Source organism: Triticum urartu, chromosome 7 (assembly GCF_003073215.2).
Source record: "Triticum urartu cultivar G1812 chromosome 7, Tu2.1, whole genome shotgun sequence".
NCBI classification, from domain to species: domain Eukaryota; kingdom Viridiplantae; phylum Streptophyta; class Magnoliopsida; order Poales; family Poaceae; genus Triticum; species Triticum urartu.
Window position 1 is genome coordinate 553,001,817 of NC_053028.1, and position 72,089 is coordinate 553,073,905.

Consider the following 72,089-nt stretch of genomic DNA (forward strand, 5'->3'; position numbering starts at 1 on the left):
AGTTGGCTATTGACTACTTTAATGCAATCTTGGGCCAGCCTGCTTCTTCTATGAATACTGTTGATTTGAACTCAATATATACTCAGCTGGATCTATCAGAATTTGTGGAGGCGTTCTCCTGGGCAGAAATCGTGGAGGCCATTGACAGTTCACCAAACAATAGAAGTCCAGGCCCTGATGGTTTCACCAACAAGTTCTACAAAGCTTTTAAGCTTCTGTTAAAGGATGATCTCCTCTGGTTCTTTGGTGATCTTCACAGTAATGAAGTTGCTCTAGATGGCATCAACACTGCTTTCATTACACTGCTACCAAAGAAGGATACACCATTGGAGTTGAGAGATTACAAGCCTATCTCCCTGGTGCATAGTACACCCAAGCCGGCTTCTAAGGTTCTGGCAAATCTGTTGAAAAGGTGGATTCCTTCTTTGATCCACACTCTTCAGTCCGGGTTCTTGTGGGGACGGTCGATTGTTGAGAATTTTGCTCTTGCTGCTGAATGATCCGGTACGCTCATAAAAGAAAGATGCCAGTCATTGTTTTGAATCTAGATTTCCACAAAGCCTTTGACAGTGTTAGTTGGTGTTGCCTCAAGAAAATCTTTGAAGCCAGAGGATTCCCACGCTTGTGGATAAATTGGATTCATACACTCTTATCCACTGGCAGCTCCAGAGTGCTCATTAATGGTGAGCTGGGAAACCCCATTCTTGCAAAGAGAGGATTTCGACAGGGGGACTCTCTGTCCCCATACATTTTCATCCTTGTTGCTGATGTGCTCCAGAGGATGTGCTACAACCTCTTCCAGGAAGGCACGCTGCAGCACCCCCTTGGCTTTGACAGCTTCTTCCCGGTGTTGCAATACGCGGATGACACACTGATCCTCTTCCAAGGAAATGTTGGGGAACGTTGCAGAAAACAAAAAAATTCCTACGGCTTCACCAAGATCCATCTATGAGTTCATCTAGCAACGAGTAATCGGATGCATCTACATACCTTTGTAGATCGCGAGCGGAAGCGTTCAAAGAACGGGGATGATGTAGTCGAACACGACGTGATCCAAATCACCGGAGATCCTAGCGCCAAACGGACGGCACCTCCGCGTTCAACACACGTACGGTTAGCGTAACGTCTCCTTCTTCTTGATCCAGCAAGGGGGAAGGAGAAGTTGATGAAGATCTAGCAGCACGACGGCGTGGTGGTGGATGCAGGGCGTCACAGTAGCAGGGCTTCGCCTATACTACGAGAGAGAGATGTAACAGGGGAGAGAGAGGTGCCAAAGGCTGAGGTATGAAGTCCTCCCTCTCCCCCACTATATATAGGAGGGCCTAGGGGGGGCGCCGGCCCTAGGAGATCCAATCTCCTAGGGGGCGGCGGCCAAGGGAGTTTTTCCTCCCCCCCAAGGCACCTAGGAGGTGCCTTCCACTATTGGGACTCTTCCCTTTTGTGAAACCCTAGGCGCATGGGCCTCTTGGGGCTGGTGCCCTTGGCCCATGTAGGCCAAGGCGCACCCCTAAAGCCCATGTGGCCCCCCGGGGTAGGTGGCCCCACCCGGTGGGCCCCCGGGACCCTTCCGGTGGTCCCGGTACAATACCGATAACCCCGAAACTTGTCCCGATGGCCGAAACGGCACTTCCTATATATAATTCTTTACCTCCGGACCATTCCGGAACTCCTCGTGACGTCCGGGATCTCATCCGGGACTCCGAACAACATTCGGGTTACTGCATATACATATCTTCACAACCCTAGCGTCACCGAACCTTAAGTGTGTAGACCCTACGGGTTCGGGAGACAGGCAGACATGACTGAGACGACTCTCCGGTCAATAACCAACAGCGGGATCTGGATACCCATGTTAGCTCCCACATACTCCACGATGATCTCATCGGATGAACCACGATGTTGAGGATTCAATCAACCCCGTATGCAATTCCCTTTGTCAATTGATATGTTACTTGCCCGAGATTCGATCGTCGGTATCCCAATACCTCATTCAATCTCGTTATCGGCAAGTCACTTTACTCGTACCGTAATGCATGATCCCGTGACCAGACACTTGGTCACTTTGAGCTCATTATGATGATGCATTACCGAGTGGGCCCAGTGATACCTCTCCGTCATACGGAGTGACGAATCCCAGTCTTGATCCGTGTCAACCCAACAGACACTTTTGGAGATACCCGTAGTATACCTTTATAGTCACCCAGTTACGTTGCGACGTTTGGTACACCCAAAGCACTCCTACGGTATCCGGGAGTTACACGATCTCATGGTCTAAGGAAAGGATACTTGACATTGGAAAAACTCTAGCAAACGAACTACACGATCTTATGCTATGTCTAGGATTGGGTCTTGTCCATCACATCATTCTCCTAATGATGTGATCTCGTTATCAATGACATCCAATTTCCAGAGTCAGGAAACCATGACTATCTGTTGATCAACGAGCTAGTCAACTAGAGGCTTACTAGGGACATGTTGGTGTCTGTTATTCACACATGTATTATGATTTCCGGATAACACAATTATAGCATGAATAAAGACAATTATCATGAACAAGGAAATATAATAATAATGCTTTTATTATTGCCTCTAGGGCATATTTCCAACAGGAAATACACAGCAGGTGGCTGTGATCAAGTTTGTCCTCGCAGCGTTTTTGGAGTTCTCAGGGCTGACTATAAATTTTCACAAGAGCACCCCCGTACCGGTCTCTGTGGATGCAGGCATGGCCTCCATGATTGCTCAAATACTTGGATGCCCCGTCTCCTTCCCGTGTACATACCTTGGGCCGCCACTTCCATTGCACAAGATCACACATGGTATGCTCCTGACGGTTATACACAAGGTTGATCGCAGGCTCTCAGGTTGATTAGCCACCTTCCTATCCTTAGGAGGGAGGCTCACTCTTATCAATTCAGTGTTGGCTGGCATACCGAGTTACTTCATGTCATGTTTTTCCTGGCCCAAGGAATCACTTGGAAAGTTGGACAGTCTCTTGTGCGCTTTCTTCTGGTAGGGCAAGAATGTGGTTAAAGGTGGTCAATGCCTAGTGGCTTGGGACATGGTTACACTACCTCGTGCTAACGGGGGTTTGGGTGTTTGTCATCTAGAGGCCCATAACCAGGCTATTGTTGGGGAACGTAGTATTTCAAAAAAAAATCCTACGATCACGCAAGATCTATCTAGGAGAAGCATAGCAACGAGCGGGGAGAGTGTGTCCACGTACCCTCGTAGACCGAAAGCGGAAGCGTTAAGTAACGCGGTTGATGTAGTCGAACGTCTTCGCAATCCAACCGATCAAGTACCGAACGCACGGCACCTTCGTGATCTGCACACGTTCAGCTCCATGACGTCCCTCGAACTCTAGATCCATCTGAGGTCGAGGGAGAGTTTTGTCAGCACGACGGCGTGTTGACGGTGATGATGAAGTTACCGACGCAGGGCTTCGCCTAAGCACTACGACAATATGACCGAGGTGGAAATCTATGAAGGGGGGCACCGCACACGGCTAAGAAATCAACTTGTGTGTCTATGGGGTGCCCCCTCCCCCGTATATAAAGGAGGGAAGGGGGCGGCCGGCCTCATGGGGCGCACCCCAAGGGGGGGAATCCTACTCCTACTAGGAGTAGGTTCCCCCCTTTCCTTGTCCAACTAGGAGGAGAAGGAAAGGGGAAGAGGGAGACAAGGAAAGCCCCCCCCCCAAATTCGGATTGGGCTTGGGGGCGCGCGCCTCCCACTTGGCCGCCTCCTCCTCTCTTCCACTAAAGCCCATGACGGCTCATGAACCCCCCGGGGAGTTCCGGTAACCCCCCGGTACTCCGGTGCCCGAACCTATCTAAAACCTTTCTGGTGTCCAAACATAACCTTCCAATATATCAATCTTTATGTCTCAACCATTTCGAGACTCCTCGTCATGTCCGTAAACACATCCGGGACTTCGAACAACCTTCGGTACATCAAATCACATAACTCACAATACATATCGTCATCGAACGTTAAGCGTGCAGACCCTACAGGTTCGAGAACTATGTAGACATGACCGAGACACATCACGGGTCAATAACCAATAGTGGAACCTGGATGCTCATATTGGCTCCTACATATTCTACGAAGATATTTGTCGGTCAAATCGCACAACAACATACGTTGTTCTTTTTGTCATCGGTATGTTACTTGCCCGAGATTCGATCGTCGGTATCACCATACCTAGTTCAATCTCGTTACCGGCAAGTTTCTTTCCTCGTTCCTAATGCATCATCCCACAACTAACTCATTAGTCACATTGCTTGTAAGGCTTATAGTGATGTGCATTACCAAGAGGGCCTAGAGATACCTCTCCGACAATCGGAGTAACAAATCCTAATCTCGATCTATGCCAACTCAACAAACACCATCGGAGACACCTGTAGAGCATCTTTATAATCACCCAGTTACGTTGTGACATTTGATAGCACACTAAGTGTTCCTCCAGTATTCGGGAGTTGCATAATCTTATAGTCATAGGAACATGTATAAGTCATGAAGAAAGCAATAGCAATAAACTAACGATCATAGTGCTAAGCTAACGGATGGGTCTTGTCCATCACATCATTCTCTAATGATGTGATCCCGTTCATCAAATGACAACACATGTCTATGGTTAGGAAACTTAACCATCTTTGATTAACGAGCTAGTCTAGTAGAGGCATACTAGGGACACTCTGTTTGTCTATGTATTCACACATGTACTAAGTTTCTGGTTAATACAATTCTAGCATGAATAATAAACATTTATCATGATATAAGGAAATATAAATAACAACTATATTATTGCCTCTAGGGCATATTTCCTTCATCTATAATGTGCAAATTTGTTTCCAAAGTCCTGCAAGCTCCTGAGATACCATGCTATGACTGGTTTGCCTTACATTATTGTAGAAGTACTATACCTTAGGGTGCCAGCAGCAGAGACACGGCCATGTGGAAATGTTTCAAAGATCTCATTCCTATGGTTCTTAACTCTTATGTTGTGTGCTGGGGTTTGGAGCTTTGGTGTCCTTCTGGCACGATAAGTGGCTTGAGGAGGGCCGTTTATGGCTGTTGTTCCCCATGTTATACTCTTTTGCCACAAATCCAAACTGCTCGGTCCACTCACAGCATTTGAAAGGAACTTGAGAGGTGCAGCTTCACCCCAACCTTTCCCAAGCTGCTACGCATGAGCTTATGGCCCTGAACCAGATCCTATCAGGTGTGTCTCCAAGCAACTTGCAAAAGGACGAGCGCGCATCTTCATTGGGCTCTAGTCAGTTAAGCACCAATTACTTCTACCGACTACTTATCTTCCGTGGGGTAATGTCAAACCTTGACAGCTGGGATTTGGGATTCTTTGACCCCTCTCAGACCTCTTCCAATGCAAAGGTGTTTAGATGAGGTGCTAAGTGCATTAAATACCTTAGCAACTCAACTCCTCAATACATAGGTGCTTAACTTGTTGCTAAGCACACTTTATTTAATGAGTTAGCACCTAAAGTCTTTCATGCATTGGCCAAATTGTTTCATTTAAGTGGTTTGCCTAGGTTCTCGCGCTTGGCATTGGTTCTTCCTGGGATCACCAAAGTACTCTCTCCCCTTCTTAAATGTTGTGCCATGTTATTTTTTTGCTTATGTGGCATGCTTAGCACCCGTCTACGGTGGAGCACTGGGAAGGGCCTCAAACACAGGATCTTCCTCTGGCTCACTTTTCGAGGGCGTCTCAATACCAGGGATAACATGGTTAAAAAGTGCTGGTATGCGGTTGCTCCTTTTGCACATTGTGATGCTTGCCCTGCAGTCGAATCCATTGACCACCTGGTGTTACGCTGTACTGCGGCCTCTACTATATAGAGTAAGTTGATGCTGGACACTTTAGCATGCTCATCACCTGATATCTTGACCTTTGTGGAGCAAGCGGTTCATCAACTAAGCTACAAACGCAAACGGAATGTTGCGTTTGCTGCCTGTGCCATTACCCTCTGGTATGCAAGGAATGACAGGGTTTTCAATTCCAAAGTGTGGACAGAGACATACGTTTAATTTTATGCGGCAGACTTGCTTCGTCTTTGGAGTTACAGAGCTACTCCTTTCATTCCGAAATATAAGTCTTTTTATACATTTCAAATGAACTACGACATACGGATGTATGTAGACATATTTTAGAGTGTAGATTCACTCACTTTGCTCCGTATGTAGTTACCTATTGAAATTTCTACAAAGATTTATATTTAGGAACGGAGGGCGTAGAAGGCAGCAGGACAAGAATGATCTACAGGTCTGGAGCCAAAAAATAGGTGGCTAGTCCTTATTTGAACGCCGGATGTAACACCCCTCTTTCCTCCTAGCTCTCCTCTTTCCGTTCAAAGGGCCCTTGTTGTTTTGCACCTTGGTGCACTGGGCAAGCTTTGTAACTGACTTATATCATCAGGCCATGGCCTGTTTTGAGGCGTCGCCCTCCCTGGCGGCCACGGGGGAACCCAGATCCGGCGCCTTACACCCTTCCCACCTCCCTCCCCACCTCGCCACCACCGGAGGAACGGCCGGTGAAGCCGGCGCCGGCTCCCGGGATGGTGGCGGCGGGGCGAGACCGCTCCCTTTCGGTGGTGAGGGTCCGGATCTGAGGCGGCGGCCTCGTTGGTGCGGACGGCGCTCCTCCGGCGGCGGGGAGTGCTCGTCGGTGAGGTAGGCCGGATCCCCTCGGCTGCGCGGGCAGCGAGGTCCCGGTGGGCGCAGGTCATGGCGCGGGGAGGCCCCGGGCTCCCCTCGTCAGATCAGAGGCGATCCTGGTCCGCTCGTGATGCATGACCTCCGGCCGGCCTGGAGCTCCCGCGTACACGCGCCTGCTGATGTTGTGGCTGGTTCAGTGGTGGCGGCAGGGCGCTTGGCCGGGGGAAACCCTTGGCCGCCGGTGGCGGTCACGGCGTCGATGGCGTCCCGGACGCCATTCCCTCCTTGGTGGCGGCGTCGAAGCTAAACCTCCCCTGCCTCCCCCCTTCCCCTGCGCCCGGGTGAAAACCCTAGCCCCGGTGGCTAAGCGGCGGCGGCGGCACAGCGTCGTCACCTTCTTGAAGGCGCCGACTTGGGCATGGGGATGCTGGGTGTGCATGGCGAGCTTGTCTGGTTCCTGGTGGCGGCCCGCCTGACTACTGCGTCGCAGCACCAGGCAGTGTCTCGAGGCTGCGGTGCTTCTCTTCCGGCCGTGTCTCCGATGGGGACCTCTCCCTTCCTCACCCTGTACATGCCGTGGTGGAGCGGTACTTCATCTCACTCATTGATGGCGGCGAAAATCGGCGGCATGGCGCTGTGGAGGCTCGCCGCCCGATGCGCGGAGATGGACTCGCGCAGGAGGAGGTTGCTGTCTGGCGTCATGGTGACGTCGATGGCAGAGTGGCTAGTCAAGGTAGAAGCCTCAATATGATCTGAAGACGGACCTGTGGAAGATGGCGGCGACGACACACGAGTGCTCTGACTAGATTGTGCCCCAGACCCGGTATGTGGCTCGGCTGGGGCTTCCGAATATGTTTCGGTTTCCGGCTTTTGATGTTAGGCTTAGGTGAGTGGTTTAGGTAGTGGCCCAGCTAGCACCCCTTCATCATTTTGGATAGAAGTAGCGGCATGTGTTGCCAAGATGGTGGATTCAGACTCATTGTTGTAATACTTTGTAAGGTCCTAAGAATAATCAATAAAGTGGTCGTATGCATCTCCCAGATGCAGAGGCCGGGGGTCATCCTCCTTTTCTAAAAAAAATGGCCTGTTTTGAAATATAAGGTTGGCACTCAGCCACCTTTTTAGTTTCAAAAAAAAGAACGTTCCCCCGTCTCTCACATCCCAGTGCACGTCGTCCTTCTTTCTTTCTTTTTTGCGAGGAGTGCACGTCGTCCTTCAGCCAGGCTGAGTACCTCCTCATATAGTAGACATCTCAATCCACCATTTTTGGCTAGCTCGCTCGCTCACCGAGGTCGACTGAGCGGTGGCGACCGGCGAAGCGGCGATGGGGTCGACGAGGCTGGAGAAGGTGGTGTTCGCGCTCAACGGGCGGCGGGACGAGGTTACCGGCGCCGACGTGCACCCCGGGACCACGCTGTTCGAGTTCATCCGGACCAGGACGCCCTTCACCGGCACCAAGCTCGGCTGCGGCGAAGGTGTGTACAGTTTAACAGTTAGCATAGGCTTAGAGCACCCATGCTGCATGCACTGCATGCTCTTAACATATTTATCTAGATAAATTTAAAACGAGTAATATGAATCCTGCATGCTCTTAACATTTGTATTTAGATAAATTTAAAACGAGTAATATGAATTGAAGGGAGCAGCTCGCTCTTGATTCACCATTTTCTTGCTACCTCTAGGAGCGGACGAACGCTGCTGACCGCACCCGACGAAGCAGATCAACATCGCTCAAACGTAGTGGTGTGTATGCTTGAAGAACACACGCCTGAAGTATGTCTTGTGTGATTTTGCGTCGTGGTTCGAGCGTACATCATTGATTTTGATGATCCAAACACTTGCATGATCTGCTTTATTATGTTTATTAGTTACCAGCACGATCACTTTTCTCGTGAACTCCGAGTAGTACAAGGACATTGGTGGCTCAGTCTGTTGGAGACCGGCCGATAGCAGAGAGCATATCAGTGTATAGAGGCAACCTTGTCTTTAAGATAGGGCCCACATGGTTTGCCTTTTATTAAATAAAAAAACTACAATGTATAGAGACTCTAACCAACCTCTAAGATGGGCCCTAGCAGAAATTTAGTACTGATTAGCATCACATTTGTCCAATCAGTAATATTTCTTTTGTACTTTCTTATTCTTCCTAAGGCTAATTAGTGGGACCGGATAGATTGTTAAATTGTTAGAGGCAGCCTCTAAGGTTAGAGGCGATGCTAGCCAATTTTTTGTTAGAGGCAGTTCATGCAATGTATAGAGACCGCCTCCAAAAGGAGAGAGAGGGCTAAGAGGCAGCAAAAAGCATACATTATGGATGTGTCGGCGGCGATGTATAATGTTTTTTTTTTGTGAGAGGTGTCTATTTTGTCATGATCGTGCAACATAATTCAATTTTATACACTTAGAAGTTAGAAATATGTTGGGCTAAAGTGATCGTAACTTACTAGTTGGACGTATTAATGTACCATATCTCAAGATGGCAATGGGCTCTGAAACCCGTGTCCCATCAGATTTTTACCCTATCAGGGGACACGGATGGGCGTCTTTTTATTTCCACGGGGCTGCTGATGGATACATTATAAAACCTGGCATATTCTGCGGGTTTAAACTCGTTTCGGTAGTACCCAAACCCAAAACCTGACAATACCCATCAAAATATGTTTTTTTTTCATGCCACTGATCCATCTTGACTCGAGCGGCCCAAAGCCACAGCACCCGAGTGGCCAAGCCCCCCAGCTTGGAGGCCCTTGAGTACAAAATCCAACCCCACAGCTACTATTTATCCGATGTTACTGCTGTTGAAATGTTTTTCTTTAGCCCAACATATTTCTAACTTTTAAAATTGCTCATGTTTTTCTAACTTTTAAAATTGCTCACTTTAGCCCAACATATTTCTAACTTTTAAAATTGCTCATGTTTAATATGCTCATGCTGATTTTTACGACTGTAATATGCTCATGTTTTTCTTTCAAATATTGTTGTTTTCATTGTCTGCTCGTGGGAACGGGTTCCCAATGGGTTTAGAAAACCTGACGGGTTTAGTGGGCAGGCAAAAAACTAGGCCCGGACGGTGATGGGGACAGGAACGGGTTTGCCATTTTTTCATAGGGATGGGTTTGGGCAAGCAAAACCCGATGGGTTTCCTCCCCTTTGCCATCTTGATATCAGGTCACCATTCGAAGTACGCAAAATATGGTTGGTTAGAGCATTTACAGCCGTACTTGACAAATCCGACCCCCATATAGACCACGGGCGCGTCTGGGAGCGTCCACAGACAGCGTTCGTCAGCCCCTCATATATTGCGCCGCACATCCGCATACCTCAAATTCTAATACTCAAATACATACAATCCATGCACGTCGATCATACGATGCAAATTGTCCAAATTCAAATGTTCGAAACAAAGCAAAGCAAATCATAGTTCAACAAACCGGATATACCAAAATGAAATCAATGTCCGAGCGTGACGGATAACCTCGGACCACAGGTCGGGCGCTTGCTCCTAGAGGAATGCATCCTGGTCCGCCTGCATCCGGGCAGCCTCCTCCGCCTGGGGAATGTATTCGGTGCATCCGCACTTGTGGTGCGACCAGTGCACCGGATGCCATAGAATATTTATAAAAATCTGAAGAAATTCTAACATGTTAACACAACATCAATGTATGATGTCACAAAATTTCGGATAAAAATTTGAATTTTTTTTAGATACAAAAATGACAAATTTGACAACAGTGTGATAATGGGCCAAATCTAAAACCCAAGTTATGTTGTGTACTATTTAGTGTTGAATTTGTCATTTTTGTTTTTTGAGTTATGTTTAGAATTTTGAATTGAAATTTTATGACAACATATATTAATGTTGTATGAGTGTGCTATTTTTTCAGAATTTTTTGAACATTTTAAAAGCACAATATGAGTCTGGTGCACCGGTAGCACCACAAGCTCCGGTGCACCAGATATTTTCCCGCTGCGCCTGCATCTGTGCCGCAGCCGCCTTTGCCGCCTCGTACTGCCTATGGCCGTTGATCTTCTTCTTCTTCTTCGCAAACCACTTCTTCACATGCTCATCCAAGAGGGTTTCGTCCGCCAATATGATCCTCGCAACCTCCGCGTTCCGTGCGAGTTGCAACCTCTCCTTCTCAATCTCTATGTTGCCAAATGTCTTGGCCTTCTCGAGTTCTCACTTGATCGCCGCTTGTTGCTTCTTCAACTCGATCTTCTCTCTCTTAATTTCGAGCTTCTTCTCCGCTCTTTCGCTCCCACTCCATCCTTTCTTTTTACGCATCCAACATGAGCTTGTACCTCTCCTCCTTCTTGTTCTTCCTCGCCGAGAAAATGCCCGTCCATGTGGACGACATTTTTGTAGCCGCGGCATCACGGGAGGCAAGTGCCTTCTCCCACTTGTTTTCCATCACTATCTTTGGTGGATTTGCTCGGGTCTGTTTGTCGTTCGTCTACGTTCGTATGTCATTAGGTTGGATCATTCCGGTCTACGCTACTCTTCATCGGCGGCTGTTGATGTTCTGTTTGCGTTGGCCCTATGGGGCCTTAGCAAGACGACTTCCCGCACTGTCTACCACAACAAGTTTTGCCCGGCTTCGGTGAGGCAGGGGCGATGACGGCGGTGCACCTTCATCTCGCTTCAGTGCTTGTAGTCATCGCTAGGTGATCTATAGATCTGGATGTAATTTTTACTATTTCTGGTGTTCGTTGTACTTCCATGATTGAAGATGAATAGATCGGATGTTTTCTCACACACACAAAAAAAACTCGGTACATATGCCATAACAAACGCGCTGATAGACATGAGAGAAACAATGTGATGGTTTGTTTCATCTTGGTGACAAAAAACCCCATGTGTCGTTGCTAGAGGGAGAGACGGCGGGATAGCAGGTTGATCGGGACGGGAATTAGGATCATACCTCTTTCGCCTCAATTTATTAACGAACATGAAGGCAACAGAATATGTTGGGACTTTTTTGTGTCTAGTAGACAACATAGCTTCAGTAGTTACTCCCTTTGCTTCGAATTACTCGTCGTAGAAATGAATATATCTAGATGTATTTTAGTTCTAGATACATCTATTTCTACAACGAATAATTTGAAACAGAGGGAGTACTTCACATTGCACGTGCGTGCGCGTCGGCGGACCCACCAGATCGCCGTCCATACCCATATCGTGGCTGTCCCGGTCGGGTGACGGCTGGCCCGATCTCCTCCCCCGCGCGCCGAGTCGCCGGGGCAGTTAACCACTCGCCGTCACGCAAAGTAAAGAGGCAACAGATCGAGGCCGACCAGCGCATTCATCCAACTCCCTATAGCTGCTCGCGCGCCCACCACGTTAATTCCTCCATCACTCACATCCCAGTGCGCGTCGTCCTTCCAGCCAGGCTGAGTAGCTACTCATATAGGCATCAATCCACCATTTCTAGCTAGCTCACCCGCCGAGTTCGACTGGCGAAGCGGCGATGGTGTCGACGAGGCTGGAGAAGGTGGTGTTCGCGCTGAACGGGCGGCGGTACGAGGTGGCCGGCGGCGACGTCCACCCGGGGACCACGCTGCTCGAGTTCATCCGGACCCGGACGCCCTTCACCGGCACCAAGCTCGGCTGTGGCGAAGGTACGTACAGTTTAACAGTTAGTATAGGCTCAGAGGCTTAGAGCACCCATTCTGTATGCACTGCATGCTCTTAACAACAAATTTGGAACGAGTAACATGGATCGGAGGGAGCGACAAGCTCTTGGAGTCCTGGTCCACCATTTTTTTGCTACCTCTATGAGCGTAGCGTACGAACAATGCCAGTCGCACCACGCGAATCAGATCAACATCGCTCAAGCGTAGGAAGTACTGTCGGCCGTGTGTATGCTGGAAGAGCACACGCCTGAAATATGTCTCTGTGATTTTGTGTCGACATGACATGCATGCGTTGTGGTCCGAGGCTCCGAGCGTACATCATTGATTTTGATGATCCAAAGACGTACGTGATCTGCTTTCTGTTTAATTACGAGCACGAGCACGAGCAGTGTCCTCCCAGTGGTACAAGGAAATTGGTGGTTCAGTCGTTGGAGACCGGCCGATAGCTAGTCCGACACCGAGATCATTATGTCGGCGACGATATTTCATGCCTTTGTGTGTGTGTCTGTGTGTGAGAGAGAGATGTCTATTTCGTCATGATTGTGCAACACAATTCAATTTTGTACACTTACAAGTTAGAAATATGTTGGCCTAAAGTGATTGTAACTTAGTTGGTCGTATTTGCTCCACGTCGATGAGGAATCTCCTTTCTCAAATGGAGAGAGGACCAGAGGAAGAGACGGCGGTGGAATATCAGATAACGATTTTTTTTTCTGAAGGAAAGCAGATAACGTTTTCTAGTGGGAGTCAAGAAGATCGTATCTCTTGCCGCTTCCACTTTGACAACCGAGGAAGGATTCTCCACCGATTTTCATCTGTTTGCTGCTGCCCACACAACTCGAGCAAGGAAGGATCGTTATCCACGCAGCAGAAAAAATGTGTCCGAACAGCACTGCTTCGGCACCGCTCGCACTGCACGTGCACCTACCGGCCGGATCACCGCCATGCATGCCGCGCTGTCCGTCCCCGTCGGTGACGCCGGAGTCTACAAGGAGGCGTGCAGCCAGCACTCGCCGTCACGTACGCAAGTACTTCCTTTGTTTTAAATTACTTGTCGCGGATATGGATATATCTAAATGTATTTTAGTTTTAAATACATTTATTTCTGCGTCGAGTAATTTGAAACGGAGGGAGTAGGCAGCCAGCATTCAACTCCCTCGCTGTAGCGCAGCAGCAGCAGCTCGCCCACCACGTTCTCCAACACACACACACACACACATCGCCGTGCACGTCCTAGCCTGCCAGGCAGAGTAGCTACACATGCATCGCCGCAACCGGGCGGTGGCGAAGTGGCGATGGGATCGGTGAGGCTGGAGAAGGTGTTTGCGCTGAACGGGCGGCGGCACGAGGTGGCCGGCGCCAACATCCACCCCGGGACTACGCTGCTCGAGTTCATCCGAACCCGGACGCCATTCACCCGAACCAAGCTCGTTCTTGACCCGCCATTCTCTTGCTAGCTCTAGGAGCGTACGAACGCTGCCAACTGCACCCCGCAAAGCAGACCAACATCACTCAAGCATTGTACTGTCGGTCGTATGTATGCTGGAAGAGTACACACTTGAATTATGTCTTGTGTGATTTTGCGTTTGGCATGCATGCGTTGTGGTCCGACCGTACATCATTACTTTTAAAATACGTTATCTACTACTTTATACTCCCTTCATACTAAAATAATTATTGCAGATTTAATAATATAAAATTGGAATGGAGGGAGTATTTAATTACGAGAGAGATCACTGTCGTGAACTCACATTACAAGGAAATTGATGTTTCAGGAGATCGGCCAATAGCCTGACACGGAGATCATTATGTGGGTGAAAATGTTTTCATGTCTATGTCGACATGATTATTTCAACATAATTCTGTTTTGTAAACTTTGAAATATGTTGGGCTAAAGTGATCGCAACTTTTAGTAGATACTGATTGTAACACATATCACGTCCAGATTCGAGGTACGCAAGCTTTAGTTACATATCTAATGATCTTTTATTCCGTGGTTCCGTGGTCCACAGAATGCCACACTAAGCTCCGAGAAACACATAGTCTCAAATCACTATTCAAATTTTAACTCCATGCATCTACTCTCATAATGTCACATAGTACAAACGATTGGTGTCGTTCCTTGGGTACATCCAGCTGTGGTGTGCTCGGGTGTCGATCTAAGGTGAGGGAAATACTAGTTAACAAAGTGCAAATTTGTAATTGTTCATGGTTTCACCATAGATGCAAGTGATTCATCTAATGATGTGCCTTTTTTTCTGAAACGGATGTAAATGTGTTGCCCGGTCTCACCAAATAAGAAGAGTACAAAAATTACAGACAAGCCATCATACTAGCCATGAATCTCTGATCTACTCTCGCAGCATTATTAGAGCACTCATACCGGAACAATGATGTACCTTACGTACCTTGATACCAAAAATGAAATGGAATACCAATGAAAAACATAGACTTCGCATCAAGTGTCGAACTACCGGTCACTGTTAGCTAAGCCGGTTGATCGGTGGTTATGATCATATTTTGCAGTGACAGACTGACAGTGATCCTCCTTGGCGTTTCCATTTTGGCTATCAGCTCACGTGTCCTCTTTCCCATGTGGAACGTGCTTTCTCATCCGTCCTTGTCACAGAGTCATAACCAACACTGTTTCGTTTTATGCGAACACACATTTGTTGTCAAATCCTCCACAGCTGGATAGTTAGGCCTCTTTTGGTTTATAGGATAAGGAAATCATAGGAACAGAAAAGTCATAGAAAATGAGATGGCATGCATCTTAAATCCTATGAGTAGCAATAGAAAAGAAGATGTCTTTTGATTCACTTCATAGGATTTTTTCCATTGAGTCTAGGCTAATGTTTATTTTCCTATGAAATGTGGAGGATAGGAAGAATTCCTCCATAGAAATAGGATTCCATTCCTACAAACCAAAGGACTCTAAAAGAATTTTTTTTCTACAAAAATCCTATCCTATTAAATCCCTACAAAAATCCTACAAACCAAAGGAGGCCTTATTAGGTGGTTGATTGCTCGTGGCATGCACGGATGATAATATACATTATACTCCTCTTCCTCTCATTCTCTCATTTTCCGCCTTTCTGTCACATCACTAAGATTCGTATGCGGCAGTGCTTACGTATGGCTGACTGAGCACTTTCATATATGCTGTTAATCTGTAAATAATTGATACCCCTCCGTCTCATAATATAAAAACGTTTTCAAGCTAAAAGAACTTAAAAAATATTCTTATATTATGGGACGGGAAGAGTATCCTACAAGGCTTGCAGGATCTAGAAACGATTCTGGATTAGGCCAGGTTGAGGGAGGGACCTACTATTGCGCGCATAGTGCGCCGCTAGTCCCCCAAACGCTCTTTGGGCAAGGCCCCATGGGCGGGATGGGGTGCCTCTGTTTTTCCTTTTCCTTTTCTTTCGTTTCTTTGTTTCTTCGCTTCTTTTTGTTTTTAGTTTTTTTAAAACTTTTTGCTTCTTACAAAATTGGGGTTTCCATAAAATCTTCACAAATTTTATTTTTAAAATTTCTAAAATCATTCCTAATTTTAAAAATATAAGAAATATTTTTTGATATTAAAAAATGATCCTTGTTCTAAAAATTACAATTTTTTTAAAAAATATTCGCAATTCATTAAAATTTTCACGGATTTCAAAAAAATAATTGCCAACTTAAAAAAATTCCCAATTTAAAAACTGTTCATGAGTTTCAAAAAATCTCATCAATTTGGCAAATGTATATAGTTTTAAAAAACATGAATTTGATTTTTTTATTTAATGTTTTGAAAATGTTAACTAATTTAAAACACCTTCTCAGATTAAAACAACATTCATGTGTTTCAAAAATACAATGACAAATTTGAGTTTATTCTGAATTTTTAGAAAAATGTGCATGATTTTCAAAGAAGTTCATGAATTTGAAAAAGTGTTCGCTGATTTGAAAAACTTCACGACTTTGAAATTTTACAAGTTTGATGAGAAGTTTGCGGACTTGTAAAAAGGAAAAGAAAAAAGAAGAAGAAGAAGAAAATGAATAAATGAACAATGAAAGGAAAAAAACGGAAGAAAAATAAAGAAAAAAACCGATTCAACGATGGTTCTAGGACCTTCCCAAAACCCGTCGGAAGAAAAATCAGAATGGGCTAACTAGGATGGGGCACACCCGAGGGGGGATATGCACTATATATAGGTTGCTATTTAGCGAGCTACGCGCGAAATAAGATCACTTCCATGTAGGGATGTCATCGGATCAATGATCGAGCTTAAAGCCCAGTGCTAGGCGGGCTGGGAGGGTCAAACAAAAGGGGAATAGCCTATGTTTTGTTGGTCCAAGGCTCAAGAGTAAATGTATAGCTTAAAATTTTCTAAATGATAGGCGGGCCATGATATGGACTGGCCCCAATGTAGCTCCGCACTGCGTGGGATAGAAGCCTGCCGAGCTAGAATTTGTTATGGTCGGCATTCATCTTCCTACTTACCTAGTGCGACACAGCTTGGAGCAGCAGCCCCATCGAGTGGGGCCATGCACTTTTGCACCTCGCTCAATCTACCTGGACAATATATTCCCCGTCTAGCGTGAACCAACGTCTTCCACTCCACCAATTCCTTAGCTCGATGAGTGTGTTAGAACTTACAACAACCACGCCATTGAGATTGAGATCCTCCCCGGCTGACCTGCTATTGGTAGCGCCATTGGTAACGGCCCCTCCTCCTCATAGGCTCAAAACCCTCAAAAGTTTTGCACATCCACAACTTACATTGAGTCAATGCAAGTATGTCCTACATTTTGGAACAAGACCTAGTGAGTTACTACCTCCATTTCAAAATAAGTGAAGTTCTAATTTGCCCTAAGTCAAACTTGTCTTAGTTTGACCAACTCTATAGAAAAATATGGCAAGATCTACAGCACCAAATACAGTAGTACAAAAATAATCTCATGAGACTAATTTAGTGTTTTTGATGTTAATATATTTTTCTGTAGACTTGGTCAGTTTTAACAAATTTGACTTAGGACAAATCCAGAACTTTTATTATTTTGAAACGGAGGTAGTATCTCTTAAGCTAAGGATTCAAAGTGACAATTTAACCACATTAGTGGTGGGTAGCATTTGACATGATAGCATTTCGATCAACAAATACATAGGGAAAGCTACTCAAAATTCGGCTTGATTTTTTTTTAAATGTGGATTACACCAGCCCGATGGAAGAGAGTTTTTGAAGATCATGGAATCCCTGGTTTAGACACAAGTATCATTATTACAATCTCTGCGGATGCAATACTCCAGAAGTTTATGAAAAAGAGTAAAATGCATTGAACGCGTAAATTTGTTAGTGATGTTAATTTAGAAACAGACCCACCAACTATAGCGATATTTTACAAAATTGCAGGAATCTTGCACAGAAGCCCCTCACCACCTCTGAGAATAAAAACGGTACCCAAATTTCCCAAATCGGCCCTCAAATCCCTAGTTTAGCTTTGCCACCGCACGTCTTCCCCGGCTCCGGCGCTATCTCCGTCGAGCCACTGTGTCTCTCTTTTCGGTTCCCCTTCCCCTCACTCTCCCATCTCTTCCCATTTCTCTACCCCCGCCTCCCCCTCTGACCCAACCCATGGCCGGAGGCGATGTAGAGGGCGAAGCGAGAGGAGGCGGCCTCACATGCCGCTGGCGCGCCATATGTCCTGCGCGACAAGGGCGGTGAAACAGGGGGGAAACAATTTCTGGAGGATTTCTGCATATGCTTTTGCTATGCATCAATAGGTTTTACTTCTGAAATTGCTGATGTACTAAACTGAACATCCCTGGCAAGTTAGTGTACTAACATTGTGTTTCACACCTATGCAAATCTTGTTAAGAATCTGGTATTATAAGGTTCATACCGCCCGGGGTTTGCGCATCGGCATTCATCATGTACTTTTGCATCTGTACGATTCACTGCTGTCATCGTTTTGTTCACTTGGGAGTTCAGATTCTGATATAAGAGTCCAAACCAAATTAGGATTAATTAATTAATAAATAGCAGTGAATTTTGTTGTGTTTGTTCAGTTTTTACATAAGGCCTGGTTCTTTAGGTTCGGCCACTTCCTCCAGATCCATGTAATGTTCATTCTGTCCTGAGAAGATGCGGATATAGCATCCCATGAATAACTGTATCCTTGTGCTCTATTGCAGGTGGATGTGGAGCTTGTGTAGTCCTCATAGCAACTTACAATCCAACAAAAGATGAGGTGACTGAATTCTCTGCAAGTTCATGCCTGACTCTGCTCTACAACATAAATCTCTGCTCAGTCATCACCACCGAAGGCCTGGGAAACACCAAAGATGGTTTCCATTCTATCCAGAAGAGGATGTCTGGGTTCCATGCTTCCCAGTGTGGCTTCTGCACTCCTGGCATGTGCATGTCTATTTTCACCTCTCTTGCAAATGCCGACAAATCCAAGAAGCCTGAACCAAAAAAAGGGTTCTCAAAGCTGACGGTGTCCGAAGCAGAAAGGGCTTTCTCAGGAAACATGTGTAGATGTACTGGTTACAGGCCGATCGTCGATGCATGCAAAAGTTTTGCTTCAGATGTTGACCTGGAGGATTTGGGCCTGAATGTATTCTGGAAGAAAGGCGATAAGCACGCCGACGTTAGCAAGTTGCCAGCTTACACTCTTGGCGGCGGAGTCTGCACTTTCCCGGACTTCTTGAAATCCGAGATAAAATCTTCGCTTCATCATCTAAATGATGATTCGGATGTTACGGTCTCCAGGGAGGGTTGGTATCATCCTAAAAGCATTGAGCAATATTATGATTTGCTGAACTCTGGTTTGTTTAGTGACTGCACAGTTAAAGTGGTTGTCGCGAACACAAGTTCTGGTGTAAAGGGATACAAGGATCAGGATCTATATAACAAGTATATTGACATTGGTGAGATTCCTGAGCTTTCAGCTATTTGGAAGAAAGACAGTGGCATTGAAATTGGAGCAGCTACACCAATTTCTAAGACCATCGAGATACTTGAGCAAGAAGCCGAGTCTAAATCATGTCCAAATGGAAGTGTGGTTTTCAGAAAACTCGCCGAGCACATGAGCAAGGTGGCCACACCGTTTGTCCGTAACACAGCAAGCATTGGCGGGAACATAATTCTAGCACAGAAATACCCTTTTCCCTCGGACATCGCGACCATACTTCTCGGTGCTGCTTCAACTGTGCGTCTTCAAGTTTATTCAGAAACACTAGAGGTTACTTTGGAAGAGTTTCTGGAGCAGCCTCCTAGTGATCCCAGTACGTTGCTCCTGAGCATATTTATTCCACATTGGGCTTCAGATTCTCAGAAAGAAAGTAAGGTGATCTTTGAAACTTACCGAGCAGCGCCGCGCCCTCTTGGCAATGCGGTTTCATATATTAACTCTGCAATGCTGGGCCATGTCTCCCAGAAATCATGTGGTGATCTTGTGCTGAGTAACCTACACATGGCCTTTGGTGCCTATGGGACGGAACATGCCATTAGAGCAACAAAAGTTGAACAACACCTGAATGGAAAAGTGCTCACTCCATCTATTGTGCTCGAAGCAGTTCGGTTACTTAGAGAAACAATTGTACCAATGGAAGGAACATCACATCCTGAATACAGAGTCAGTGTGGCTGTTGGATTTCTCTTCAGTTTCCTGTCTCCATTTGCTAAAGGAATCAAAGGGCCTGGAAAGACTCTAAGCATTGGTTCTGCTAGTTCTTCAGATACAGATGATCCCTGTAACCTTCCATTGTCTTCACGTCGAGAAACAATTTTCAGTGATGATCATAAACCAGTTGGCGAGCCGATTAAAAAGTACGCAGTTGAGCTTCAAGCTTCTGGTATGTGTTTAATAAGCTTACATCATCAAAGTTATTAATGGGATCTAGAAGTTCTCTTCCTCTCCAAATTGTCCTTCCTTTATGATTACATTTAGGCTTATAGAATTTCTTTTCTGTACTGCAGGGGAGGCAGTATATGTAGATGATATTCCTGCTCCAAAAAATTGCCTCTATGGAGAGTTTATTTACAGCACACAGCCTCTTGCATATGTCAAGAATATCAAATTCAAGCCATCTTTAGCATCAGAGAAGGTCCTCACGGTTGTTTCCACTAAGGATATTCCAAGTGGAGGGCAAAATATTGGATCAAGCTTCTTGTTTGGGGACGAGCCACTTTTTGGTTCTCCTGTCGCTGAGTATGCTGGGCAAGCCCTTGGTGTCGTGGTACTTATCTTTTCATATTTTTAATGTTTACTCAAAATAAATTCTTGTATAATAAAGTCAATTTATAAATGAGATTTTCTTCATTAGTCTCTGTAAAATAAGGTTGTTAATCTTAAGGAAGAAGTTATTTTTAATTAGGAGGGTCAAATATGTACACATTAAAATAATAAACCCTAATATCACACATTGTCATCCAAAAGATATATCTATATATGTACATCCAAAATTTTATTTATAAAATACCCTAACAAAATCTATATTAGATTGGGTTAATTAAACGCTTACGGAAATTTTCTGTGGTGCGCTTGTATCTCGATTTCTTTCATAACAAAATTGCTTACTAAAAATCAACGTTAGTGGATATGCAAAAATACACTGTATTGATGTCACATTTTATCATAATATGCTCGTATTTAGTTTAAACACCGAGAGTAATCTTTTCAAATTAAACTAATTAATAATTAGTGCCAATTTTCCCCTGGTTACAAGTAAGCATTAGCTAACTTTTGCCCTAGTCACAAACTTATTACAATGAATTGTTATTGTGTATTTCTTCAATACTGATACCATTAAAATGTGTACTTTACCTCAGATTGCAGAGACTCAGAGATATGCCAACTTGGCAGGCAAACAGGTCGTTGTTGAATATGACACAAAAGATTTGAAGCCACCAATCTTAACTGTAGAACAGGCTGTACAGAACAATAGTTATTTCGAAGTTCCTCCTGAGAGGTATCCAAAACAAGTTGGTGATTTTTCGAAGGGCATGGCGGAAGCTGATCACAAGATCCTCGCAACAGAAGTATGTTAATTCTACACACCGTGAGACCTTTCCATACTGACATCTCACCTGCATTGCTCAAAAGTGAATGGAAGTTCTTATACTTAACAACGCCAACGTTTAAATTTGATTTTCGATGGTCTCTGTTTTCAACACCACATGGCATGCATTAATATGTATGACTTCGATGATCGCAGGTGAAACTTGCCTCTCAGTACTACTTCTATATGGAAACACAAACAGCACTGGCTATTCCAGATGAAGATAACACTCTTGTAGTCTACAGTTCATCACAATACCCTGAGCTTGCGCAGAGTGTCATAGCGAGGTGCCTCGGCATTCCATTCAGCAATGTGCGTGTCATTACAAGAAGGGTTGGAGGAGGCTTTGGTGGGAAGGCATTCAGATCATACACTGTAAGTAAGAATCAAACAATCATGAACAGCAGTCCAACAGAGTGGCAACAAATTCAAAGCCTGTGTGTTACAACTGAAAGAATCTAACAGTACTTTTTTATGAATATTGCATTTTATGAAGAGATAATTTCTATTTTTACGGTAGATTAGAGTTCTAGTGATAGCTTCTAACATAAGTTTGCACATTTGAGCATCATTTTACCATTCATTCAGCTTCCAAGAAAGCAGAAACATTGACCATTTTCAGCTGTTGCTACTCAGTGATCCAACAATATATGCTTTTGCAGTTAGCAACGGCAGCTGCGCTTTGTGCCTTCAAGTTACGTCGTCCGGTGCGGATGTATCTCAACCGCAGTACTGACATGATCATGATCGGGGGTCGGCACCCCATAAAAGCATATTACACTGTTGGTTTCAAGTCCAATGGGAGAATCACAGCCTTGCACCTGGACATTCTGATCAACGCTGGGATTTCTCCAGATGCGAGCCCCCTAATTCCAGACTATATGATGTCAGGCCTGAAGAAATACAACTGGGGTGCTCTCTCGTTTGACATCAAGGTCTGTAAGACAAACAACACATCCAAGTCAACAATGCGTGCTCCTGGAGATACGCAGGGATCTTTTATCGCTGAAGCTATCATCGAGCATGTCGCTTCGGTGCTGTCACTTGATGCTAATAATGTCAGGCAGAAGAATTTCCATACCTATGACAGTCTTGTGTCGTTCTATCCAGAAAGCGCAGGCGAAGCATCGACGTACACATTGCATTCTATTTTCAATAGATTACTCACGACGTCAAGCTACCTGCATCGAGCTGAATCCATCAAGCATTTTAACAACCGCAACAAGTGGCGGAAGAGGGGTATCTCTTGTGTGCCCCTCATCTTCAAGGTGGCACCAAGGCCAGCTCCTGGAAGAGTTTCCGTGCTCAACGATGGTTCCATTGTGGTCGAGGTTGGAGGTGTTGAGGTTGGGCAGGGACTGTGGACCAAAGTACAGCAGATGACAGTTTTCGCGTTGGGACAGTTATGGCCTGATGGATCTGAATGCCTTCTTGATAGAGTGCGTCTTCTTCAGGCTGACACGCTGAACTTGATCCAAGGTGGACTCACTGCTGGCAGCACTTCGTCTGAATCTAGCTGTGCAGCAACCCTTGAGGCCTGCAACATGCTGGTTGACAGATTAAAGCCAGTCATGAAGAAGCTCAAGCAGCAATCCGGTGGTGCTGTTTCATGGGATGCTTTGATTGCTCAGGTTTTTTTTTCATTTCCCTCTGGATTTTTATGCTACATAAGAGTAAAATATTTGTGTGTGGAATTTTTTATCTTTATATGTGCTAACACTTTCCCAAATAGGCCATTACGGATAATGTTAATTTGTCCTCAAGTGCATACTGGGTACCTGGCCAAGAATCCAGCACCTATCTGAACTATGGAGCTGCTATAAGTGAGGTACAAAAATATTCTGCTAAATGTCAATCACACTAGCATAGTTCAATAGTTACTGGATGGGATACTGTCATACTTCTCTGACTTCCTTTTCACTTTTTACTGAAAATTCAGGTAGAGATTGATGTTCTTACAGGAGCTATTACTTTACTTCGGAGCGACCTTGTGTATGACTGTGGAAAGAGCTTGAACCCTGCAGTGGACTTGGGCCAGGTTTGAGATATTTTCCTCTGCGCTATGCTCTTCTTTTATCCTTTTGTAGTGAATACGGATATTATTTGATAATGCCTTACATCGAAACAGAGCGAAGGACATTACATGGCAGCCCCAATCAGAGTGTTTCTTCATTATAGTGCATGATGGTATCGTATATTCACATGTGATCTCTACCATCCACCTTACAGATTGAAGGGTCCTTCATACAAGGAATTGGTTTCTTCATAAATGAAGAACACGAAACAAATGCCGATGGACTGGTTGTGAGTGACAGCACATGGGTCTACAAGATCCCGAGCGTGGACACCATCCCGAAGCAGTTCAACGCCGAGGTGCTCAACACTGGGTACCATAAGAACCGTGTTCTTTCGTCAAAAGGTATGTAGTAGGATTGTGCTTTCTCTGAACTGAAGCAACATGAATATAGTTTTACTATTTTGCCAGCTGAAATTTTTCATTGGTTAAAGTGATTTAACTAGTCTGCCTCTGCCAGCCTCTGGGGAACCTGCCGTGGTTCTTGCAGCATCCGTCCATTGTGCAGTGAGAGAAGCCATCCGAGCGGCGAGGAAGGAGTTTGGAAACTCACAGCTAACGTTCCAACTCGACGTCCCTGCACCGATGACCCATGTGAAGGAAATGTGTGGTTTGGACATCGTCGACAAGTACTTGGAAAGCCTATCTGCACATCAGTCTCGAGCTTCTGCGTGATGCAAGAATGGGATACTGTCAACCGGAAGGAGTGGCGTGGTTTGTTCGTGTTGTGTAACGTTGAATGGTACTGTAAATTGCATACATGATGTTCGAAATGTTTGTAACATTCAGTGCTGTGCTTGGACAATTTCGCAATAATTATGGGTTGGGATTTGCATTGATAATTCCTAACTGAGCCTGAAGGCAGGCTTGCATTTAAAATGCTCGCTTATAAATACTAGTAATCCACGTTTGTAGTATTTGCAAGTTATCTGAACAAAATTTGCGTCACTCGATTTGGGAAGAGAAGAAGATGGCGAGGCACAATCCAAGGCAGAGCCGGGCGGCGCCGAGCGAGGGAGGACAAGGACATGGCTAGCGGCCGTGTCGCCGGTGTATGGGAGGTCATAGGCGGCGGCTTTGGTGCTGCTCCGCTGCTATGGCATCTGCGGCGTTGAGGTCGTGGACTACAGGTGATCCGGTTGTTCGGTGGCAAGCGCTGCATGCTCTGTCCTTCGGGGCGGCCGGCGGATCCCGAGCGGGCAATAGTAGGCGCCGTCCTGGAAAGAAGACGGGCAGAAGTGATCTTGGCCGAGAGGATGCGTCAATGCTCGAGGCTCGGACGAGCAGAAGGTGAGCTTGAGGAAGAAGGCACGTGGGAGATGTCGGCCGAAGCCGAGGGCGACGTCGGCCTCGGCTAGAGTACCGCGCCAAATCGGCCATGGGAGCGCTTGTGAATTGGCGACGACACGGTGGAGCTCAGGGACATGGAGGCAGAGGGGAGAGCTCGCTGAAGATGCGAGGAGGCCACGATCGCGTCCAGACAACGTGTGTTTCTGTTGGTGCCCTGGGTGGCAATGCCAATCTCGACCGCTAGTCGACGGTTTTCCCTATTTTCAGGTGGTTTCTCCGGCAAGCTCAACAAGATAGAGGGGGTGAGCTGGCTAGGGTATTGGCTTTGGGAGGGACAGGGTGGTGGAGTGAAGGAGGAAAGAGGTGAAGAGAAGCGGGAAGCTCTCTGCACGTCGCACTGGTGAGGTGGAAGGCGACCTGATTGGTGGCTCCCATCGGTCAGTGGGGAAAGGAATAGGCAGGAGTTTGGTTTGGGTTGGCTCCTCCTCCTACTCTAAAATGACCTTGAGTCACTTATTTTGAGACAGAGGGAGTATTTCTTTTCTTCATTTCATTTATTCCTTGGATCTTAAAGGGCTAGTTAATCATTTGTTGGTTTAAAACAAGTAATTTGGAACGGAGGGAGTACCAATTTGTGAAAATTCACATGTTTCATTTATACTATTTCACATTACTGTGATTTTTTTTTTGAAGATTTTACAGAAGTATTTGACCACCATTTAAATTCAATTTCAGTTCTTCCCTAAATTTGGATTTGAATGGCAAGTAGATGAAATATGATTCCAAAAGCCATGATAGTTTTACTGGAGGTTAATGGCAACATATTATCCCGAGATATCAATTTTCATTAAGGGAATCATCACCAAGCAATTAAATTACAGTTCTAACATTTTTTGAATTTGAACAATTAACTACACAGGAGATCAACATGTTAAGTACACTGAAGTTCAAATCACATATTACTGGAAATATCAACGGCGCATAGAAAGAGGGCAACACACAAGAGGCAAACATACAAGCAGGGGGAGTGCTGCAGATTAGGTTGCACATGATTTATACCAAAAGTAAATGGGCAGACTCAAAACTAAATAAATATATGATGACATCAAAGACCAAATGTAATACTACCTCTCTCAGTTTATAGGGCGTGCGCGTGCCCCTAGGTCGTCAATTTGATCAACCTAATACAAGTCATATATTATAAAACATATAACAATATAAACTTCAGATGTTCTATTTTCAAACCGTATAATTTTTATGTTATATAATTTATATTAAGGTGATAAAATTGATAGCCTAGGTATACGCGTAGGAATGACGCTTGAGGTGCCATAGTGCAGCAAATGCATGAATGAAGAAGAGCAACGCAGCACAATTTATACAATATAAAAGTATGAAAGGGAAGAAAATCATGCAGGAACGACTAAACGGAACACTAAGCAAAGAAACAGAACATGCAAGTAACAAAGTGGGCGTACAGTTGCAAATAATAGCATTGTTCGAACAAAAGATGTGAAGCCCTCTGCCGCCTCCCAGGGCCTTCAGCACACAGGATTGTTTTCTATTCAAACAAAGTAGAACCTCTCCATGCATCAGTAATTCAAAGCATTCTGAGTATGCAAGTGTAAAATAGCTCAACATCCAGTTCGCTATGAGCATTTCTCATAAGTGTTGCAGATGATAACATATACTCCCTCCGTTCTTAAATATAAGTCTTTTTAAAGATTCCACTATGGACCTACATGCGAAGCAAAATGAGTGAATCTAAACTCTAAAATATGTCTATATACATCCGTATGTAGTTTGTAGTGGAATCTCTGTAGTTTGTAGTGGAATCTCTAAAAGGACTTATATTTAGGAACGGAGTGAGTATTACAGTGAGATCCCGATACTGCTATAAATCATTAACAGAATGAGAAGATTATATACATAAGCACATAACCACAAATGTACAAAGAGAGGCCGTATTTATAAATAAATAAATAAATAATGGGAGGCTCAGTTGGCTCGTCTATCATATGGGCAGAACCCACTCTGTATCCGATACACTTGGTGATCCACTGTGTGACATTTGAGCATTGAAATGGTTGCTCCCAGAAAGCAAGCCGTCCCGATTTGCACGCTTCCACCCAGTCACACAAAACCCTAACCCTAACCCATACCATGCAAACAGGCAATTGTGTCTGATCTCAGTACACCTCTGAATGAGCCTTCCTCGTCATCGCCATCAACAGCACTTAGCACAAATCCCACAAAGAGAATAACAGAGAAGCCAATAGTCAAAGAGCCACAAATTACCAGAAAGAACAGGAGAATCAGTAATAGCAGGAAGAATCACTATATCAGGAGCAAATCATGAACTGGTGGACACAAAAACTGGGACATGTGTAAGTAAATGGCTCAGATATACCTCCATCTCGACACCATAACTGAATTTCTGGTAGAATGACCATGAACTATATTTGTGAACGGAGGGAGTACTAGTTAGCTGCTGAACTGGTTACTTGCTGTGACACAAGCCATCCTAGTTTAGCACCAAGTGAATCAATTCAGGTGTTAGATAGAAGCTCTCGCAGGGACGCTATATCATCACAGCCATTCATGAACATGACACAAAGAAAACGGTAATCTTAACATGCCATATACGACCCTTAAGTTGAAACTTGAAACCAGTAAAGAAGTAACGAGAAACCAAAAGTACAAACTGATAAGTAGAATACGGCAGAAGAATGAAATTATCAAGTCAAATTGATAGGGAGACGGCAGGCGTCGCCACCAGCATCCTTCCTCATTGATGCCTCTCCCTCACAGATGAAGCTTTATAAGGACATAGGGATGGCATGCATTCATAGTGGAAGTTAAGGAGGACTACAGTGGCAAATATCAATAGAAGAAAAATTGACAGTGGATGAGAAAATAGGACCAAAAAAACTGAAAGATAGCATCAATAAGAATCTGCTTTTAAATTATTTCAATAAAAAAATTTCACACCATCTCACCTTCCCAGAAGGTCCACACAAAGAACCAGAGCCATAACAAAGAACCAAAGCCATAGGTAATGCCAGGTTTCTTTTTCAAGCTACAGGCCCACAATGTACAGAATATATACAGCTTAATTTTCGCAATGAGCCCATGACCATTCAAAGTTGCCAAACAGGTATGCTTAAAATCAAGAAGAAACAAAGAAAGTTATTAGGGAAAATCAAGCTGTTTTCTGAAGTATATTCCAAAGGTACTCACTGATCAAATTACTATAATCAAACAGTAGTAGAAGTATCAGACACAGGTGTCATAACAAACACATGCACGATTAGTTCGCAAAATCCAGAAAAAAAAATTGTAGTATTACTTGAATGGCTCAGATTTAACCCACTATATATCACCAAAGTTGGAAAATGCTTCAGGTAGTACTCAAAGCCTTTGGGTACCAAACAACAACAACAACAACAAAGCCTTTCAGTCCCAAACAAGTTGGGGTAGGCACATGGATAGCTAATTTCCATGCACCCCTGCCCATGGCTAGTTCTTTGGTGATATTCCAGCCCTTCAGGTCTCTCCTTACCATCTCTCTCTCTCTCTTTCCCCGCCCAGCAACAAATAGCCGCAACTGGTAACTTGCTGCAGAGCAAGGCCTCCTAGTATAACGACTAACTGTCTAACTGGGAAAAGTTGAATGGAACCAATCATATCTATCTCAGGACATGTTGAAAGATCTCCAACACCAAAGAGGAGGAAATCATCATAGCCATTCAGAAAAGAATAGAACTCATCAACACACAACAGAAACAAATATGCTAAGTTCAGAAGTTAATTTGGAACACTATTCTGACGGCCGTATTACTAGCAATGAAAGAAGCAATTTACATTTGTTCACTTCAGATAAAAAAAGGAGTAACTGCAAGCCAAATAAAAACAGGACAACATAAATTTTCCATTTTGGAAAAGAAGAAAAACATAAGGTAGAAATCCAAGTCAAAAACAATAGTGTGTTCGACATATATAGTTTGTACAACTATACAGGCAAAAACAAAGCCAGCTGAAATCAATCCAAGCTAGGGCGGTTGGCTTCATCGCCAAGAGAAGACATCAATCCAAGTCCAGATGGGCCGTTACTCACATCAACACAATAGAGAGGAATAGAAAAGAAAAAACAGTGCATAGTAGAGAAGGTAAAATCGAATATTTGTAGCGTAGCAAAAGAGGGCTCAGTTCCGCCTTTCATCTTCAAGCCCAACACTCACATCTCTTGCTGCATAATCTACCCATTACAATGTAAAAGAACTGTCCTGGTTATCATTCATCAGAATGACCATCCAAGGCGCAGAACATCCAACATTAGCAATGAATTGAACAGGCCGCAAGAGAGGTAAGGATGCACTCTAATTTAGGACCCACAGGCCACAGCTGTCTTAATTGCTCAAGACACGCTTATTTCAGCCACGGTCATCATCATCGCCCCTGGTAAGAACTCCATCTCTTCATCACACAGTAGCAAGCATACATCATCCATCCATTAGGCTGGTCGTAGTGGTAAGTAACTTGTCGCATCCATGATATCCATTACAGGCATGCACACATCCATCCTCTTTAATTACTTGTCACATAATCTTTTTTGCCTATGTGGCATGCATGTTACTACTCCCTCCGTTCCATAATTACTGTCGTGGTTTTAGTTCAATTAGAACTAAAACCTTAGTTACTCCCACTATGACTAGTCTCAGTCTCAGGAGCTGCTCATACCTGGCGTCAGCTGACCAAACCTCCCAGTGTGGACGACCCATCAGACAACGCCTTACGGTTCCCAGCCCACGCCACAACCAAATCCAAGGCAATGGAATGGCAGTGGCTGGCAGCACCGTAGAGACGGGGAACTGACGTGGGAGCCACCCGGATGATGGGGTAGCAAGCCGGCAATGAGAGCTTGACTGGTTTGTTGAGAGAGAGAGAGAGAGAGAGAGAGAGGTGAGGAGGATTCATACCGAATCCAAAACAAAATGCAACTGAACTGAGCAAAAGAGGGCTCAGTTTTGCATTTCATCTTGAAACCCAACACTCACATCTCTTGCTGCATAATCTACCCATCGCAGTGTAAGAGAACTGCCCTGGTTATCACTCATCAGAACGACCGTCCAAGGCACAGAACATCCAACATCCGCGATGAATTGGACAGGCTGCAAGAGAGGTAAGGGTGGGGTCTAAGGCCAACTCCACCTCAGACACCAATTTTCTGGCACTGTTTAGTCCCACCTCGCCAGGCTGTCTTGATTGCTCAAGACATGATTATTTCTTTCTTTCTTTTTTGCGAAACAAGACATGATTATTTCAACCACAGTCATAATCATCGGCATCGCCCCTCTCTTTTTTCCAAAAAGGAAAAGGATGTTGGACCCCCAAGCAACATGACCATGATATCCATATATACATATATGCATGCATACATCCATCTATCCATAGATCCATCCACCCATCCTGCTCAGGGGCCGCTCATACCTGGCCTCGGCCGACCAAAACCCCGGCTCCGACGACGCATCAGACAACACCGTACGGTTCCCAGCCCACGCGCACAACCGAATCGAAGGCAATGGGACGGCGGCGGCTGGCGGCACGTAGCGGTGGGGAACTGACGCGGCGGACATCCGGACGATAGGTCAGCGATCCGGCAACGAGAGCTCGCCTGATTTGGTTTAGAAATATACTCCCTCCGTTCCGAACCAAGTGTCGTGGTTTTAGTTCACGACACATGAATGCATCCATTCATCCATCCTTCTCAGGAGCTGCTCATGCCTGGCCTCGACCGAACCTCCCGCACGGACGACGCATCAGGCGATGCGTCATCCTACGGTTCCCAGCCGACGCCTCAACCGAATCCAAGGCAATGGAATGGCGGTGGCTGGCGGCACCGTAGCAGCGCTGGGGAACCGAGGCGGCAACGAGAGCTCGGCTGATTCGGTTTAGGATTTACTGGTGTGAGAGTCTGAGAAAGAGAGAGAGATGAGGGGACAGTACCAGATCGAAAGCAAGATGCAGCCAAGCTGCGAGAAATCCATGGACGGCGGCTCAGATCCCGCGCCGGCCCGACCAAGCCCTCGACCGGAGCGCACCACGGGCCCCGCCGCTCGGTCCCCAGCCCGCACGGCCGCGGACGCCCCCCGCACCGGCGGCAGCCCCGAGGGGCCTCCGAGCCGATGCGGCGAGGGGGGCTGGCCCGAGGGAGCGGCGACCCGGCGCGTCCGCCGCTCGGGAGATATGGTTAGAGCGCTCGCGTTGCATGCTCCGCCGCCGGTGGCCTCTCGCACCCGGACTGGTCCGAGCCAGATCCGGGTCCAGGTCCAGGTGTAGATGCTGTAAATAGGGAGCAGTGAAGGGGTCATTTAGCAAAAATAATACTCCGTCGATGCATGGGAGGGGAAGGGGAATGAGAGCGGGGGGGTAGTTGTAGGCGAGGGGAGGGGAAGGATGAGGGCAGGCATGCAGTGGAGTGGCGACTAGCGCACTAGAAATAGACAGAGTGCACGTGTCCTCTCGTGTCGTGGCGGTGCATTTTCTCCGCGAATCTCCATAAAAACCAATGACAGAGAATTTATATGTGCAATGTTTAAATTATATTTAGATGTGCTTTAGCAAAACAGTTTTCTCATGTCGTCGCCGTCAAGACATTGCTTAACTTAGGCCAACCTCAACACGAGCGCCTCAAACAAACGCAGATGTTGTCTTTTTTCGTATGTTTGGAAATACTAACTCTGTTCCAAATTACTCGTCGTGGTTTTAGTTCAAACAATACTCCCTCCGTTTCAAATTACTCGCCGTGAACTAAAACCACGACGAGTAATTTGAAACGGAGGGAGTACTAGATTTGGTCTAGATGTGCTTGAGATTAATAGATGGGCAACAAAGCAAAACACCAAGAATTGGTGGACCAATACATCAAAGCCCAATACTGCATACCAGAAGGCCATGGCTTCACTAACAATGCAGAGAAATTCTAGTGTTTAGAAAGAAATCCGCTAACATTGTCATGCTCATCCACCCCTTCTACATTCTCAAGCTCATCCAGGACGAGTCAAAGCTTTTGGATCACGGCAGGAGGTAGGCATCTGAGCATCATCATGCCGCGCATTTTTGTGTTGGTAGGTGTTCGTGATGTATATACTATCTCTATTGGGCTATGGTGTGGAGCCAATGTGATGTAGTTTGAACCCTCCCTCCCTCACTCCCTCTCTCTCTAATTAATGAATGAGGCAAATCTTTTGCCTTGGTTTCAAAAAAAATATTTTTACTGGGCATTATCTATGTGTATGTATAGCAACACTCAACATGTATATGGCGAGAAAATTAGTCAACATAGCAAAATCCAGGAACAGCTGTAGTTATCAAAAAAAAAAAAGAGAACTGCGAACTGCTACACGGACGACGACGGTGGCTAGCCGAAATTCAGACGACATGCCATATCACACCATTTAGGGGCAAGTCAAATCAGCAAGAGACGGTTGGATTAGGCGTCGTGCGTGTGTCATTCGGCAGGACGTCATCTGTCAAGTACTCCCTCTGTAAACTAATATAAAAATGTTTAGATCACTACTTTAGTTATCTAAACACTCTTATATTAGTTTACAGAGGGAGTACTTTTGAAAGAATGCACCCTCTGTACTAAATGTAAGACGTTACTAGGCCATTAAATTCTAGCCCTGCCTAAGCCGGCAATCCGACGCATGGGTTGAGCCGCCCATGGGCACCCGAATCGAATAAATATTATACGTACAGATTGTATGGTACTAGTACAACTGCATCGAGGGCTCATGCGTAAAGCCAAGCCACTGACATTAGGGCCCCGTTTGAAATCTCTCCACTGAGTTGGTGGAGCTCAGTTTTGGCAACTCCGTTAAAGTGAGCTGAAGTCTGGTCCACTCCGGGAGCGGAGAGAAACCGAACGCTCCCTAGGTAACCAAATTTCATTACAAGCCATGACAATTAATATTCTCACCATCTTAATGCTCATACGCACTCACTCAGTTGCATCCAAATATTACGAGCATGTTATCAGATTGACCATGTGAACTACAGCACCGTATATATGACTTGAACATGCATCAGTACAGAGAAGGGCGGACATATAAAAAAGCTTCATTGCTGCTCAAGGCATACTTGTCATTACCTCACCAGAGTACATCATCATAACTCATCAGACTTGGAAGTATCTCATGGTGATATCAAGGTGGTAGTTCATACTCTTGTAGCTTGTGATTATCTAATAACAAGATTTCTAGGCGGCTGGTTTTATTCCTATACATTTCATGAAAATTATGTCGTTAAAGGAAGTAGTAGTTTAAAAATTACCCACTGAAAGCTAAGGAATTAACGACATAGGAGAACAAGATGTAGAGTACACTGAAGTTCAAATCACATACTACTGGAAATATCAACGGTGCATAGAAAGAGGGCAACACACAAGAGGCAAACATAGAAATAGGGGAGGAGTGCTGCAGATTAGGCAGAGCCCCTGTGGGCCCTCGGAGTAAGCATGTAGACACGCAATATCCAACGCGTTCATATGGGCAAAACCCACTCTATATCAGATACACTTGGTGATCCGCGTTGCAGATGCCCTTACACCCCTGTGTGACATTTCAGCATTCAAATGGTTGCTCACAGAAAGCACGCCGTCCCGATTTGCACGCTTCCACCTAGTCGCACAAAACCCTAACCCTAACACATACCATAAATACAAGTGATGGTATCTGATCTCAATACACCTCTGAATGAGCCTTACTCATCATCGCCATCAACAGCACTTTGGCGCAAATCCCACAAAGAGAATAACAGAGAAGCCAATAGTCAAAGAGCGCAAGATGACCAGAAACCACAGGAGAATCAGTAAAAGCAGAAAGAATCACTATATCAGGAGCAAATCATGAACTGGTGGACACAAAAACTGGGACATGTATAAGTAAATGGCTCAGATACACTCCGATCTCAACACTATAACTGAGTTTCTGGTAGAATGACCATGAACATTTATATTTGTGAACGGAGGGAGTAACAGTTAAGAAGGGGAGCCTTGGCGCAGCGGTAAAGCTGTAGCCTTGTAACCTTGAGGTCATGGGTTCGAGTCCTGGAAACAGCCCTGCGCAAGCACCTGCACCGGGCTGCCCTTTAGGGAGCAATAGCTAGCCGCTACACTGGTTACTTGCTGTGACACAAGCCATCCTAGTTTAGCACCAAGTAAATCAATTCAGGTGTTAGATAGAAGCTCTCACAGGGAGGTTATATCATCACAGCCATTCATGAACATGACACACAAAAACAGTAATCTTGACAGCTGAACTTGCCCTATACGACCCTTAAGTTGAAACCAGTAAAGAAGTAAAGAGAAACCAAAAGTACAAACTGATAAGTAGATAAAGAGTACAATAGAAGAATGAAATTATCAAGTCAAATAGCAATTGAAACAAGCAAACTGACCCAGCACCAAATAAGATAGTTTCAAAAACCATCCAAGGGACATCAGAATTATCATAGCCATTCAAGAAAAAGGAAGAACAAAAAAGGAAAAAAAATACAGAAGACTCAAATTAAATGTGGCTGGAGTACTGCTCCTAAAACAACAGAAGTGGTTGACATACTGCAAAACAAACAAAATCTGTGGGAAAATATAAACTTGCAAAACAGTCCTTTGCATCCACCAGAGCATGATTTACCAAAAGAACTGATATCATAACGAACTCTCAACATTTTTCTATTGTACAATGGATGCGAAGAAGCAAGAAATACAAATTCTCAAAAAAGGAAAGGATAACTTCAAATTTTGGGAAGTGAACACTCATTTTTACTCAGAACTTCATTGTCGGGAGGCTCAGAGTTGGCCCATTTATAGAAGGCAGTCATGGTAATTTTGCAACAAGAGATTATAATAGGTAGATACAGGCTTATGACAACATTGTGTTTTTTCACGTATTGGCTTCTATATGTATTAAAATGGTCATCAGCAGAAAGCAAACCGTGCAAATTTTATTCCTAGGCCAGTTAGCAGTTGCGGTGCTGGACCAAAACAGTAGAAAAGAAGTTGACAACTTACCAACTTGAATGTACATCACTACCAAAAAAACCAGTAAAAATTTAATAGGGGTGGTAAAGAAGGACATTGAATATGACCAAAGAACTAGCCATGGACAGGGGAGCGTGAAACTAGCTATACATGTGCCAAAACCATGAGTTGGTTGCGAGATCTTATGGGTTTCAGCTCTAGCCTACCCCAACTTGTTTGGAACTAAAGGCTTTGCTGTTGTTGGTAGTAAAGGAGGACATGCACAGATCATGTTTCGCATATTTAACCCCATGAAAAGGGAGTAAACACATTCAACCACTACCAGTACTAGGACCACCAACCACTGTGAGACGAGCTTGAGCAAAATCCCGAATGCACCGAACTGGTCCCCTCCATGAACAACAAAATCATGAGAAAGCAAACCGAACACCACAAGAGGTGACCTATGTGTTAGCCAATCTTAGTGAGATGGACCAGTGCCACAACCACGGCAATTTATCACTCCTATCATAAAAAGGCGATAGGAATAAATAAATGTGTAAACCATACTGTATAGGAGGGCACAGTATTAGTTGAACTGAGAGGGCTCAGATTCGCCTTTGATAGATCATACAACCTAGCCCCACCCTCTTCATTCACCAGATCAACCCCCACCACTGAAGTCAAGCTCTGCTGGTTATCACTCAACAGAATGGCCGTCCAAGACAAAGCCATCAATATTCGGTGAGAATGAAAAGGTCCCAAAAGAGGGGAGAGCGTGTTTTTTATACCCACGGCTCCTCGAATAATCGATACCAGGTTTATTGTCAGCCAAGTTTGATCATCATCTACCCTGATAAATAGATAGATATATCCTTTTGTGCATGCAACAGGTAAGGGTGAAAAGTAGGTTGGATCAGATACAGAACATCTGCAGCTAAGCACAGTATCAGCAGCTGGAGGGTGACACATGGGGAATAGTTCACAAAATCCTGGGAAATTTTGGGGGAGTATTATTTGAATGAATGGCTCAGATTTAACCCACCATGAATCACCAAAGTTAGGAAATGTTCCAGGTGGTACAAAATCCTGGGAAAATTTTGGGGAGTACTATTTGAATGAATGAAGTGATACCATAAACAATAAAATATCTCTCTCCCTCTCCCTCTCCCTCTCTCCAGCAACAAATTGCCACAACTAGTAAACTTGCTGCAGAGCAAGGCCTCCTAGTTTAACGACCAACTGTCTAACTGGGCAAAGTTGAATGGAACCAACCTAGGAGAAGTGAAAGCATCTCTATCACAGGATACATTGAGAGATCTCCAACACCAAGGGGCGGAAATCATCGTAGACATTCAGAGAAGAATAAAACTCATCAACACACAACGGAAACAAATATCCTGTGCTCAGAAGTTAATTTGGAACACTGCACTGATGGCCGTATTACTGGCAAAAAGAAGCAATTTACATTTGTTCACTTCAGAAAAAAAGAGTCACTGCAAGCCAAATAAGAACAGGATAACATAAACTTTCCAAATTGTTTGCTCTGACCAATTACCAATGAACTAAATAGCATAGAGAATCATAACAAAAGGTTTGCTCTGACCAAAACAAATACGAAGGTAATCTGAGCTTCAGTTTATAAAAAACAGAGACATAACAGATCAGAAGGGCAATCGTTAACCAGATGAATTTTACTGTCAATATCTACAAGCATTGGAGGAAAAAAGGGCAATCGTTTGACTCATATATGTATGTACAACTAGAAAGGCAAAAACGATGCCAACTAGAAACCAACCCAAGTAAAGCTAGGGTGGTTCGGTTCGTCACAAAGAGAAGATATCAATCCAGATCCGGATCTCACATCAACACAATAGAGGGGAATAGAAAATTAAAAACAATGTATAGTGGAGAAGAAAAAACTGAGTATTTGTAGCGTAGCAAGAGGGCTCAGTTTTGCCTGTTCGTCTTGAAGCCCAACACTCACGTCTCTTGCTGCATAACCTGCCCATAGCGATGTAATTGAACTGTCCTGGTTATCACTCATCAGAATGACCATCCGAGGCGCAGAACATCCAACATTAGCCATGAATTGAACAGGCTGCAAGAGAAGTAAGGGTGAGAGCTCTCAGGGCATCTCCAATGCCGGCACCCATTTGGGGCCTATTTAGTACCCACATGCCACGGCTGTCCTGATTGCTCAACACATAATTATTTCAGCCACAGGCATCATCATCGCCCTTAAAGAAAAGGTCAACTCCCCAAGCAACATGACCATAACAATCCATCCATCATCCATCATCCATCCATCCATCAGACTAGTCATAGTGGTGAGTAACTTAGACAATCTCAGGAGCTGCTCATACCTGGCCTTGACCCACCAAACCTCCCGGTGTGGACGACGCATCAGACGCCTTACGGTTCCCAGCCACGCCACAACCAAATCCAAGGCAATGGACTGGCGGCACCTGGCAGCACCGTAGAGACCAGGAACTGACATGGCAGCCACCCGGACGATGGGTCAGCGAGGCGGCAATGAAAGCTTGACTGATTTGTTTGAGAGGGAGGGAGGGAGGGAGGGAGGGAGGGAGGAGGGAGAGAGAGAGAGAGAGAGAGAGAGAGAGGGGGGGGGGGGGGGGGAGGGGGGGAGAGGGAGGGAGGGGGAGGGAGAGAGAGAGAGAGAGAGAGAGGATACAAGGATCGTAAGCAAAAGAGGGCTCAGTTTTGCATTTCATCTTCAAACCCAACACTCACATCTCTTGCTGCATAATCTACCCATCACAATGTAAGAGAACTGCCCTGGTTATCACTCATCAGAATGACCGTCCAAGGTGCCAACATCACCGATGAATTGAACAGGCTGCAAGGGAGGTAAGGGTGGGCTCTAATTTAATACCCACAGGCCACAGCTGTCTTGATTGCTCAAGACATGCTTATTTCGGCCACAGTCATCATCATCGCCTTTGCCTACCAAGCAAGATGACCCTGATATCCATAAATACATACATACATACATACATACTCCCTCTGTAAAGAAATATAAGAGTGTTTAGATCATACTCCCTCCGTTTCTAAATATAAGCCTTTATAGAGATTCCAATATGGACTACATACGGAGCAAAATGAGTGAATGTACATGCATGCACATGTCCATCCATCCATCCCCATCAGCCTCAGGAGCTACTCATGCCTGGCCTGGACCGAACAACCAAACCTGATGACGCCCCAGATAACACCGTACGGTTCCCAGCCCACGCCACAGCCAAATCCAAGGCAATGGAACGGCAGAGGCTGGCAGCACCGCAGCAGTGAACTGATGCGGGCACCACCCAGATTGGCCAGCGAGTAGGCAATGAGAGCTCGACTGATTTGGTTTAGGGGTAGAGGTAGAGGGGTGGGGGGTATATGTAGCATAGCAAAAGAGGCTCAGTTTTGTCTTCCATCTTCAAGCCCAACCCTCACAATCTCTTGCTGCATAATCTACCCATCACGATGCAAGAGAACTGCCATGGTTATCACTCAACAGAATGACCGTCCGAGGCACAAAGCATCCAACATCAGCGATAAATTAGACAGGCTGCAAGAGAGGCGAGGGTGGGCTCTAAGGCCAACTCCAACGCAGACACCGATTTTTCGGCTCTGTTTAGTACCACCACGCCACGACTGTCTTGATTGCTCAAGACATGATTATTTCAGCCATCGTCGTCGTCATCATCATCATTGCCCCTCTTTTTTTTTCCAAAAAAGGAGGTTCAACCCCCACACCAAGCAACATGACCATGATATCCATACATACATACTCCCTCCGTTCCAAAATAGGAGTCGTGGTTTTAGTTCACGACACATGAATGCATCCATCCATCCATCCTGCTCAGGAGCTGCTCATGCCTGGCCTCGACCGACCAAACCTCCCGGCTCGAACAACGCATCAGACAACAGAGCACGGTTCCGGCCCACGCCACAACCGAATCCAAGGCAATGGAACGGCGGCGGCTGGCGGCTCCGTAGCGGTGCGGAACTGACGCAGCGGCCACCGGGACGATGGGTCAGCGATCCGGCAACGAGAGCTCGCCTGATTCGGTTTCGGGTTAGGGTTAGGGTTAACTGGTGTGAACTCGGCGCGCGCGAGTGTAGAGAGAGAGAGAGAGATGGGGGATAGTATACCGACCCGACCAAGCCCTCGACCGGAGAGCACCACGGGCCCCGCCGCTCGGTCCCCAGGCCGCGCCGCCGCGGACGTTCCCCAGCACCGGCGGCATCCCAGAGGGGTCGCCGAGCCGGCGCGGCGGGAGGGGATGGCCCCGAGGAGCGGCGACCCGGCGCGTCGGCCGCTCGGGAGCCTGGCCGGCGCCGGCGGGTTCCTCCATCATCGCAGCCGTCCGGGGAGGGACGCGGCCCCAGCCGACGCGGTCATCGGCCACGGGGAGCGGGGCTGGCGCGGCGGCGGGATTCGGTCAGATCTATCTGATTCGATCCGATTAGAGCGCTCGCATCGCACGCAGCCATGCCGCCGGTGGCCTCTCGCAGCCGGACTGATCCGAGGTAGGCAGCTAGCTAGGGTTGGTTCGGCGGCGACGGAAGAGGAGAAGAGATGGATCCAAATCCGGATGGATGGGTGGGATGGATCCAAATTAAGGGGCTGTTTGGATTGTGACTAATGTTTGTCATATGTTGCCATATTATTTTTGTTATATTTGTCACACTTGTCTAACTTTAGTTATTTAAATTGTTAGCCACACTTTGGCTTGCCTAAAGGAATCTTGCCACATTTTTTGTGTCTATAAAATGTGGGGTTCACTTCTCATTAAAAAATTCTTGCCTTAGGTGTGGCTGGAACCAAACACCCACCTAACTTGGTCAAACTTGCCTAAGATGATATGTGGCAAAGTGTGGCAAGATGTGACTAGAAACCAAACAGCCCCTAAGTTTCTGATGAAAATGGCCATTTAGGCAAGGTAACCCGAGGAGGCCTGCGAGGGCCGAATGAGGGGGGGTGAAGGAAATATGCCCTAGAGGCAATAATATTGTTATTATTTTATTTCCTTATATCATGATAAATGTTTATTATTCATGCTAGAATTGTATTATCCGGAAACATAACACTTGTGTGAATACATAGAAAAACCAAACGTCACTAGTATGCCTCTACTTGACTAGCTCGTTAATCGAAGATGGTTATGTTTCCTAACCATAGACATGTGTTGTCATTTGATTAATGGGATCACATCATTAGGAGAATGATGTGATTGATATGACCCATTCCATTAGCTTAGCACCCGATCATTTAGTATGTTGCTATTGCTTTCTTCATGACTTATACATGTTCCTATGACTATGAGATTATGCAACTCCCGTTTACCGGAGGAACACTTTGTGTGCTACCAAACGTCACAACGTAACTGGGTGATTATAAAGGAGCTCTACAGGTGTCTCCAAAGGTACATGTTGGGTTGGCGTATTTTGAGATTAGGATTTGTCATTCCGATTGTCGGAGAGGTATCTCTGGGCCCTCTCGGTAATGCACATCACATAAGCCTTGCAAGCATTGCAACTAATGAGTTAGTTGCGAGATGATGTATTACGAAACGAGTAAAGAGACTTGCCGGTAACGAGATTGAACTAGGTATTGAGATACCGACGATCGAATCTCGGGCAAGTAACATACCGATGACAAAGGGAACAACGTATGTTGTTATGCGGTCTGACCGATAAAGATCTTCGTAGAATATGTAGGAGCCAATATGAGCATCCAGGTTTCGCTATTGGTTATTGACCGGAAACGTGTCTCGGTCATGTCTACATTGTTCTCGAACCCGTAGGGTCCGCACACTTAAGGTTTCAATGACAGTTATATTATGAGTTTATGCATTTTGATGTACCGAAGTTTGTTCGGAGTCCCGGATGTGATCACGGACATGACGAGGAGTCTCGAAATGGTCGAGACATAAAGATTGATATATTGGAAGCCTATATTTGGATATCGGAAATGTTTCGGGTGAAATCGGAATTTTACCGGAGTACCGGGAGGTTACCGGAAACCCCCGGGAGGTATATGGGCCTTAGTGGGCTTTAGTGGAAGAGAGGAGAGGTGGCCAGGGCTGGGCCACGCGCCCCTCCCCCCTAGTCCGAATAGGACAAGGAGAAGGGGGCGGCGCCCCCCTTCCTTCTCTCTCTCCTCTTTCCCCCTCCCGAATCCTATTCCAACTAGGAAAGGGGGGAATCCTACTCCCGGTGGTAGTAGGACTCCTCCTGGCGCGCCCTCCTCCTGGCCGGCCGCACCCCCCCTTGATCCTTTATATACGGGGGCAGGGGGCACCCCTAGACACACAAGTTGATCCACGTGATCGTATTCTTAGCCGTGTGCGGTGCCCCCTTCCACCATAATCCTCAATAATATTGTAGCGGTGCTTAGGCGAAGCCCTGCGACAGTAGTACATCAAGATCGTCACCACGCCGTCGTGCTGACGGAACTCTTCCCCGAAATTTCGGCGGTCAAGAACTTAGCCTCTCTCAACTTTAGCACGTCCTCCTCCGTGACGGAGGAGGGCATCCGTTGGCCTTGAAGGTCGGAACCGGACATTGTCGAAGGTCCGAGGCGCCCGGAATCTGGAGCCTAGGGTGTTGGAACTCGAGGCGACGGGCGAACTTGTTTTGGGATTGGAGAAAAGGATAAGGCCCTGGTCTCTTTGTAAGAGGCTGAATACCAGGAGCCCTCCCCGTAACCGTTTGGGTCTCGCCTTTAATCGAGAAAACATGCTAACGGGCACGATTGGGTTACCCACGTCCGTATTGATGAGAATCCCGTAAAAGGGGGGTACACGATCTCTGCTTTGACAAGACGTGCCAAGGAAACCGCCTCGCAAAACACGCTGAGGTGGAAAAGTGAAAACAATTCGAATAAAGGACTTGGCCGTAGTGTGATGACGCACTGCGGAATACGTCAGCAGATTTGATTTGTGTTAATATTATTCTCTCTATGGCAATATGTGGAAGCTTATTTTGCAGAGCCGGACACTACTCTTGGTGTTTACAATCTTCTATGAAGGACTTGGAGGAGGAACCCGCCTTGCAATGCCGAAGACAATTTGCGCGCTGGACTCGTCGTCATTGAAGCCTGGTTCAGGGGCTACTGAGGGAGTCCTGGATTAGGGGGTGTTCGGGTAGCCGGACTATACCTTCAGCCGGACTCCAGAACTATGAAGATACAAGATTGAAGACTTCGTCCCGTGTCCGAATGGGACTTTCCTTGGCGTGGAAGGCAAGCTTGGCGATGCGGATATTCAAGATCTCCTACCGTTGTAACCGACTCCATGTAACCCTAACCCTATCCGGTGTCTATATAAACCGGAGGGTTGTAGTCCGTAGGCAATCAACTCCATAGATAACAATCATACCGTAGGCTAGCTTCTAGGGTTTAGCCTCCTTGATCTCGTGGTAGATCTGTTGGGTTTCGTAGTAATTTCAAAAAATTTCCTACGCACACGCAAGATCATGGTGATGCATAGCAACGAGAGGGGAGAGTATGATCTACGTACCCTTGTAGATCGCACGCGGAAGCGTTATATCAACGCGGTTGATGTAGTCATACGTCTTCACGTCCGACCGATCCAAGTACCGAAAGCACGGCACCTCCGAGTTCTGCACACGTTCGGCTCGGTGACGTCCTCGCCTTCTCGATCCAGCAAGAGGGGCGAAGTAGTAGATGAGTTCCGGCAGCACAACTGCGTGGTGACGGTGTTGGTGAAGAACAATTTCCGCAGGGCTTCGTCTAAGCACTACGAAAACTATGACAGAGGATAAACTAGAGGAGACGGGGTTGCCGGCACACGGCTTGGTGTTTCTTGATGTGTCCTTTGTGCTAGCCCTGCCCCTCTATTTATATGTTGAGCCCTGGGGTCGAAACTTGGAGTAAAAGTCTCCACAAAGTCGGTTTCATCCGAAAGGCAAGAGTCCTTCTCGGACTCCAGGGCCAGACGCCAGGGTTCCCGGCGTCTGGACCCAGACGCCAGGGACCCTGGCGTCTGGCCCCTGGACTCCGCAAAACTTTCTTTTGCGCTTTCCAAAAACCTTGTGGGCTTTCCCCTTTGGCCCAAATAACGTGTTCTCGTACCCAAACATTTCGGGTAACATCCGGAACCCCTTCCGGTGATTTCCGGAACCCTTCCGGTGACCAAACACTATTATCACATATATCAAACTTTATCTCCGGACCATTCCGGAGTTCCTCGTCATGTCCGTGATCTCATCCCGGACTCCGAACAACATTCGGTCACCAACATACATAACTCACATAGTACTATATCGTCAACGAACGTTAAGCGTGCGGACCCTACGGGTTCGAGAACTATGTAGACATGACCGAGACACGTCTCCGGTCAATAACCAATAGCGGGACCTGGATGCCCATATTGGCTCCTACATATTCTACGAAGATCTTTATCGGTCAGACCGCATAACAACATACGTTGTTCCCTTTGTCATCGGTATGTTACTTGCCCGAGATTCGATCGTCGGTATCCAATACCTAGTTCAATCTCGTTACCGGCAAGTCTCTTTACTCGTTCCGTAATACATCATCTCGCAACTAACATATTAGTTACAATGCTTGCAAGGCTTATGTGATGTGCATTACCGAGAGGGCCCAGAGATACCTCTCCAACAATCGGAGTGACAAATCCTAATCTCGAAATACGCCAACCCAACATCTACCTTTGGAGACACCTGTAATGCTCCTTTATAATCACCCAGTTACGTTGTGACGTTTGGTAGCACCCAAAGTGTTCCTCCGGCAAACGGGAGTTGCATAATCTCATAGTCATAGCAACATGTATAAGTCATGAAGAAAGCAATAGCAACATACTAAACGATCGGGTGCTAAGCTAATGGAATGGGTCATGTCAATCAGATCATTCAACTAATGATGTGATCCCGTTAATCAAATAACAACTCCTTTGTCTATGGTTAGGAAACATAACCATCTTTGATTAACGAGCTAGTCAAGTAAAGGCATACTAGTGACACTCTGTTTGTCTATGTATCCACACATGTATTATGTTTCCTTTTAATACAATTCTAGTATGAATAATAAACATTTATCATGAAATAAGGAAATAAATAATAACTTTATTATTGCCTCTAGGGCATATTTCCTTCAAGATCTACTCTTGTACTACCCATATCATCAATATTAATCAAGCAGGACGTAGGGTTTTACCTCCATCGAGAGGGCCCGAACCTGGGTAAAACATCGTGTTCCCTGCCTCCTGTTACCATCCGGCCTAGACGCACAGTTCGGGACCCCCTACCCGAGATCCGCCGGTTTTGACACCGACAATGGTTTAGAGAAACCTAAGCTGTCATTTGTTAAAAGGTTTGGGGCTGCGACGCTTATGTGAAAAGTTTCAGGCTGATAAGCTCGAACCCAAAGCGGATAAATGCATCTTCATAGGACACCCAAAACAGTTGGGTATACCTCCTGTCTCAGATCCGAAAGCAATAAGGGATTGTTTCTAGAATCGGGTCCTTTCTCAAGGAAAAGTTTCTCTCGAAAGAATTGAGTGGGAGGATGGTGGAGACTTGATGAGGTTATTGAACCGTCTCTTCAACTAGTGTGTGGCAGGGCACAGGGAGTTGTTCCTGTGGCACCTACACCAATTGAAGTGGAAGCTTATGATAGTGATCATGAAACTTCAGATCAAGTCACTACCAAACCTCGTGGGATGACAAGGACGCGTACTACTTCAGAGTGGTACACAATCCTGTCTTGGAAGTCATGTTGCTAGACAACAATGAACCTACGAGCTATGGAGAAGCGATGGTGGGCCTGGATTCCAAAATGGCTCGAGGCCATATAATCCGAGAGAGGATCCATATATGAAAACAAAGTGTAGACTTTGGAAGAACTACTTGATGGTCGTAAGGCTGTTAGGTACATATGGATTTTAAAAGGAAGACGGACAATGATGGTAAGTATCACCATTAAGAAAGCTCGACTTGTCATTAAGATGTTTTCCGACAAGTTTAAGGAGTTGACTACGATGAGACTTTCTCACTCGTAGTGATGCTAAGAGTCTGTTGGAATTATATTAGCGATTACTGCATTATTTATGAAATCTTGCAGATAGGATGTCAAAACATTGTTTCCTCGACGATTTTCTTGAGGAAAGGTTGTATGTGATACAACCGGAAGGTTTTGTCAATCCTGAAAGATGCTAACAAGTATGCAAAGCTCCAGCAATCCTTCTAAGGACTGGAGTAAGCATCTCGGAGTTGGAATGTATGCTTTGATGAGATGATCAAAGATTTTGGGTGTATACAAAGTTTATGAGAAACTTGTATTTCCAAAGAAGTGAGTGGGAGCACTGATGAGTATATGTTGTTGACATATTGTTGATCAGAAATGACGTAAAATTTCTGGAAAGCATATAGGGTTATTTGAAAAGTGTTTTTCAATGGAAAGCCTGGATTAAGTTACTTGAACATTGAGCATCAAGATCTATAAGGATAGATCAAAACGCTTAATGGTACTTTCAAATGAGCACATACCTTGACATGATCTTGAAGGTGTTCAAGATGGATCAGTCAAAGAAGGAGTTCTTGCCTGAGTTGTAAGGTATGAAGTTAAGACTTAAAACTCGACCACGGCAGAAGAAAGAGGAAGGACGAAGGTCGTCCCCTATGCTTTTGTCATAGGCTCTATACGGTATGCCATGCTGAGTACCGCACCTGATGTGAGCCTTGCCACATATTTGGCAAGAGGGTACAAAGGTGATCTAGGAGTAGATCACCAGATAGCGGTCTAAATTATCCTTAGAGGAATAAGGATATATTTCTCGATTATGGAGGTGATAAAGAGTTCGACGTAAAGAGTTACGTCGATGCAAGCTTAACACCTATCCGTATAGCTCTGAGTAGAGATACCGGATACGTATAATGGAGCAACAATTTAGAATAGCTCCAAGTAGAACAGTTATTTAAAATGTCTCCAAATGTAGCGTAGTAGTCGCATCTACAAGATGACATAGAAATTTGCGAAGTACATACGGATCTGAATGTCGCAGACCCGTTGACTGAAACCTCTCTCGCAAGTATAACATGATCAAACCCAGAACTCTTTGGGTGTTAGTCACATGGGGATGTGACCTTGAGTGTTAATCACATATCAATGTGAACTGGATTATTGACTCTAGTGCAAGTGGGAGACTGTTGGAAATATGCCCTAGAGGCAATAATAAATTAGTTATTATCATATTTCCTTGTTCATGATAATCGTTTATTATCCATGCTAGAATTGTATTGTTAGGAAACTCAGATACATGTGTGGATACATAGACAACACCATGTCCCTAGTAAGCCTCTAGTTGACTAGCTCGTTGATCAATAGATGGTTACGGTTTCCTGACCATGGACATTGGATGTCGTTGATAACGGGATCACATCATTAGGAGAATGATGTGATGGACAAGACCCAATCCTAAGCCTAGCACAAGATCGTGTAGTTCGTTTGCTAAAGCTTTTCTAATGTCAAGTATCATTTCCTTAGACCATGAGATTGTGCAAATCCCGAATACTGTAGGAATGCTTTGGGTGTGCCAAACGTCACAACGTAATTGGGTGGCTATAAAGGTACACTACGAGTATCTCCGAAAGTGTCTGTTGGGTTGGCACGAATCAAGACTGGGATTTGTCACTCCGTGTGACGGAGAGGTATCTCTGGGCCCACTCGGTAGGACATCATCATATGCGCAATGTGACCAAGGAGTTGATCACGGGATGATGTGTTACGGAACGAGTAAAGGGACTTGCCGGTAACGAGATTGAACAAGGTATCGGATACCGACGATCGAATCTCGGGCAAGTACAATACCGCTAGACAAAGGGAATTGCATACGGGATTGATCGAATCCCCGACATCGTGGTTCATCTGATGAGATCATCGTGGAACATGTGGGAACCAACATGGGTATTCAGATCCCGCCGTTGGTTATTGACCGGAGAACGTCTTGGTCATGTTTGCATGGTTCCCGAACCCGTAGGGTCTACACACTTAAGGTTCAATGACGCTAGGGTTATAGGGAATAGATATATGTGGTTACCGAATGTTGTTCGGAGTCCCGGATGAGATCCCGGACATCACGAGGAGTTCCGGAATGGTCCGGAGGTAAAGATTTATATATGGGAAGTCCTGTTTTGGTCACCGGAAAAATTTCGGGTGCTATCGGTAACGTACCGGGACCACCGGGAGGGTCCCGGGGGTCCACCAGGTGGGGCTACCTGCCCCAGAGGGCTGCGTGGGCCAAGTGTGAGAGGGGACCAGCCCCAGGTGGGCTGGTGCGCCCCCCCCACCAGGGTCTAAGGCGAAGAAAGAAGGGAAAAAGGGGAAACCCTAGGCTCAGATGGGCCTAAGGCCCACCTAGTGGTGCGCCCCCCCTCTCCCCCCCTTGGTCGCCCCCCTAGATGGGATCTAGGGCTGGCCGCCACCCCTAGGGGTGGAAACCTAGGTGGGGGCGCAGTCCCTCCCTTTCCCCTATATATAGTGGGGTTTTGGGCTGCCATACACATGAGAACATCTCCTTCTTGGCGCAGCCCTACCCCTCTCCCTCCTAGTCTCTTGCGGTGCTTGGCGAAACCCTGCTGGAGTACCACGCTCCTCCACCACCACCACGCCGTCGTGCTGCTGCTGGACGGAGTCTTCCCCAACCTCTCCCTCTCTCCTTGCTGGATCAAGGTATGGGAGACGTCACCGGGCTGCATGTGTGTTGAACGCGGAGGTGCCGTCCGTTCGGCACTAGGATCATCGGTGATTTGGATCACGACGAGTACGACTCCATCAACCCCGTTCACTTGAACGCTTCCGCTTAGCGATCTACAAGGGTATGTAGATGCACTCTCCTTCCTCTTGTTGCTAGATTACTCCATAGATTGATCTTGGTGATGCGTAGAAAATTTTGAATTTCTGCTACGTTCCCCAACAAGAGGTTTGGAGGAGGCCGCTCGTGGAGGGAAGCGGTTGGAGGGGAGCATAGACCAGCTGTGGTGGCGGCGATTTGTTCCTGTACTCGTGAACAAGCAACTGATAGACTAGCTAGCTCCTGCATTTTACTTATTTATACCCACTAATAAAGGGGTTAGTGCTTCCGCTCATCCGCCATAAAATTGTTCCCAAAGTTGCAAAACATTACCCAATGATGCCACCTGTAAGTGACAAAAAACATTTTACACACGGAAATCCCCCCGCCTGGGCCGGCTCACAGAGTAAGGACCTCCTATACAGAGCTCTGCATGCTGGGAGAAGACGCAGCGTGGACGTTTAGGCCGCCCATGTGCGGGCGTCCAGTGTTTTTTTAATTCATTTATTTCTTTTCGGTTGTTGCTTTTTCTACTTTAAATTAATTAGGACTCTAGAAAAGTTTCAAAATTTAAAAAGTTGAGAATTTAAAACAAAAGATTCAATAAATCATAAAAAACTTGTGGATTCCAAAAATGTTTATGATTTAAAAAAATATTCAAAAATGGTCAGTATTTTTTCCAATATTTTGAAAAAGGTTCATTTATAGAAAATGTTTTAATTAAATTCAAAAAATGATTACCAAAAAGTTTTGAAAATATCATGAGTTTTGAAAATGCCCAAAAAGTTTGGAAACAATTTGTGAATTAAAAAAACAGTTTCTTGATTTCTAAAATATTCGTTGACTCAAAAGATGATCATGCATTTCAGAAAACATTCGTTATATAAAAAAACTACGAAATTAAAAAAATCCACTATTTCCAAAAAAATGTTCGTCGATTCTAAAAATGTTTTCTGATTAAAAAAAGGTTCACACTTTTGATAAAAGTATTTGCAAATATTATAAATCTTAATGAATTCAAAAAATATTGATGATTTTAAAAAGTTCACAAATAAGTAAAAATGGTCACGGATTTTAAAAATTATTCACGATTTCAGATATCTTCATGCATTTTGAAAATGTTCATGATTTTCATAATTTGTTCACGATCTCACAAAAATATTCAATTTTTTGAATATTTTTATGTAAAGTAAAAAAATAAAAAATAGGAATAAATAAAAATAGAAAAGACGAAGAAAGAAGAAGAAAAAACAGAAAAAAAAGAGAGAAAACCTCTGAGGAAGAAATGCAAAAATCCCAAAAATAGGATCAAAGATACGAGGGGGTACACGCTAGGTCGCTACGCATCAAATAGGAAACCCCGCCGCAGTAGCACTGGAAATATACGTTTTAGATAGGGGAATCCGCCCACCTAGGACGTCAAGTGCAATGAGAAAGAGAGTGATATTGTATCTCGGTGATGCAGCAAAATACGGTCATAGGCATTGGAGATTATGATTATTTTTTCCCTGTTGCAACGCACGGGCCCTTTTAGTAATATTTGTTAATGGGGAAGCAAGGAGACCGGGTAAGGTGTTGCTGCTTTCAGACTCGTATATGCCAGGTGTCACCGCGCTCGAGGTGGTCTCCCATTTTTTTCCTTGGATGAGCAATGAACAGTTGAATCAGGCAGACGATTTGCCGTCCAGATTCTGAAAATCACACACGAGCTGATACACATGAGCAGGGGCGGAGTTGGGCCCCGGGCACCCAGGGCCCAGGCCCGGGGCGTGGAAATTCTAACAGGCTACTATATATGTGTGTTTTTTCTGCAGGCCCAGGGCATGGAAAAGAAGAAAGCCCAAAGCTTGATGGGCTGTCTCGGCTGGAAGGATGAAACGGACGCACCAGGCCACGATCTAACTCCGACGTTCAGCTCGTCGCAAAAAAAGGGAAACGTCCAGCGCTCGCTGCCGCCACGACCTAACTATCGTCATGCACGACGACACGAGCACGATCGCATCGCGCCGTGACTCCAGCGCTCGCGCCGTCGTCCACCGGCCGCCTCCGCCCCTCCCACTTTCCTCCTGCTCCCGAGCTCGCGGCCACTGTCCTCGACTCCTCGTGTCCTACGTTCGCTGGCGTGGACTGTGGAGCGCCATCTGCTAGTCTGCTGGCTGCTTGATTGCCGCATCATAGTATTTTGGGCGATGATTTTCTGGTTTCCCGTGATGCTTTCCACTTGTAGTTCTGTCCCACGTTCTACAATGTTAATGTGAACTGAAATTTAATTGACATAATATGTCTGTATCAATGTATGTATACAGAATACAGTCATATATGCAGGGTGTTGTTGAACTCGAAGTGTTAAGCTGATGTAATGGCCAATTTCATTTGATATTGTAGAAAAAGAAGATGAAGAGATTTTTTTCACCAGTGTCTGCCATGGGGGTGTCTACACCTATCATTTCAGATGGAGGGAATCAAGCTGCTGAGGGGACAGAATCAACACGACAGACAAAAACAACCGTAGATCTATTCACAAGTATTAATGATGATGATATTGTGTATCGCTTTCAATCATATAGGTCTCGCAAAGGGCATTTACCTCGTCGAAGTGGTAAGGTTTAAGATTTCTATCAATGATAATTGTATCACTCAATGTTTATGCCATTTCTTATGAAATTTTGCTTTTGATTTCATGAAGGTGTTGGCTCTTCTTCCACTGTTGATGAGGTTATGCGAGGCACTGATGAAGCAAACCATTGATTTGGTACTCTTTTTATCACGTACTGTTCTTTGTAGTTTTTTTTTCATGTTTTTATTAAAAAATTGTAATTATGTTTTTATATATTTAGTTGTACCATTAAGCATTGAGTTTAAATTCTAAATTTTTTGTGCGATTAAACCATATTATGTATGGGGTATCCTTTGTGATAGCTAAAAGCCTTATGGACGTTATGTTTTTCCCTCGTGGTGAAATTTTTTTTGGGCCCGGGGCTTGCTTCAATCCTGACTCCGCCACTGCACATGAGCTACAAATACCAAATCCACATGGTTGGGGGCTTGGAGCCGACAACCAGTACTACTAACTGAACATATACTGTCTTAATCGGAACCGTTCTCGTGTACTAACTGAACCTACAGTGCTAAGACTAAACTCTGGTCGTATGAACAGCTCCACTATAAATTGCTAACACTAGTAACATATTGTACAGAAGGCCCATCCTACAGTAAGACCATCCGAAGCTACGACTGAATGCCCCCATTTCATGTATCAGGTCCCAAAAATTAACTTCATGCCTTCATCTGTAAGACTGTAGTACTGCTGATGATTCATGTCAACTAAAAGTAATGAATTGCTCATCTGAAGAGACGGTTTTTCAGAGAGAAGCACAGCCAGGAACTCGGGGTAATCATCACGAGCATCCCCAACCTTTCCCTGGAAGAAGTGAATTTCAATCGGCGATCGCTGCAACTCCTATGAAAGTCTTTCCCAAATGAATGACTGAAAAAAGTTCGGCATATTTTCGGCAGGAATAGAACGGACGGGAACACTTGAAACATGCAGACGACTTGCCGTCCGGATCTTAAATTGCATATAGGAGTGGTGCTGATTGGCTCCCAATACCAAACTCACACTATGGACCCGACAGAATTGGGCAGGCACAAAAGGGAATACCAAACTCACATTGTGGATCCGACAGAATTTTTGGCAGGCACAAAAGGGAACAACGTGCATGCCAAAACTTATTACCCCTAGAGTGGGCACTGGTTCCCAGATTAACATTTGGGAGGACCCTTGGATCTCTTCTAGCGAAACCAGGAAACTTGTTACCCCTAGAGGAGGAATTATGTTAACAAAGGTGGAAGATATAATCGACCCCCACACGGGACAGTGGGATGAGGCACTATTGCATAGTGTGTTCTCACCAGTGGATGTGCACAGAATACTTCAAATCCCCCTCCATGTTGAAACTATGAAAGATTTTGTGGCGTGGCATTATACGAGATCTGGAACTTTCTCAGTTTGTTCGGCATACCATGTGGAGTTCGATCATCAGTTCGGACGTCATTACGCAAGCTTGAATAGCCCAGGGAGTGCTCAGTTGAATGCAGTTTGGAAAGAATTATGGCAACTTCGCCTTCCAGGGAAGATCAAACATTTTGGCTGGAAAGTATTAAAGGGGGTATTACCATGTTACGGTGTTCTCGCAGGCAGACATGTACCCTTAATCCCGCAATGCCCGCTGTGCAAAATTGGTCTAGAGGATATCCAGCACTGTCTATTTACGTGTATCCGTGCATCTGAAGTGTGGGCTGCTCTAGGACTATCGGAGGTGATTGAACAAGCTGCTCGGCAAGACCGATCCGGCTCTATCACCCTAGATATATTGATTCGGCTGCGCACAGTGACACATACCATACCAACAGCCGAATTTATTTTGGTGGCCATGTGGTTCATTTGGTGGCAAAGAAGGCAACGTACAAGAGGGGAGACAGTACAGACACCGGATCAAACAGCTATTTCTATTCAAGTACTTGCCATAAATTTTGTTCGTGCTCATTCACCAAACCAGCCTATATGTAGGATTGATCATGTATGGAAGAAGCCAAGTGCGGGAGTTGTAAAAATCAATGTCGATGCATCATTTCATGAGGATAAGTTCACAGGAGCTTGCGGAGCTGTTGCACGAGATGACCATGGCAAATTTCTGGGGGCAACAACTCATGTCCTACCACATGTGTCTAGTGCAGGTTCAGCTGAATTATTTACTATTCGATGTGGTCTGTACCTAGCAGCGAAACTGGGTTGTATGAAGCTTATCATCGAGTCTGATAGTTTGACTGCGCTGGAGGCCATATCTGATCCTAATGCCTACATGGGAGTGGATGTCCCAATCATAGCAGAATGCTCCCTCATGTCAATGGATTATACTTCTATCAGTTTTGATTATTGTACTAGAGAGGTAAACTTCATAGCGGATGGTTTAGCAAAGCACTGTTTCAGCATTAGTAAATCAGAAGAGTGGGAGACCATCGTCCCTGACTTTATTCTCCATCATTATGTAAACGATCTTGCTGTTATTTGAGGAATAAAGTTATTACGCTAAAAAAACAACAACGTGCATGCCAAAAACAAGAAGAAACTTTCGTAGAGTGTAACTACTTGGCAGAAATCTTATCGATTTGGGGCGTAGGATACCAACACATAAGCTCTTGCTAAGGCAGGTCCAAAATGGGCAAAGAGCACTCGACCGAAAGGCTGAAAAATCACTTCATACAAGTGACCGAAACATTAAGCAAAAAAAAAATGACATTGTCTTATAAAAAGGTGCAGTTGAAATGTAAATTGATGCGAAAAAAGTCCTTTCCAATGATTATATATCTGTAAAAACATCTACAATTTCTTACTGAGAGCAGGCTGTGAAACTGCTGCCCTGATTCTGAAACTGCACACGAGTGATATGCACGAACAGACACCGAACTCGATTGCATTACATGGATCACAAAATCAGTGAGGCTGCTAGCTGAGCATATCCTACCCTGTTCCATCCTATTCCCAGCCATACCCATGTAATAACCTACAGTGCCAAGAGTCTAAACCCTGGCGGTATGAACAGCTCCAGCTATAAGTTGCTAACAGTAGTGACATATTGTACACAAGGCCCGTCCTACAGTCCACCATCCATCCGACGCCACCACCGATCGATTGCCTGCTTCTTCACGCATTAAAGGTCCCAAAATTCGCCTCCATTCATGGCTAATGGCTTCATCCGTAATCATGTAATGCACGGCCGATCGATGATAATGGCGACAAAAAGGACCGCACGAAATTCCTCATCTGCACGGAAAAGTTCAGGGAGAAGGAACAGTCGGAGAGTTACTCGGGCCGGTGATCATCACGAGCGTCTCCACCTTGCGTGGAAGAGAATTAATTGGTGAGGTGAGGTTGGCGCTTACGAGTTTACGGCGAGTCGTCGTCGTCGTGGTCGTGGTGGTGGTCGTGGCGGAAGGCCATTTTGGCGGTGTCCTTCCAGAGGGACGCCTCCATCTCCTTGTCGAAGAGCCGCTTCTCGGCGCGCCGCAGCGCCGCCTCCAGCTCCTCGATCCGCTCCTGGTTCCTCTGGTGGAGCAGCTCGTGCAGCCTCCTCTCCAGCTCCACGGCCGACACGCCGTGGTACCGATCAGGGTCGTCGTCGTCCTCCTCCTCCTCCTCCTCCTCGTCGTAATCGTGGTGATGTTGATCGTCGTCGTCGCCGAGGTCGCTCTCGAATCCCTGTCGGCAGTCGGCAATGTCGTCGTCGTCGTCCGACGGCTCTGCTCCGCCCTCGTCGCGCTCCTCCCCCGTCGAAAACGGCGGCGTGTCCGCGCCGTAGCCGGCGCGAACGCGCTGGAGCTCCGCGTGGAACTCCTCCTCCAGCACGTCCATCCTCCTGCGGCTCGCCGCCTCCATCTCCGCGCCGGAGGAGGAGGCGGCCTGGTGCCGATGGTCCTCGCAGCGCGCGGTCGCGGCCTGCGGCTCGTTCCCGTCCGTGAGGCAGCTCGACGCGGCGGACTCGGGGTTGCGGGGTTCGTCGTCGGCGCCGGTGTTGGCCGTCGTCGCCATGGCCTGCTGGCCTTTGAAGTCCCTGATGAGCGCCTCCATCTCGGCCCGCACCCTGGCCATCTTGTTGAACTCGTCGGACGTCTTGGCCAGCAGGAACACCAGGCTCAGCCCCACGCTCAGGTCCGACGGCCTCGTCGTCTCGCCGTCGCCGGGCGGCGCCGCGCATGGTGCTGGAATCGACAATTGCTCATGACGTGCTCGACACCAAACAAAATTCGGTCGACTGCCAGAATACCACCGCGAAGGGAGAGTTCGGACGAACGTACCTGATGAGGCAGAGGCGCCCGAGGCGTCCCTGAGCTGGCCCTCGTCGTCCGCGGCGACGATCTCCTCCTCGAGCACCGGCTTCGGCGGCCGCGCTTTGCCGTCGCCGGGGCGGCCCTTGCCGCCGAGCCTGGCGAGCCGCGCCCAGCGGAACCTGGGCATGAGCGACCTGGGCCTGGGCGTGGCGGCGGCGGAGGAGGGCGGCCCCGCGACCCCGAACTCCTCGCCGTCGTTGAGGTAGTCGAGGATCCTCCGCCTGTTCGTGCCCTCGGCGGCAACAGCCATGGGGACCCGCGCCGACCGGCCGGCCGGCAGAGCGGAAGATGCGAAGGAATGTGGAATGTGGCCTCGGATTCTTGGGCCGGCCGAGGTGGAAGGAGCAAAGCGGTTTTCAAACGGGAGCGGGTCGCGGTCGTGGGGGGAGGTCACGGCGGGGCCCGCCGACAGCGACCTGTCTAACACCCTTCCCCTCTCTGTTTATTTATCCTCTTTTAAGAAAACTTATTTTGTGCCTGATGATGGATGGATGGAGTGTCAGATGATGATGAGATGGCATATGATTATTTATGGCGAGCTTGTTTGTGTAATCAAACTTGAAAAGATGGCATGATGGAGCGTGGCTTTGATCTGCAGGTAGGTCAGGTGTTGCGCGCTCCGATTTGAACCGTTGGCATTTTGTCTCTGTCGGCTGCCGCTCCTTCCTGCATTTCGCACTTGCAACACGACTAGGTGGCCAGCCAGGTAACGGACACACGCAAGGCAACCTCAGCTCAGACCACCGGCTCAGGTCCCCGGCCTCATCGAGATCATACGCAAACGCGAAGCAAGCGACCAACGGAAGACCCAAGCGATTACGACTCCTAAATCCTAATCATCATTCATCATCGCTGCCTTTTTCCCGTTAGAAAGAAGCAATCTAGCCAGGCAGCCAGGGTAGGGTATATCCATCTGACCGGCCGGCTCCCGTTCGAATCGCCGGCCAGCTGCCCGAGACCAAGTGTACGTATGTGTGTGTGGAGTAGTATATAGAGTGACCTGGCCGCCCTGGGCGTGAGAGCGACTTCGTCTAAAGACAGGCGACCTAGCTAGCCGCGGCATGGAGGAGAGGAGAAGATGCCGCCATGCGGTGCGGTACGGGTCCGGACGCGAGACAAGACGAGGCGCGACGGCCGACGACGGGACAGCGTATCTCTTCCCCGATGGGCACCGCTCACCTCGCTCACCGCTGCTGACATGACTACAGGAGTATTCTAATCTAATCTACTCCTTTGAGCGATTCAGCCACGGCTTGCTTTTGTGGCGTCGGCCGGCGCCGGAGTGGAGCCGACGGGAATAATATCGGCCCTTCTCGAGATGCTGCCAGCGCCATTTTCTTACTCTGAGAAGATGCTCGTTGGGTCGTGCATCGGTTAAGCTGCATGCCGTCTGGGCGCAGCCGACAGGCGGAAGAGGACAGCGGCGGCGGAGGGGGTCGGCTGCCTGCCGCGGGACGGGCAAGACGCCATGGGCGCCGAGTCTTTGCGTGCGCACGTCGCATGCGCTGCGTACGTGTGGCAGAGGCGCGCCGTGCCGAGGCGTCCGCGCGAACTCTTCCGATGTGGTGGCCATGGGATGGGATCCAGCGTGGCATGACAGCCTCGCGGCGAATGGACTGGTTGCTATTTTAGTACTCCAAACTAGTATCTGCAGTGGATAAGAACAAGGATTTTGTCCCTGCGTGCCCAGTTGGCCTTGTTTACTTCATCGGCTTTTCAATAACAAAGGGATAAAAGGGCTGTAGGTGAATGAAATCATAAGCAAGTGGTCGTGCCGGAGTGGTTATCGGGCATGACTAGAAATCATGTGGGCTTTGCCCGCGCAGGTTCGAATCCTGCCGACCACGCTCCTTTTTTTTGGTTTCTATTTCCCTCGTCTTTTGTTTTTTTACCTCTCACATGACTGCTTCGTCTAACTGGGCCTGACCATTTTTGAAGACAAAACCGGGGCTTACCTTTTTTTTTGAGGTTTGGAAGCACTTTATTAACTGGGCTGTTGGGCAATATACAAATCAAGTTCGGCCAACATTGAACTCCCTCTTCTCATGGATAATCTGCCCCTGGGAAAAGGCTCCCATCTTCCTTTGCATCCCCTTTACGATGACCGAAGAAGCACCCATGTGATTACCCTGAACATTCACGACAGCAGCAGCACAGATCAGTCGAAATAACAAGGTTTCAGCAGGCAAGGTCAGCAGCCAAGGATATGGCCTCGTTGCTTTGGATGAACGAGGACGTTGTCAGAGGCGACTGAAATTCCCCTTCATGGACTGCTTTTCTCCTAGCTCACCAGATGGACCATAATGTTACAAGGGTCTTCACAAAGCTTCATTGCCCCATGGATTCCTGTAGGCTGTAGCTCAATCGACCATAACCGTGTTGCACCTGACGCACGCACGATTGCTAAAAAAAAACCTGACGCACGCACGAGACGGCCGAAGCCCTAATCTCTCCCCTGAAGCGATCATGCAGCCGCCGGCTCACGGCGACGTTGCCCCTACAGGCAAGCGCAGCCTTGCTGTCGTCCGTCCCTCTCGGCCTTGCATAACAAAATGCCACAAAACAGCCCCGTTTATTCTGCAGCTCCGTAATTCTACATGACACCAAGGTATGCCATATAAGTCATCTAGGGTTTTTTTGTTTGCGACTTTTTTGTTTGCAAATTCTATGATAGAAACCATGTTCGTCTCATCTGTTTACGTGTACTCCCTCCATTCCACAATGTAGTGCTTCCTCTATCTTCGTGCTTTAACTTTGACAGTAAATTTAACTATCACGACCGATTGCGGCGGGAGCAAAAATTATATCAGTGAATTCGTATTCGAAAGAAGTTTTCAATTATATAATTTTTTCTCCCGCCGCAGTTGGTCTCATTGGTTAAATTTATGGTCAAAGTTGGATCTCGGGAAGCGCAAGCATACTATATTTTGGAATGGAGGGAGTATGTTTTACCGATTTGGATGATCAGATCAGTTTGACTGCTCGAGCAATTGGGTTATGACATATAGATTTAAGTTTGCAACTTTCTACCTCGAATAAAATTGACATATAGATTTAAGTTTGCAACTTTCTACTTCGGATTATCTATTATACTACTCCATTTGTAATAAACAGATATAAGACGTTTTAGACACTTGTTTACAAAGGAAGTATATTTGAATCCTAGCACACTTCAACCGGAGCCCCAACTCCCCAATTTTAGTGTATGGGACGTTTCCTTTGCCTTATTATTCCATGAATATGAGTATATGACCATACATTCTTACTCATCGTTTCACTTTCACTTGTAAGAAGAACGTTAAAAATTTCGACGTAGACCATATGCCACTCCCTCCCAGAGCAACTGCCCAAATCCGGTATTCCTCCCCCTCCTCCCTGCCCTCTCTCTTCTCGTCACCGGCAACCCCCTCCAGCGATGGCGAGCCTTTGTTTCCTTCGCCCAGGGGACTGCTCGCTCGCGATTTAGTGGTAGTGTTTTGGTATACTGGCATCGACTTTGTTCTTTTTTGTTCTTCTTACTTTCTCTTTTGGTTTTCGGCCTAGTTTCTCTTTTAATAGACCGGGCCACTCTGTATTTTTTCTTTTTCCTATCTATATGAAATGGCAGGAGCACCCTCCTTGCATCATCAAAAAAAAAAAATTCTCTTGCCCCCTCTCATATTTTTTCCTGGGTCCGCCCCTGTCTGTCATATTCCTATGGTGCCTCACAGCTTCCGTCGGAATGGAGTTTCTGGAGAGGCGCCAAGCAAAATGTTTCAGCTTCGCCGGCACTTGTAGTTTCCACAACCTTGTCCATTGCTTCTTCGTACTATCAATATTAGAGTTACTCGCTCTATGTTCCAGCAATCAACTCTTCTATGTTTTGTCTCCATAATCAGACGGTAAGAAGACCACACTGAAAATAATCCTGGTGCCATGCCCACGAGTCCTCTTCACTGTATTAACTTAATGGGATATTAAGAATCGAATTTGCGTCCGCAGCCTGCATATGTTCGAACACTTCATGGTGATGCCAGCATCTTTCTACAGAATTTATCATCTCAGCCACCAACATGGGAGGGTCCTGTGACCTCAAATGCAAAGCACGCAACATACAGTCCCTAGTGATCCAGTTGTGATTCCATATGTTTGTCGACAACCCATTACCAATTCTTCTAATCAAGCCTTGTTTCAGAATTGTTGTACCCACGCATATAGCTTGCCATACTTGTGATGGATGAGACCCAAGCCCGGCCTTCAAAAAATCACACTCCGAAAAGTACACCGCCTTCAGAATAGTTGCACTTAGAGAATTCGGGTCTTGCAATATACGGCATGACTGTTTTGCAAGCATAGCTAGGTTGAACATCTGAGTGTCTCGAAAGCCTAACCCTCCCAAATATTTTGGCATTGCCAAAGTCTCCCATGAGACCCATGCAGTTTTCCTTTCTCCCTTTTTTCTTCCCCATAAAAACTTTTGCAACATCTGATCAATCTGTTGGCGTAAACCATGAGGTAACAGAAAGCAAGACATCGAAAATGCAGGGATAGCTTGCGCCACAGATTTGATCAACGCCTCCCTCCCCGCAGAGGCCATGTAGTTCTCAACCCACCCTTGGATTTTAAACCAAATTCTATCTTTTATATATTTGAAGAAACCATTCTTTGATCTACCAACATCCGACGGCAACCCGAGGTACCGTTCAACCAACTATCATTTGGTACATTAAGAATGTGCTTTATCACCCCCTTGTACTCTCCGGGCATCCCTTACCAAAAACGATGCTTGACTTTGATAGGTTAACTCCCTGACCCGAAGCATTGCAATAAACTTGGATTGCATCTCCAATGATAGTTGCGTCCTCCTCATTTGCTATAAACATGAGCAGACAATCATCAGGAAAAAGAAGGTGATTTACTGCTGGCGCACTTAGTGCAGCCATCACACCGCTCACATTCTCATTAATACTTCTAGCCTTCAGAACACAAGAAAGCTCTGGTGCAAGGAGGAATAAATATGGGGAGATCGAATCACCTTGCCTAATCCCTCTTGAAGGCTTAAATTCTTCCATCTTAACTCCATTCACAAGCACTGGAAAAGAAACTGTTGTGATGCACTGCATAATCTTAGAGACCCAGCCCGAACTGAATCCCATTTTCAACATTACTGCTTCTAAATAACTCCACCCAACACGGTCATATGCCTTCATCATATCAAGTTTTAAAGCACAATGTGAGTTAACTTTGCTTTGAGACCTCTTCATGAAATGTAGACACTCATGTGCAACTTAATGTTGTCCGTTATAAGGGCCCATTCGGAAGTGCTCCGCCTCTGCGCTTCTCCGGAAGCGGGCGAGGAGCTGGCCGAACCGTTTTCCTCCGTGGAGCCAGCTTCAGAAGCGCCGGTGGAGCGTAGTGCAAATCGGTGGAGTGCCATAAGTCGAGCTTCGTGTTTTTCAGAAGTAGGAGTTCCTTCATATTACATCTCGCTGCCATCCCGAAGTGACGGACAAACCGTTTTCCTCTCTGTTCAAAGCCCAGCTTGGTGAGCCCGAACACAGTGGCTGGCGCAACTCCACGACGCTGCTGCCAAACGCTCTTGTCTCCCCACGGAAGCTGGCTCGCGCTGCTCCGTCGAGAAGCTGGAGAGCTTTCGAACGGGCCCTAAGTCTACCCGATACAAACTGGATCTTACCTAGTTGACAGACATCTAGTTGCTACATGGGCCTCAGAATGCAGCCTCCTCGTGTGTGTCTCACACCTCCAACAAGGGCATGCAACTATTCTGGGCCTTTTGCTAAAACAAAACCTATCCAGGGCCATACTCTCTAAAAGAAAAAAAATCGAGGGTCGAAGAGAGGGCGATTCCTATATGGCGCGTACCCCCCACGCCACATTGCGCATAAGTGGGCCGGCCCGGTAGTTCATGTCCGGTTTTGGGAAGGTTCTAGGACCTTCCCAAACAGGGTTTTCTTTTTCACCGGGGATTTTTCTCCTTTTTAAATTTTTATGTTTTTTTCCTTTTTAATTTCTTTTTTGGTTCCCAAACCGGGTTTTCTTTTCCCCCTTTTTCTCCTTTTTCATTTTTATGTTTATTCCTTTTATATTTCTTTTTTAGTTTTAGTTTCTTTTTTTATTTTAATTTCTTCTTAATTTCTGTTTTTATTCTTTGTTTTCCTTTTTCCTAGATTTTGTGAACACTTTTATTAAATTGTGAACATTTTTATTGTTCACTGAATTCCAAAATGTTCATCTAATTTATAAAATCTTCATGAAATCCAAAAAATGTTCATTGTATTCAAAATTTATTCACCATAATTTTATAATATGTTCATGAAATTCAAAAAGTGTTCATCCAGTTTTCAAAAAGTTCATCCGATTTTCAAAAGAGTGTTCTTGAATTGAGAATTTGTTCATCAAGTTCAAAAAATGAAAAATGTTAATCTAATCCAAAAAATGTCATTGTATTCAAAAAAATTTCATCATAATTTTAAAGAATGTTCTTCCAGTTTTCAAAATTTTCATACAATTTTCAAAAAAGCGTTCTTGAATTGAGAATTTGTTTGTCAAGTTCAAAAAATGAAAAATGTTCATGTAATCCAAAAAATGTCATCATATTTAAAATTTCTTCACAATAATTTTAGAAATGTTGATAAAATTAAAAAAAGGTTCATCTATTTTTCAAAAACTTCATCCGCTTTTTCAGAAAATGTTCTTGAAATGTGAATTTGTTCATCAAGTTCAAAAAAATGTTCATCAAATTCAAAATTTGTTGATATGTTCATGAATATCCAAATTCACGAACATTTTTTGAAATCATGAAAATTCTTTCAAATTCATGAACATTATTCGAATTCAGGGACATTTTTTTGGCTCCACGAGCTTTTTTTGAAATTCATTGTTTTTTAATTTCGGAAAGTTTTCAAAAATCCTGAATATTATAAAAAAAAAGAAAAACAGAAACGAAACAAGAAAATAAGGGGCTCCCGGCCGCCGCTCATGGGCCGACCCAAAATGGGCTCGCGGGGTTAGTGGGGGTTGCGCGCGTCTGCTCCTTTGCGGTTGCTGCGCCATAGGGTGCGTTTGGTTCGGAGGATAGGTTTAAATGTCTATGGACATCCCCAAGCACCTGGCTAGGGATATCCCTTTTTTCTGTTTGGTTGGATAGAATGTTAAGTGGCTGGAGATAGCCATTTGTCTGTTTAGTTCGAAGGATGAATACTCGCTAGGAGTTGTAGTGACCTTTTCTATTGAGAAGGTGAAATCACCTCATGGTTACATTTTTTCAACATAAATCAGCCAAATATGATAACCTCACAAAAAACAGTAAAATATGATATAAATAGTAACAAAAATGAAATTTTAAGTAAAGTGCTCGTCGGTTAGTACATATACTCCAGAGCAAAATAGACAAATACGAAGTACTTTCTTTTATAGAAGATAAATACTTGAAAGAACACATCTCACTACTAGGGAAAACCTTATACACAAAATTTTAGCAATAGCGCGGGTCAAAGAAGCACGCTGGTGCTAAGTAGCAGTAGCGCGCCTGTGCAAACCGCGCTGTAGATAAAGTTTTAGCAGTAGCGCGTGTTGTTCTAAACACGTTACTACTAAAATTCTCACGGCTTAGCCGATAGGCTACACATAGTAGTAGCGACCTATATCGAACCGTGCTACCGCTACTTTCTTTGTAGCAGCGCGTTTTAATCTAAACTCGCTACTGCTAAAGGATATAAAATTAAATGGAAAGCACATAGAAAGGTAATTGAAAATTAAAAAAAATAGAATAAGGTGAAAGGAAAAAAAATAAAATGTGAAGAAAACTAAATGAAAAAGGGGAAAAAAGAGAAAGGAGTAGCAGTAGCGTGTATCCCAGAACGCGCTGTAGCTAACGTAGAAGTAGCGCGCTTTCTGGAACGCGCTACTGCTACTTCTGACTTAACCACGGGGTTCTTCCTTCCCCACGGCCACTTCCCCCAAATCCAGCTCTCCACTCTCGCCGCCGTTGTCGCTCGTCGGCCGCCGCGCGTTTTCCATACTCAAGAGTCCTATCCACGGATCGGAGCCGGTAATGTGGATCATTCAATCCTTTGGGCAGCAATGCCTTTACAAGACTGGAGACAAAATGAGAATCTTTAGGTTGTAGGTGAAGTATATCAAAATAATACCAGGTAGTCCTTATGTCCACTTACCTGCATGCCAATGCTAGGACAAACGATATTTGGATGTGCACCATGTTGACTATTTCATACTCATCCTTGTCAATAAATGATGAAGCCTTATCACACACAAGGGAAAAACATCTACAAGCAGAATATTGGTATTCAAAAATTATAACCTACTATATTAATTGAGAGGCTTAATTATTAAAAATGTAATTATATAGTACACAGTTTGCTCCAGTAACACATACACTTCAAGGGCGGAGACATGCTCTCGAATGCTGGTTGTGCATACATTATCAGTGTAAGAATTAATACCATCGGCCATCTACATCAGACAAGAATTTTAAGATTCGGTAATGGATTTACAATTTTGTAATAAAGTATACAATGTGGCAATTTGCACTTGTTAGGAAATATGCAACTTCTATTTCCAAGAGGCCATATGCAAGTATATATATACATGTACAAGTGTGGAATATATGCAGGAAACCCCTTATACAATAGGGTAAATACGAAAGGTTACATGGCTATATATATAATACTCTAACACCCGCCCTCAAACTCATGGTGGATTAACAACATTGAGTTTGGAGAGATAGAAGCCATGCTGCACTCTAGTCTGGGCCTTCATCAGAAAATCCGCCAACTGTAACTCGGAAGGCATATACTGAAGAGCAATAACCTGATCCTGCACACCAACGCACACATAAAAAGCATCAACACCAATATGCTTGGTGAGCTCATGCTTCACAGGATCGCGTGCAATGCTAATAGCGCCTGTACTGTCAGATAAGACCAGAGTAGGTGTAGTAACAGAAACACCAAAATCCAGAAGTAACCACCGTAACCAAGTCACCTCTGCCGTCAAAAGAGCCATAGATCGTAACTCAGCCTCTGCACTCGAAAGAGAAACTGCATTCTGTTTCTTCGTCTTCCAGGCAATGAGATAACCACCAAGAAAAACACAGTAAGCAGAAAGTGAACGGCGATCGGAGGGATCACTAGTCCATGTAGCATACGAATAGGCCTGAAGCTGTAAAGAACTAGAGCGAGGAAAGAATAGACGGTGAGAGATCGTGCCCCGAAGATATCGGAGAACACGAAGGAGGTGACTATAGTGAACCGAAGTGGGAGCGGAGACAAACTGACTCAGAATATGAACCGGATAAGAGATATCCGGACGAGTGACAGCTAGATATACAAGACTCCCAACAAGATGACGATAACGCGTCGGGTTAGGCAAGGGGTCACCATCAGTATCACGGAGGTAAACATTGAGCTCCATGAGAGTCTCAACAATGCGCTCATCAGTAAGAGCAGCACGAGCAAGAAGATCCTGTATATACTTTTTCTGGGATATAAAAAATCCATCAGTGGTAGAAGAGACTTCAATCCCAAGAAAGTAGCGAAGAGGTCCAAGATCGGACATAAGAAATTGCTCACTAAGACGGGCCTTTACAAAGGCAATATACTCAGGGTCGTCGCCAGTGATGATCATGTCACCAACATATAGAAGAAGAAGAGTCCGACCATGAGGAGAAAGGTGGACAAACAATGCTGGATCATGAGCAATCGCTGAAAAACCAGCGGCAGTCACCACAGAGGCAAAACGCTCAAACCAGGCGCGGGGGGCTTGCTTAAGGCCATAGAGAGAGCGACTGAGGGAGTCCTGAATTAGGGGGTCTCCGTACAGCCGGACTATCTCCATTGGCCGGACTGTTAGACTATGAAGATACAAGATTGAAGACTTCGTCTCGTGTCCGGATGGGACTCTACTTGGCGTGGAAGGCAAGCTAGGCAATACGTATATGGGTATCTCCTCCTTTGTAACTGACCTTGTGTAAGCCTAACCCTCTCCGGTGTCTATATAAACCGAAGGGTTTTAGTCCGTAGGACAACAACCACAACATACAATCATACCATAGGCTAACTTCTAGGGTTTAGCCTCTCTGATCTCGTGGTAGATCTACTCTTGTAACACCCATATCATCAATATTAATCAAGCAGGACGTAGGGTTTTACCTCCATCAAGAGGGCCCGAACCTGGGTAAAACATCGTGTCCCCTGCCTCCTGTTACCATCCGGCCTAGACGCACAGTTCAGGACCCCCTACCCGAGATCCGCCGGGTTTGACACCGACATTGGTGCTTTCATTAAGAGTTCCTCTGTGACGTCGCCGTTAGGCTTGATGGCTCCTACTATCATCAATAGCGATGCGGTCCAGGGTGAGACTTTTCTCCCCGGACAGATCTTCGTATTCGGCGGCTTTGCACTGCGGGCTAATTCGCGTGGCCATCTGGAGCAGATTGAAAACTATGCCCCTGGCCGTCAGGTCAGATTTGGAAGTTTGAACTACACGGCTGACATCCGCGGAGACTTGATCTTCGACGGATTCGAGCCACAGCCGGGCACGCCGCACTGTCGCGATGGGTACGACCTAGCCCTGCCGCCGAACAGTACCCAAGAAGTCGCGCCCGCATCAACTCCGGCCCTTAGTTCGGAGCCAACTGCGCCAACCAAGGACGGGTGGTTAAACACCGCCTCAGGGGCTGCAGTCTCAACGGCGATCGAGCCAAACACCAGCATAATCCTCTGTGCAGCCCGTGACTCCAAGGTGCCGGACTCCTTTTCTGACTCCGAACCGCCTGCGCCCCTGCCAATCGAACCCGATTGGGCGCCGATCATGGAATTCACCGCCACGGATATCTTTCAGCACTCGCCCTTCGGCGACATTCTGAATTCACTAAGGTATCTCTCTTTGTCAGGAGAGCCCTGGCCGAATTATGGCCAACAGGATTGGGATGCGGACGACGAAGAAATTCGACGCCCACCCACCACCCACTTAATAGCCATTGTCGATGACTCAACTGGCATGCTCTACTTCGACTCTGAAGACATCGACGGTATGGACGACGATGCGGGAGGCGAAGAGGAACCACCGCCCACAGGGCGCTGGACGTCCACTTCATCATATGACGTATACATGGTGGACACACCAAAAGAAGACGACGACGAGGAACGAAAGGATGCACCGAAGGTTTGTTCCCTCGAGAAGCAGTCAAAGCGGCGGCGCAAGCGCCGCCCCAAATCCCGCCTCGACAGAAATAATGATCATACAGACCCAGCGTTGGAGCAGGGCGAACCACTGCCGGACCACGGCAATCCGGGGAATCAAACCGAACAAACCAATTCTGTCAAAGATAATAGTCCGGACGACATAACGCCGGACAGGCACCCGGAGCAGCAGAATGCCTGTCAAAGGCTTGTTGCCACCGCGAGGAGTCTGAAAAAGTAGAAGCAAAGGCTCAAGGCTGCGCAAGACACACTCCAAATCAGATGGAGTAAAGTACTCAACACAGCAGCGAGGTACGGCGACAATCGCCCCACCAAGAGCTACCCAAAGCGGAAGTTGCTATCTGAATTCGATGAGGAGGCCTCAGACCCCCCACAACCAAAAATCAAAACATCCACCTGGCCGGATAGACGACCTCACGGCCAACATCGAGCGGCAAACAACGCCACTCACAAGCCAATACGCGATTCACGCGAGGGCTCGCACCAAAAGGACGGCGTAACCAGATCCATCTATGGACCACGCAAGCGCGCCCCAGCATACAACGTAACACAACAAACATCCGAACAACGCGGTACACCCAGATACAGGGGTGGCGCGCACCCCCTATGTTTCACCGATGAGGTGCTGGACCATGAATTTTCAGAGGGATTCAAACCCGTAAACATAGAGGCATACGACGGAACAACAAACCCTAGGGTCTGGATTGAGGATTATATCCTTCATATCCATATGGCTCGAGGAGATGATCTCCACGCCATCAAGTACTTACCCCTCAAGGTCAAAGGGCCAGCTCTTCACTGGCTTAAAGTCCTCCTCGAAAACTCCATTGGAAGCTGGGAAGAGCTCGAAGATGCTTTTCGGGCAAATTTTCAAGGGACTTATGTCCGACCTCCGGACGCGGACGATTTGAGTCATATAACTCAACAGCCCGGAGAGTCAGCCCGAAAACTTTGGAACATGTTTCTTACTAAAAAGAACCAAATTGTCGACTGTCCGGATGCCGAAGCCTTGGCAGCTTTTAAGCATAGCGTCCGTGACGAATGGCTCGCCAGACACCTCGGCCAAGAAAAGCCGAGAACAATGGCAGCATTAACAAGCCTCATGACCCGCTTTTGCATGGGTGAGGACAGCTGGCTAGCCAGATGCAGCACCAGCGACCCCAGTACATCTGAAGTTAGAGATGGAAACGGGAAATCACGGCGCAACAACAGTAACAAACGCCGGAATAAAGAAGACAACACGAAGAGCACGACAGTAAACGCCGAATTCAAAAGCTCTCGGCCAGTCAGCAAAAGCCGCCCTCTAAAGGCGCCAGAGACGAACTGTCCAGCCTAAACAAAATTCTGGACCAAATATGTCAGATCCATAGCACCCCTGGTAAACCTGCATTTTTTCGTTCGCGATCGCTCGCTGCGCTTCGTTCACTTGGCAGGTTTTCGATTGAGTTCACTCGCTAGCCGAGCTTCGTTCACTGGTTTTGCTAGATTTTTTTTTTCTGTTTTTTCATTGTTTCCTCACTAGTTTTTCCGATTTTTACATTTTCATTAATTTTAAATGTTTCTCTTTATTTATTCTTGGTTTTTAGTGAGCTTTTCTTTTTCCCCTTTTCATTGTTTTTACTGGTTTTATTCCCTTTCTACTCTGTTTTCTTTTCTTTTCTTTCTTTTTATGTTTTTTCTTGGTTTTCAACATTTTCTTTGTTTCTTTATTGGGTTCCGCTGTTTTGCCATACTTTTTGCATTTGTTTCTTTAGTCTTATTTTTATTTTTCTTTGCCTTATTTCCGTTGGTTTCCATTCTACCTTTTTCATATACGTCAAGGAGATATTTCTAATAAATGTTTAACATTTTTCAATATATGGTCAATATACTTTCATATTTTTTCAAACTCTTGTTAACATTTTTCCAATATAGGTCTATATTTTTTAATACATGATCAACATTTTCCTATATATTTTTAATATTTTCTAAATTTTTGATTAATATTTTTAAATAAAAAAGAAACATATTATTAATACATGGTCAAATTTTTTATACACATTTAACATTTTGCAAATGCTTGATTAACATTTTTCAAGTATTTGTTCAACATTTTTCAAATGCTTGATTAACATTTTTTATATACATGATGACTTTTTTTAATACATGGTTAACATTTTTTATACATATTTAATATTTTTCAAATGCTTGATTAACATTTTTAAATACTTTTTCAACATCTTTCAAACACTTATTCAAATATTTATTCAACATTTTTTCATATGCTTGATTAGCATTGTTATATACATGATCAATTTTTTTATCATTTTTAATACATGGCCCATATTTTTTCTATATACGATTAACATTTTTCAAATGCGTGGTTAACATTTTTCAAATACATGTTCAACCTGGCGGCAAAAAAATGGTCCAAACATTTATACAGCCAATGCGTGCATGGGTCCGGACGTTGAAGCGAACGGCGGAGACGTTACATGCCCTTTTGGCTTGAAAACCCACTTTCACACGACCCGTCCATTCCCGGAAAAAAAATTATATGAGATCAGGTCTCACGGTTCACAAAGCATCTAATCTCTCTCTCCCTTACTTTTAAGTGAGGGGTGGGGGCTGCTTTGTGATTTGTGAATGCCACGTGATCCATCAGGATGGGTCTCACGTGAGACCTGGTCTCATAGAATTCTTTTCCTCCATCCCTATCGCGCACGAGGGGGTTATCCTTTTTGCCGCCCTGACCTTGACCAGTTGTATCATAACGTCGGCCGGCGAGAAGCTTGTTACCCGTCCAGATCTTGTGCAAAGAAAAAGGAAGGACCTTGTGTTGCTGTTTTTTTTTTGGGATCATGAAGTCTTGCACTCTTTATCTCTGGACCGCAGGAACCCCAGCGCTCACGTGCTTAATTGATCTATTCTTTTTTTTGCGGAAACTTAATTAACGTATTCGGTTTTATAATAAACGAGTGAGTAGACAGTGAACCCGATCGCGGGAGTTGAAAAAGGAAGCGTATTGTTTTGGACTCATGCTATGACTAGGCAGAAAACCACCATGGATATATGACTTTTTCTTACTAAGTTGCATTGCACGAGTGTCGCTGTCGCGGACCTTGACTAGTCGTAGAAGGAAACTCAAGTGGATCCTACTGACTCCACTCCGCTCACCACGAGGCTTCTCACACGACGACCATCGGGTCGGACACGAGCTGGTAGCATGTGCCCGGCGGCTATTCCATGCTCCCGTCGCAAGATGATCAACCGATATACAAAGTCCACACGACGTGACCGCGCGCGTCCATTCCACTAGATGGAGTCAGGCAGCCGCTTCGCCCACGAGCGTACAAACCGCGAGGCCGGGTGCGGCGCCACGTCAGGGGTGAAGTCAGGCTAGGCTATGGCGCTCCTCCGTCGCCGGCGGCCGCCGCAGCACCGTCACGCACGTGCGCAACCGACACATCCGTTGACCGGGCAGAGTGGGAGTGGGGTGCACCGGCGGGCGGCCGGCCATTAGCCAAAGCTTCGGTGGTGCTTTTCTGCTCTGACTCGTAAGACTAGTCACAATGGGGAGTAATTTTGACTAGTAACATGCCTATGTTATTAGTCTATGTTACTAACTTTATAGTGGGGAGTAACATGTGTGGTGACATGCAACACTTTATTTATTAAGCTATAGATTTATCATGCATTGATATGTGTCATGCTACTTATACTACTACTAACTAGTTATGTTATCACGTGCCTTTATTTCTGTATTTATTGTTTGCCACATCATTTTTTTTATTTAGATATGTGTGATGTTATTATTTATGTTACTTTTACTGTGGATAGTCTAACTGGACCATATGGAATACCAAAACTTCATAAGTCCATATGCACAAGTACTACGTACGAAGCCCGGGGTGATCGCACTAACAGAAAACCATTTGGACTATTTGTTTTGCTAATGGAACGACAAGTCATTTCCTACCTATCCACCCCGATACAACAAAATTTGACATTGACACGAACAAGTTACGTATCAGCCGGTGTTACATTTGACCTGCATGCGTACGGCAAGAAAGAAACAAATGTAGCCAGTGGTTGACTTTTGACACATTGACACGAACAGGGAAGAAGGAACGCGCTCTAGGCCTTCCGCCGCCCCCTCCGTCGGAAGGAACGAAGCCTGCTAGGAACACGCCCGCCGCCACTACAAGGAACGCGCCGGCCGCCGCTAGGGACGATTTGATTCGAGGGATTCCTAGGAATCGTACGGTGACTTGCCTTTCTAGTACATATTAGTCCTTGGTTGCTATTTCTCCCCTGGGTACAAACTCGTGAGTGTAAAACACATAGGCCTATGGTGACCGAGGAACTAATTAGTTGGTTGCAATTAGTACATCTTCAGCTACCAAACCACTTGGTGACAAAATATCTGGTGGCAAATAAGGTATTTTCTTGTAGAGGCTGGTGGTCGTGCTGGTGTGGTTGACGGCGGTGGGTGACACAAACCGATCTTAGATCAGAAAACAAAAAAAAAGACGTCGATTAATGCGACCAGCGGAAGAGAGAAAAATCAGGATCAAAGGATCGGCAAAATACTCTCTAGGGCAGCTGATCAACACGACGGGCGGACGAACCCTAGGTACGGCGGCACGGGCCCGGTGACGATCATGGAGACCAACCTCCACGGGGATGGCACGGTGCAGAAGCGGCGGCGGCTAGGGTTTTGGATCGGGGTTAGGCTGATACCATCTAGAAGGAATAAAGAGGGATTGGTGAAATCGATTGTTTATTTCTTGATCTTCGTGGGCATATATATAGGAGTACATGGTCTTCCTGTTGTATAAGACAAGCCAGAATTAATACTTCCTAGTCTATCCTATGTTTCCAATCTAATCACGATACTCAACAATGGAAGCCATCCAACATGGTTCGTGGCGCGGTTCAAACGTCATATCTCCCACAAAACAGAGACAAAAGTGGGGGAGCTTTGCGGGAGTCCGGACACCGTAGGACCCCGACACCTCCGGCCCACCCAAAACCATTTTTCGGACCCCGCGTCTCCATCCTCCTCATTTTCTCTTCTTCCTTATTTCTCTTTTTGCCTTTGCCGCCGCTACACCACCCCGGCCGTCACACCACACCCCTGCCAGAACTCTACGTCTCCGTCACCTCCGGCGTTCCAGCCGGGCTCCACCCTGCTTCTCCTCCGTCGCCTTTCAACCCATGTCCTACGACCTCGTGGGAGGTGATGACATGTTGTGTAATCATGCACAACATGATTGTCGAGAATGATGGTGAGGATGTTGCCGCAGCTCTAGAATTTGAGAACATGGTTGATCCTATCCAACTTCCAAAATCAGAATACTGCCACATTTGAAAAGTATTCAAATGCATCAACAAATTCGGCATCGACCAACTCACGAGCAGCTGAAGGAAGATCTGATTGAGCATCAGTGAGCGGTTAAAAGGGATAACAATGTTCGGATGTAATATTCAAATTTAAAAGAAAATGAACTAGTGATGCATACGACTATTTGAATGTCTACAATCTATGTATACGACCATTTGATCGTGCGGACCTAGGAAATAAAAAAGAAGGGGTCCGGATGTATGCAGCTATCGCTGGATGGCAGACTCCCGTATCCGTGTCCGCGGATTAGCCCCCCTGTCCGCGGACGGGTTCGAGAGGAAATTTGCGGGACACCATTGGAGATGCCCTAAACACCCCTCCAAATGATCCCTAAACTATGAAACCACCCACTTTACTTTCTTGAAGTCTCTAAACCACCCAAATAAACACCATGAGTTCACGAGCCACCCAAGTATGATTTTCGAGATTCAAACGGCCACAAAGGTATTAAAGTGGAAGTTTGACCAGTGGAGGCCGTTACATCAACTATCATCAATAGATCATCAAAGATTTTGTTACATGTAAGACATATTTGACCCTGGAAAGGTATAAAGCGCCATGCTAATGATTTGGCGACACTTTACTTCTAACCTCACACATGTTCTCTCCGTCCGGTGAAAAGTGTACATCTAGGTTCAAAATTTGTCCATAAAAGAGTGTACTTCTATCTTCCCAATGCACTTTAAAGTGAGAAAACATATTTCTCTCTCATCACACGGTAATCAAGACCAATAACAATCTACATATAGTCTTCTTAATTTCTACATGCACTTAGCTCATTGGGGGTTGGGTAACTAAAGATGAGAGAGATGATGGGTTGCACCTTTCCAATGCATTTTGTACTCAACTCCATAATTTGTCCTAAAAATTTCTAGATGTACACTCTTCACCGGACAGAGGGAGTAGTCTAGAATTTTCGATGTAGATAATCATGAACCACAAACCTGTATCAAGGTATTTATTACATCATACACTTTAGAGATCTCTAACAAGATATAC

The 72,089-nt window shown here is 45.7% G+C and overlaps 2 protein-coding genes, 1 long non-coding RNA gene and 1 other non-coding gene across 7 annotated transcripts; 2 read left to right on the plus strand and 2 right to left on the minus strand.

Moving 5' to 3' along the window:
- Positions 1-7,987: 7,987 nt before the first annotated feature.
- On the plus strand, positions 7,988-24,277 carry LOC125522901 (putative aldehyde oxidase-like protein). 4 transcript variants are annotated; one of them, XM_048687947.1, is made up of 10 exons: positions 7,988-8,153; positions 18,491-20,155; positions 20,280-20,539; positions 21,132-21,341; positions 21,518-21,736; positions 22,024-22,992; positions 23,094-23,189; positions 23,301-23,399; positions 23,591-23,780; positions 23,896-24,277. In XM_048687947.1, exons 1-10 carry the CDS (start codon positions 8,003-8,005, stop codon positions 24,108-24,110), a joined length of 4,074 nt encoding a protein of 1,357 aa, XP_048543904.1. In that variant the 5' UTR covers positions 7,988-8,002; the 3' UTR covers positions 24,111-24,277. The 4 variants fall into 4 exon arrangements, with proteins under 4 accessions (XP_048543904.1, XP_048543903.1, XP_048543906.1 ...); XM_048687946.1 differs by lacking the exon at positions 7,988-8,153 and adding an exon at positions 11,986-12,297; XM_048687949.1 differs by lacking the exon at positions 7,988-8,153 and adding an exon at positions 17,772-18,102.
- Positions 24,278-28,924: 4,647 nt separating this feature from the next.
- Positions 28,925-39,382, minus strand: LOC125520101. The gene is made up of 2 exons (XR_007288452.1): positions 38,915-39,382; positions 28,925-38,818 (listed from the first exon to the last, which is right to left on the minus strand). It is a non-coding gene; the product is annotated as an uncharacterized LOC125520101 (long non-coding RNA).
- Positions 39,383-52,926: 13,544 nt separating this feature from the next.
- LOC125520389 (protein POLAR LOCALIZATION DURING ASYMMETRIC DIVISION AND REDISTRIBUTION-like) lies at positions 52,927-54,910 on the minus strand. The gene is made up of 3 exons (XM_048685311.1): positions 54,450-54,910; positions 53,538-54,353; positions 52,927-53,418 (listed from the first exon to the last, which is right to left on the minus strand). Exons 1-2 carry the CDS (start codon positions 54,730-54,732, stop codon positions 53,542-53,544), a joined length of 1,095 nt encoding a protein of 364 aa, XP_048541268.1. The 5' UTR covers positions 54,733-54,910; the 3' UTR covers positions 52,927-53,418; positions 53,538-53,541.
- A 1,337-nt stretch (positions 54,911-56,247) lies between these two features.
- On the plus strand, positions 56,248-56,329 carry TRNAS-AGA. Its single transcript has one exon. It is a non-coding gene; the product is annotated as a tRNA-Ser (tRNA).
- The last annotated feature ends 15,760 nt before the right edge of the window (positions 56,330-72,089 follow it).

Coding starts and splice junctions, on each gene's coding strand:
- LOC125522901 (XM_048687947.1), top strand. CDS start 8,003: ATGGGGTCGACGAGGCTGGAGAAGGTGGTGTTCGCGCTCAACGGGCGG. Junction 23,190..23,300: donor ATGGAGCTGCTATAAGTGAG/GTACAAAAATAT, acceptor CTGAAAATTCAG/GTAGAGATTGATGTTCTTAC. Junction 23,781..23,895: donor CCGTGTTCTTTCGTCAAAAG/GTATGTAGTAGG, acceptor TGCCTCTGCCAG/CCTCTGGGGAACCTGCCGTG.
- LOC125520389 (XM_048685311.1), bottom strand. CDS start 54,732: ATGGCTGTTGCCGCCGAGGGCACGAACAGGCGGAGGATCCTCGACTAC. Junction 54,354..54,449: donor GGGCGCCTCTGCCTCATCAG/GTACGTTCGTCC, acceptor TGTCGATTCCAG/CACCATGCGCGGCGCCGCCC.